At 49.9% G+C, this 71,563-nt stretch overlaps 1 long non-coding RNA gene across 1 annotated transcript; it reads left to right on the forward strand.

The window, feature by feature from the left end:
• Positions 1-14,579: 14,579 nt before the first annotated feature.
• Positions 14,580-38,690, forward strand: LOC138422933 (uncharacterized). The gene is made up of 3 exons (XR_011250065.1): positions 14,580-14,620; positions 37,119-37,455; positions 37,917-38,690. It is a non-coding gene; the product is annotated as an uncharacterized lncRNA (long non-coding RNA).
• The last annotated feature ends 32,873 nt before the right edge of the window (positions 38,691-71,563 follow it).

Genomic DNA, 71,563 nt, shown 5'->3' on the forward strand with positions numbered 1-71,563 from the left:
CAAACCCAGTTCCCAACCATGAGGCACTGGGAACATCCCAGACCTCACCCCTCTGGGCCTCAGCTTACCCATCTGTCAAACAGGGAGAATGGAAACCATCTCTGCATCTTCAGTCTGTTGCGAGAGTGAGAAAAAAATACTAGGTCAAAACCATACAACACAGAACCTGGAAGGGAGGAAGGGCTCTCTAAGGGATGGGTAACATGCAGTCAGTAGGTTGCTTGCTTGTTCGCTTGTTTTGGCCTCACAGTGCGCCTTGTGCAACCTTAGTTCCCCAGCCAGGGATCGAACTGCATCCCCTGCACAGGAAGCATGGAGTCTTAACCACTGGACCCCCAGGGAAGTCCTCCCTTCTTTAAAAATTTATTTGGCTGCACCAGGTCTTAGTGCGGCACATGGGATCTAGTTCCCTGACCAGGGACCAAACCTGGGTCCCATGCGCTGCGGGCAGAGTCTTAGCCACTGGCCCACCAGGGAGGTCCCTTCGAAGGTTTGCAAGCACCTACTTAAGGTGCTTTTTGAGTGGTTTTCTTTGTTTGTTTGTTTTAGTGTTTTTTAAGCACCTACTAAGTCCCAATCACCTTTCTAGGCACTTGTGATAGAGCAGGGAAGAAAACAGGTCTCCTGGATCTTACGATCCAACAGGAGAGACAGGCATGGATACGGTGAAATAAGCTATAGAGTAAGCTGATAAAGGGAGAAAACGAAGCAGGCAGAGGGGACAGAGTGTTGAGAGGTTGGCATCTTGGTGGGGTAGGCAGGGGAGGAATTGGTGGAAAGGTGGCATTGGGCAGAGAGCCAAAGGCAGCAAAGGCGCAAGGCAGGGCATTACCTGGGGGTAAAAGTGGCCCAGACAGAGGTGCCACCAGTGCAAAGGCCCCGTGGTGCATCCTGCGAGATGAGGAGAGAAGAGGAGGATGGAGTCAGGGAGATGACTGGGCAGATCCTTGTGGACATCATAAGGGCTTTCTTCGGAGTGAAACAGGAGCTATCAGAGGATTCTGAACACAGCAATTATGCGATATGACATGTTCTGAAAAGAGCACCTTAACTGATGTGTTAAGAACAGACTAAAGGGGTAGCGTTGGACCAGGGATGCCATTAAGAGGCCGTGGTCCAGGCAAGAGTTGGTGGTGATGGTGATGATGGATGCTGAAGGGTGGATATTATCATTGCCCAGCTTATCAAGCTACTGCCAATGTGTCTCGCCTGGGGCCTCGCGGTAGGCACAGCTTCCCCCTCGATCTCCCATCCTGCCTGCAGTGGCCGCCCCACACCCCCAGCCAATGTCGCATCTCCTGTCCTCCTGTCCCAGACATTTGTCAGCCGCCTTTTTACTGCAGCCCGGCCAAGCAGAGAGGTGTCAGTGCCTTTAATCTTCCCTGGCGCCAATCTCCCCTGGCCCTTAATCATGGCAGCCGGAGTGTGCTGGCCCCAAGCCAACCCGTCTTCGTCTGTCTGCGATCAAGGGGCTCAGAGTGAACTCCCAGGAAACCACTGGGATTTCAGGAAACCACTGAATCTCCTCAGCTGGGAGGAGCCTCAGGGAGACCCACATCTGGGGACCCCAGCTTCTCTCCACCCCCACACACTGGTTAGTTGTATTGTTGATTAGTTGCAGATCCACCATCGAAACTGATGGCTCAGCAGGTAAAAAATCCACCTGCCAATGCAGGAGACACAGGAGACTCCGGTTCAATCCCTGGATCAGGAAGATCCCCTGGAGGAGGATATGGCAACTCACTCCAGTACTGTTGCCTGGAGAATTCCATGAACAGAGGAGCCTGGTGGGCTACAGTCCATGGGGTCGCAAAGAGACAGACAGGACAGAGCACATGGGCACTGGAACTCAGGTCTGGCTTCTAACTCTGTATTTTCCGGCTCCACGAGGAATGGCCCCACCCTTTGCAGGATATTTTCCCTCGTCCAGTGGAAGACCTCATCTTTCCACTCTACAGAGCTATGTCCCTCCCTCTGCAGACCTGAGGACAGGTGGGTTGTTATCCACACCTGATGATGAGTCTGGGGTCCACTCTGACCGCTTGATTTGCTCACCTCCGTTGGCTGTTGAGTGGCCAGAACTGTCTTAGTTCAGATCTGAACTGAGAGCTGTCACTCAAGAGGAAAGAAGTGAGGTAGGATACAGGGAATCTGAGCAGAGGCAGGTCCTGGGAGGTGGCCAGGGTCTCTGGATGCTGCCCAGCACTTCTCCTGACTTCCCTGGGCTGGCTGCATCACAGCACACGCTTCTCCAGGTGACCAGGACTTGCTCCCAGCATCCTCACCAACATGGCGTCAGCACACTGCTGACCTTCCCTCAGAGGAAACGATGGCACGGCTCTACTGTAACACACAGCGCGAGGACTGTAGCTAATAATACTGCCATCGTTGTTCAGTCTCTCAGTCGTGTCTGACTCTTTAAGACCCCATGGACTGTAGCCCACCAGGCCCCTCTGCCCGTAGGTTTCCCAGGCAAGAATGCTGGAGTGGGTTGCCATGCCCTCCTCCAAGAGATCTTCCCGACCCAGGAATCGAGCGTGCATCTCCTGCTTGGCAGACAATTCTTTACTGCTGAGCCATCTGGGAAGCCTGTAATGCATATTTGAATATTGCATAGATCATAAAAGTTCTCATCTCAAGAATAAAACTTTGTAACTACTGTGGTGATGGACTTGCGGTACAGCTAGGCGTAGTGTAGTGATCATTCTGCAATGTATCCAGATTTAGAATTATTAACGCTGTACACCTGAAACTAACATAGTGTGGTATGTCAATTATGTATCAATTTTTAAGAAAAAGATTATTAGGGGCCATCCTAGGGACCATCCTAGCACCCTAGGGTTTGCCTGCTACACAGATTTTGTTAAAAGAGTAACTAGGAGCCAGTCATGCAAAGACATGGGGAAACAGCTGGGAATGGCAAGTGCAAAGGCCCCGAGGTAGGTCTGAGTTTGTAGAAAGGTTAAAAGCCAGGTGTGACTGGAGTATATTAAACAGAGGGAGAGTGAGATGACAAGATGAAAAAACGTGGTGCCCAGTGAAGCGGCATGAAGTGAAACGAGTGAGAACCAGAGCTAGGAACACAGGACTTGAGCTCAAGAGACACAGCCTCCAACTCCAGGCGAGCTCCTCACTCACAGGGTAGTCCCAGGCCATTTCCTTTCCTCCATGGCCCAGGGTTCCCCTTCATGAGCTGAAGGGGAGTCCAGTCTGATAGTCCTGAGAACCCTTCTAGCTTAAGCAACCCCCAAGTCTCCAATGCAGTGAATGATGAAGAAAGTGAAAGCGTTAGTCACTCAGCTGTATCTGACTCTTTGTGACCCCATGGACTGTAGCCTGCCAGGCTCCTCTGTCCATGGGATTTCCCAGGAAAGAGTAGTGGCGTGGATAGCCATTTCCTTCTCCAGGGGATCTTCCCGACCCAGGGATCAAGCAGGGGTCTCCTGCACTGCAGGCAGATTCTTTACCATCTGAGCCACCAGGGAAGCCCCCACAATGAATGATGCCTACAGCTAATTAGCAAATGACACCAAATTCATTAAGGCCTGGGAAAGTGATTGTCTCCACCGCAGGCTTTCTCATGCTTCTCGGAAGTCTTTGGGGAGGGGTGGGCAGTGGGCAAAGGGCAGGGAGGACTACTCAGTGGTAAATACTGCAACAATACCTGAGGGCATGGGTGTGGGAGTCTTCAGTCCCCCCACACCAGCACCCAGCCCTCGGCCCCAGCTGGGGCAGCGGGCACAGGTCTGCACAAGTCGCTAAGCCTCCTCCCCACCCCTCCACCCCTACCCCCGCCCCCACCAGGTAGGATGCTCAGCCTGGGGCCCAGCCCTCCTCACTGACCATCCAAAGGGAGTTACTGTGGCCCCACGAAATACTGGGACTGGATTTCTGCCCGTCCTTGCCATGGAAAAGCAGAATCACGGTAAAAAGCAGAATCATGGTGGCGGGTGGGAGTTTGGGGTTTGCTGGGGATTTTCTTCCTCTTCTTCTGCTTCTTCTTTTTTCTTTTTTTTTTTTTGTGGTCAGTTCCAGAAGAAACATTGGCTTTCAACAGACCCAATGACAGGAAGGGTGGGCCTCCATTAAAGTGGGACTCTATCCAGATTTCCTTGCATCACTTTGGGGAGAAAAGGCTCTTCCCCACTGGGAGGAGGGCAGGGCAGAGGGACGATGGATGTTCCGAACACTTGGTTCTGTCGTGTGGTCACCTCGAAGGCGCAGAGTTCAAAGAGGAGCCTGAGTGAACAGGAGGTGTTGAGAGCAACTGCTAAGATCCAGGGTTCAGAAGACAGAGTTGGAAGTTCCACTGGGACATTGTCCGGCCAAAAGGGCCGGGATCCTGACAGCCCGCTGCTGGCCGGAGATGGGGAACTTGGCAAAAATGTCCCAGTGTGTGATGACGACTAATATTGGTTTTGGAAGTAGACTTACTGTTTTTGTAAAGTTGACACTATCCAATTGTGTAAGAAAAGAAGGAGGGAAGGAGAGACAGAGGAATGGAGAGGGGGAGAACAGACACTGAAAAGTGCAAGGGAGAAAGTCAGAGTCAGCGTCAGGGCCTCTGAACTAGACCGACTGGACTTGAGGCAGAGGTGAGGAGAACCATTTCCCACTTGTGCCCTCCAGGGTCTTCATTAAGGGGAAGATGATCCTACAGGTAAAAATACAGTGCAATTAGGATTTTCCTCGGAGGGCCATTCGCACCCAGCTGGTCGGAAACCAAGCCCAGCATAGAGAGAGCAGGATCCCAGTTTGGCCCTACTCCTGGATCTGCTGCTCCTCCCTGAAGGTGGTCACTGTGCCTGGGTCCACTTCCTGTGTAGCCTTGGGAGCTTCCTGGGAGGGAGAAAACAGTTAGAGTGTGGTTTCTGAGCTTCACAGAAGCAACTGTAAAGCGGAGATGTGCAGGGGTGGGAAATGAGGGCACAGGGCTTCGATTTTCATTCATGCCCTAGGCAAGCTGGTACCGCTTGTGTTCTGGGTGCTTGGAAGGGTCAGAAGCACACAGATGCCCAAACAGGGGATAGTTTCCTCCCCTGTGTTTCTGACTCTGATGACGATCTCCCGATTAGAACCTGAGATGCTCAGTTACACGGAAGGAGAGTGTTCAGTGGCATAGCACTCCGAGGCATGCGTGACGTTCACCAAAGCTGAGGGCTTAACCCTTCTTCCTTCTCAAAACGGAGCAAACTGAGGCTCTGCGACTGGAAGTGACCTCCCCAAGGCCACAGGTTTATTCTGTGGCGGAGGAGGGATCAGTACACAGATCTTCTCAAATCTGGTCTTTGCTCTTGTTTCTCCAGCTTCGTTTCCCACTTTATTCTCCCCCAAGGCTTTGTCCAGCACCAGCTGTGAGCCATGCACGCCTTCCTCTCTGCCGTTCCTCCTCTCCATACTGTTGCCTCTGCTGTTTCCTCTCTTTGGAAGTCCTTTGTCCTGTTTTGGTGAGTTCCAAGCTGTATTTGGAGATAGCTCAGACGTCTTCCAGGCCGCCTTCCCTGATAGCCCACAGTGAAGAAGTGTCTGCCCTGTGCCTGCACTGTATTTGTGCCATTTACATTTATTGTTGTAATCTTCTAGTGTGTCTCCCCACGTGCTTGAAAGCAGTAATCAAGTCCTATTGGCGCTGCTTCCCTACAGTGTCACACAGATAATCATTTGTTGAATGAATGAATGAATTTGAATTTGTAGACATGCTTATAACTTTATGCTGAAATGACAACCATCATACTAAGCTGTCTCCTTCAGCACCAGGCACAGAATCAGAGACATTTAACCACCAGTTTCTTATCATAAAGTGCTCATCTGAAGATAACGATGCTCTTTATTCTATTCCAGCACTTGTGACTACCCACCACCCCGACTAAACAGATGGGAAGGGCCCAGCCAGCTGCTCCCCTTCTGGGAGAGCGGTATGCCCTCTCTTCCCTGGGCTGTCACCAGCAGTGTGATGAAGCTGCTAGCTCATCAGTGATCTCTTTTATAATTGAAATATTAATTATAAATACTTCTCCTAATTTCCTAATGAAATGTCCCTGTCTCAAACTCCATCAACCTTAGAACCAGGAGACAGAGATGATAAATGGCCAAGACGCTCTAGAAATCCCTTGGGGGATTCAAAGTGGCTTCCTTACCACCACTGATGTTGGCCTCAAGCCTGAATAGCTGGGTATTTGTCTCCACAGCCAGCAACGTGCTTTATGAACTTGGACATATCAATGACCTCCTCTGAGCCTCCATCTCCTCAATGACAATATGGAAATAAATATAGTATTTGCCTTACAAAGCTGCCATGAGAGGGCTCTATGCAGTGCTAGACAGGCGCCAAATCATAGCAGTTATTACTGTTGGTGTTGTTATCATTGGGGCAGCTGGAGTCTGACAGCCTGGGTTTCAGTTTTGGCCTCACCAAGCTGGGAAACCTCAGACAAGTAACCTGGTGCTTCTGAGTGTACGTTTTCTTATTTGCCAAAGGGGATAATAATAGTTCCAACCTCACAGGGTTGTTGTGAGGATTAAATGAGATAGAAACGTGAACTAGCTCTTTGATAGTGACAGGCACATAAGCAGCGCTTGGTGAATCATAGTCTTAGATGGGGAAGTCATAGGGGTCCTGGGGGAACACTCCGAGACACTTGAAGGCTACTTTGCTTCTGGAAGGCAAGACAAGACGTAAGAATTCACAACGGCTCAGTGTAGTCCAGACAGGGACAGCCAGAGACCCTGCCCTCCTGGAAAGCACATTCTATTCGGGATATGGCAACAAACAGGTCAATATTGAAATAATGATGAACTGGAGGGAATTGGGTGCCAGGCCCTCTAGACAAGGAGATCAGAGAAAGTGGTGCTATTAATGCTCACACGCAGGGCCCAGGCCCTCCATTCAATCTCCAAATGGCTTTTTCCCAGAGCCCTCAGGGTTCATATGCAAATTAACACTGGGAGATTTGCCCAGATATCCCAGAGTTCCTAAGGAGAATTTGTAGAGCAGCTCCCCACACTCAAACCCTTTGGAGAATTCTTCCACAGCTCAAAGCATCTGCCTTTCCTCCCTCATCCCTGCTGTGTGACTTTGGATCACTTACTTAACCTCTCTGAGCCTTAACGTCCTCATTGTTTATACAACATGGTGATGATAATAACACCAAACTCAGAGAGCTGATAGGAGAATCCAAGGAGATCGTATACAAGAAAACACACTCCTATGATTCAGAAATGTTAACCACCCTTTATTCTTTTTCTTTACCATCTCACCTTCTGCATTGCTCTTCTTTTCTGTAAACTGTCTGCACTCTATCCCCCATCTTACACTTCTTTCTTGTCACCTGTTTCTTTTCTCTGCCATCTGTTCTCCTCCTTCCTCCTCCTTCTCCTTCTTGACTCGTCATCTTCTCCTCCAGGTAAATATCAGAACAAAGGTTACCTGAGCAGGGCTAAGAATGCCAGTGCCCTCAAACTATCTCCCAGTGCCCAAAGCAAGAACACGTTCTGCCCAGTTGAACAAAACAAGAAAGTTTGGCTGAGACACTGCCAGCCAGCCTCCTGGTAGTAAGTGGGCCAAGGGCTCCTCACTGCACTTCCTGGGCACTGAGGTGTTGGCTGAACTGGCCTCCCTGCAGTCCACAGGCACCTCCTTTTCTTCCATCCACTCGGAGGATAAATGCATTATGACCGTATTGTGGAGGTATGGGCTGAGGCTTGGGGTCTCCTCTCAAAAGTCAGAAACAGAGGCATCTTGCTTCTAACTTATTTTAGCAGTTTTCAGTAATACAATTTTCAGTTCATTTGGTTATCAAGAACACACGTCCCCACCCCCCCCCCACCCCCCGGCCTTTCTCCTCACCAAAAAGGTGAAGCAGATCTGGGTCGTGCTGGAGGGTGGGGGGCGCTACTGGTTTGGTAGTCTTTTTTTTTTTTTTAATATATCCCCACTAATTTCTCCATGCGGTGGAGAATTTGTCACACGCGCAGGTCTGTTTGATTTCATTAAACAGAATATTTAAGCATAAAAATTGTTTAATCGCCTTGTGTCATTATGAGATGAATTTCATTTTGCATACATTTGCATATTTCATCAGAATTAAGGCTGCTAATATGCAAATGAGAGACAGGTTGCGGCTGAGGTGTTTATTGTAATAGCTGCAGGCTGTTCCACTTGGACAGCTTTCTAGGTGGTGGGGAAGGAGGGGGAGGGAGGGCTTGGGGTGGCTCAAAACACTTCAGGAAGCGCGTGGGTCTCCGGGGCCTCTGCCTTGGTGGAGGAGCAAAGGTGGGTGGGCGTGGCCTGCCTCCCTGGCCCTCGGAGACTGGCCAATCAGAGCACGCTGGGCTGGAGAGGCAGGAGGAGGCCCAGCTGTCTGCCCCAGAGGCTCCTGGGAGTCGGTGGGTACCAGGTCCGAGGTGAGGGACCCGAGCGAGGTGGAGGCCATACTCATGGCCCAGGCGCGCCCCTGCAGGATGCGCACATGACATTCCGGAGGCCTCTGCAGGCTTCTCTCCTTGTTTGCGTGGCTGCTTCTTCTGTGCCTTCATCTTTTTCTTTCCCTTTGTTTTCTCCATGGCTTTGTTTCCAGCCCTGTTGCGTTTCTCCTTCCTCTTTATTCCTTCCTCTGTGTATTTCCTTTGCAGGCTTCCTCTTGCACCCCGAATGGGCTGGCATCTTGTCTACTGTCTTTCTCTTTTTTTCTTCCTCTACTTCCTGCCCTCTTTGTTCCCACCCTGCTTCGCTGGTCACTTGAGCCCCCACCTCACCTCCACCTTCCTCCATCCCAGACCCACTTTCCTCCCCGACCTACCTCCCTGGAGGGCGTCTGCAACAGTCAGGAGTGGCTTGAGGTGAGGACATAATTAGGCGAGGCCCCACCTTGTGCAGCCGCCCCGCCCGCCCCTCCATCTGAGACCCCTGATGAATCCCTGCCTTCATTTGAAGGTCAGAGATTAGATGCATATCATTGTCCCCTCCAAGGCCTGCACTGCTTGTCCCTTGGAGAGCAGGGGCGTAGCTGCCCCCCAGGCTCAGACAGAGGAGAAGAGAATTCTGTTCTTGGTGTCACGAGGCTGTTTCTCGCGCGCGGAGGAATTTGATACAGAAGCCACTTTCGCAAGAAAGTAGCGCGCATGCTCCGCACTCCTTCCCGCCTGGTGCAGCCAGTGACCAGGTGACCAGTCACACCACTCCGGGAAAGAGGAGTGAGGACGATTTGGAAAAGGGCCATTCATAGGAGCAAAGTCGAAAGGCAGCCTGAGCCATGCACTGGCCTGAACAAACCAAGCAACCTTTCTCCAGGCCTCAGTTTCCCCATCCATCTCTTGAGATTCTCCTGGAACTTCTTTAGCGGTTGCAGGCAGAAGATGAAAACAGGGGGAGGATTTGGAAAGGGGAGAATATGTTTATTAGGGGCTTCCCAGGTAGCGCTAGTAGTAAGGAGTCCACTTGCCAGTGCTGGAGAGGAGACGCGGGAGCTGTGGGCTCCATCCCTGCGTCAGGACGATCCCCTGGAAAAGGAAATGGCAACCCACTCCAGTGTTCTGCCTGGAAAATCCCAAGGACAGAGGAGCCTGGTGAGCTACCCTCCATGGGGTTGCAAACAGTTGGAGGCAACTGAGCACGCACTTGTTTATTTAGTCAGTCTCTCTTTAGTGAGCACCTACTGCACACCTGGTGTTGGGTGAACACTGATACAGCTGACGTTTGAATGGGGAAAGCAGACCCCTGGAAGAAAAGAACAAAAGATCATGTCAGACAATGATAAATGCCAGAGGGGTCGTGGTGGATGGTGACTGGACCCTGCCCCTATCCGTCCCCCCATCCACGCCCCACCTTTGGCCCCTTTTGCTGGTGGCCTCTTCTCTGGTCCGTTTTCTGGGCCTCCCCTCCAGACCACCCAGAGGACCCCGCAGAGAATCGCGGCTTCTTCTCAGACTCTTTGAGCATCTCCCCAGAGCTGGTAGAACAGCATCTGCCAGGCGAACCACCCCCGTCAGAGTAGCTCTTCAGGCCTGCGTGAGAGAGCCGGAGCAATTAAAGCAGAATTAATTGGCTAGCAGGCAATCACCTTCCAATCCGAGCAGGGAGAGAGCAGGGACAGCGTGTTTTGCTGAGTCCACAAACTGAACACAATGCTTATCGACCAGGGGCAGTAGGGAGGGGGTGGCGAGGCGAGCTGGTGGGAATTAGAGACATTCCCTCCCTCCCCACCCCCGCTGAGTACAACGGCTAGCCATTGGGATGGGAGCAGCTCCGTGGGGACGCTAGCTTCGCCGGTGCAGAACTTTCTGGAATAGAACTTTGCGTTGGCAACTTTGAAATGCCCAACTCCGTCCTCTTTGGAAATTTGATTTAATTTTTAATATCTCTATTCTCTCCCACCCCATATCAAAAGCAATACATTTCCTATTGATTTTTAAAAATCAAATCTTGCACATATGTATGGCTTAGAAAGCCCTATAAAATTATACATCTGCATATAAATGAGTATTTGATGGTGTGGGGGAATCAGCAGAAATAGCCACCAAACTGCCCACAGCAGTTAGCCCTGGTGTGTGTGTGTGTGTGTGTGTGTGTGTGTGAAGGTGGAGGGTTGAAGGAGGCTAGGTAACATGTAATATATGTGGACACCAAGCTGGATCACATTGCTTTCTGCTGTTGGTACTGTGGATGATACTGTTTTGATTTTGTATGATTAAAAAATCCAAACATGTTTCTGGTGAAGAAAGAAATACAGGAAGATGTCAAAGACACCTGAATTCAGGCTCCTGTCTCCACTGACTATGTGACTTTCTCCGAGTTATTTGCCTACTCTGGGCCTCAGTTTCTTTATCTGTAAAATGGGCTGTAGACATAACCCTTCCCTCAACCTTCTGAGAGAACTGCACATAGAGAACTTGCCACAGTGCCCAGCACGCAGTGAGGGCTAAACAAATAGGTGTCATCAGTCCTGATTTGGAGAAGGCAATGGCACCCCACTCCAGTCCTCTTGCCTGGAAAATCCCATGGGCGGAGGAGCCTGGTGGGCTGCAGTCCATGGGGTCTAGAAGAGTCAGACACGACTGAATGACTTCACTTTCACTTTTCACTTAATGCATTGGAGAAGGAAATGGCAACCCACTCCAGTGTTCTTGCCTGGAGAATCCTAGGGATGGGGGAGCCTGGTGCGCTGCCATCTATGGGGTTGCAGAGTTGGACATGACTGAAGCGACTTAGCAGCAGCAGCAGCAGCAGTCCTGGTTACTGTCTACCCTTCTGGCAGGGTGCCAAGCATGCAGGGTTTTTTATTATTATTATTTAAATCAATTAATTATTTATTTTGGGCTCACCACACAGTACGTGGGATCAAACGTGCACCCCCTGCATCAGGAGCATGGAATCTTAACCACTGGACTGAGAGGGAAGTCCGAGCTTGCAGATTTTAAAGGAACTTGACTTATGGCATCAAACCCCCTTAGGATGCAGAGACCACCAACATACTCCTTCCTGACTTCACTGTGCCCAACTGGGATGACATAAGGGCTTCCCAGGTGGCGCTAGTGTTAAAGAACCCTCCTGCCGGTGCAGAAGACATAAGAGACGCGGGTTTGATCTTCTTGGGAAGATCCCCTGAAAGGGCATGGCAAGCCACTCCAGTATTCTTGCCTGGAGAATCCCATGGGCAGAGGAGCCTGGCGGACTACGGTCCATGGGGTCGCACAGAGTCGGACACGACGGAAGCCACGCAGCACACATGTGCGCAAGATGACAGTAAACAAGCCATTTCTATTTCCAGGACACCCGATTTTTTAGCGTCTCAGGAAGCGTCAGAAGATTCTCAGGGTTGTTGAAAGGTGGTGCAGGACCCAGAGGGAGAACAGACGAAAGCTGAATTTCGCCGATGTGGAGATGACCTGGGAGCTGAAGACCTGACTTTGGTTCCTGGTTTTTGCCTCTTCCCACCTCTTGGGCTTGACTCTTTTCTTTCTCTCGTCCCCTGAGGCCTCAGTTTCCCCGCCTGAAATGTGCAGCCAGAACAATTTGCTAATCCAGTGCCCATGGATGGGCGGAAAAAATATTTTGAATTCTCATCACCTTTTTTTCCTTTGAATGAACTTGTTTATCCGCTGGACAGGGTCGGAGAGAGTCGAGGAGGAGGAGCAGCGAGGGGAGTGCCATCCAGCTAAGCTGACGTGACGCATTAGAAGGTCTGACCCCCGGACAGAGGGGCCTGTTGTTGGGTCTCGGAGCGCCCTTCTGGAAGCCGATGGCCAGGTCTGATGCAAGCGTGCCAGGAACTCCTGGGCCTGAAGGTAAGTGTTTGTGTAAGAAGTCAGGGCGGGGGGCAGGAAGGGGGGCGGGTGGTGCCGCAGTGATTGTACCGAGGAGGCCCGAAACCTGAGCACGTCCTGCCTGCAGTCAGACGGGGGTCACCAAACCCAGACTAAATAGTCTGGCGGGCCGGGCTGTGGGCTGTCTGAAAAATGATTCCAGGATGGAACGCGCCAGTCAGGGAGGGGCGGGAGGGGGCACAGTCAGCAGAGCCCTGTATCAGCGGCCGCTCCGAGGCCACCTCCCCAAGGTGGGGCCTCACCGTGAACCAGACAGAGGCTTGAAGTTTTTCATTTCTGTTTCCGCTCCTTAATAGGAGAGGGGGAGGGGTGGGAGGCTGAGGGGCAGCCGGTGGGCCCTCCTGTCTGCTCGCCTGCCTGAGGCTCAGGGCTGCATGCTTCCCCCGTTCTCCGGGCTGGGAGCCAGGTTCTCACACCTGAAGGGGTCCAAGGGCCACTGTGTGGCCTTGGGCTGGTTAATTAGCCTCTCTGTGCTTTGCCAGCCCTCACTCGTCAAGCAGGTGTCTGGGCTGATTGAGGCAGGGGGCTGCAGAAACATAGAGGTGCCTTTGTGCGAGTAGGACACAACTGCCCCCTCCTGGCAGAAGCCGTCCCCTGGATTCAGACCAGCAAGTCCAGAACTTGGACCAGGAGCCCTTGTTGGCCAGTGAGCAACACACGTAACCGCACATGGCAGTCCTGGGCAGGAGCATGAACGAGGAACTCTTAGCACATTACTGAGCACCTGTTCTAAGCCTATCACCACCCTCAGTCCCATCAAACACAGGAGATGTTTGTTCTTTCCCTCTTCTTGGAGATAAGGAAATGAAGGCTCAGAGAGGTCAAGTAACTTGCCTGAGGTCACACAGCTGGTAAATGGCAGCATCAAGATTGGAACTCAGGTCTAATCCTAAAGCCCTTTCTACAACCCTTTGTAGCCTTATTACCACGAATGTTAACATTTCCTTCTAATGCTTGCAGCAAAAACAGTTCACAGCAACCAAACAGTAAAACCTCCCATCTATCCATCTATCAAAGGATAGATGGATAAACACAGTGCGGTCCATCTGTACAATGGAACACGATTTGGCCTCAGAAAGGAAGGACATTCAGACACATACAATGTGGATGACCCTTGACGACACGATGGTGAGTGAAATCAACCAGGCACAAAAGGACAAATACTGTACGTGTCCACTTATAGAGGGTACGGAGAGCAGTCAGGTTCATAGACCCAGGAAGCAGAGAGGAGGCTGCCAGGGGCTGAAGGGAGGGGATTATCAAGAGTCATCACTGACTGGGTACAGAGTTCAGTTTAGGGTGATGAAAAGGTTCTGGAGATGGATGGTGGTGATGTTTGTGCAGCGCAGTGAGTGTGTTTAATGCCTTTGAACCGCACGCGTAAAAATGGCTAAATTTTATGTTTGCTTTTCTATAATTTTTTTTAAAAAATCACTACTTTATGGAGATAGTTGGGACTCCCCATTCACCCCCTCCAAACAAACCTGCTCCACAGAAGCCCGTGCTTCCTCCTGACCTTGACTCCACAGAGCAGGAGCCCACGTCCAGGCCACAGTGACCCAGTTCTCTTCCCCCCACCAGGTCTGCAAACTGAACGCCTGTTTCTGTGACCCTTCTCAGGACTCACGGCCCTGGCTCCACTGCCCAGCTCTCAGGGAGCGGGGCAGATGGTCACAAAAACCAGTGGTGGCCCAGTCATCCTGACAATGTCTCTAATCCCTCCCGACACCAGCCCTCAGCTCTCCTGCCTCCCAGACCTTGGAGCATCTCACTCTGCACCAGGTGATCTTGGAATCAGTTGCTGAGGGGTGAATGCTCATGAGCCCATTTCAGAGTTGGTGAAACTGAGGTCCAAGCAGGACAGGCAGCGTGATGCCCTCATTAAACCCAGTTCCCAGCGCTAGAGAACACATTCATTCATTTTGCAAATATTTGTGAGTTCTTGCCAGGCACAGGCCTGGATGGTGCAGATATCATGAGATGGGGCTGGTGGGGGGGGGGGCGGTGTCTGGGGAGGTTGTCATTCCTTTGTCTGGCTCGCGGTCCAGGGGTGGAGACACATGTATGGCAAAATCTCCAGAGTAAAATTAAACTGGAAACTGGGATAAGAACTGTGACGGGGGAGGAAAGAGAGCTTGGAACACCCCGTGTGGTCTGGGGAGGTCCTGTGGGCTTCCCTGAGCTTCCTCAGATTAGTGCTTCTGATAATCAGGCTGAAATCTGATCATGGGGAGAGGGCTGAGAACTTTCCAGACAGAGGGAACGCCGTGTTCGGAGGCTGGCATGTGGACCAAGCAGGGTAAGACAGATCACAGGAAGAAGGTCCACGTGGCCGGAGCCACGGAGAGTTTGGGCAGGAGCATGCTGTGGTGGAGGGGGCCGGCCCTCCCCTTCCGGAAGATCTCTGGTCCAAGCCTGGGGGCCAGAGGAGGTGTGGGAGGGGCTCGTCAGGGCTGAGACGCGACCGAGTGTGTGTTTTGAAAGATCTCACGTATTGCTGAGAGTGCAGTGGCTGAAGGGGGCTGGCAAGTTACGGCTACTGCAAGCCTCCAGGCAAGAGATGGGGGCGGCTGGCACCGGGGAGGCCGAGGGAAATGGGGGGGGAGGAGACAGCTTCGAGACGGCTTTTGGCAGGAAGACCTCCAGGACCTGCTGGCGGGTGGGGAGATGGGGGTCACGGAGAGAAGGGTACAGGGGAGCTGGATCGCTGCGATGGGGTCCCTGAGAGAGGGGGTGGGGTCGGGGAAGGGATGAGGAAGAATCAGCAGCCATGGAAGGCTCTTGGAGGCCAACTCATCCACACTGTCATTCAGCTGACAGATGGGGAAACTGAGGTGCTCAAAAGCAACAGGCCTTTTCCAAGAGAACACGGGGAGGCCGTGGCCCAGCCTGGACCAGGATTTGGGTCTCCCTGTAGTCCAGCCAGGGCAGAAACTGCAGTTTTCATTCCTTCAGTCACCATTTCTTCAGATCCCATGGAAATGAATACATGCCTATTCCTGCCCTCAAGGAGCTCTTGGTGAAGGAGACAGACACACAGACCTGTCATGAGAACCGAGGGTTGGTAAAGATACAAGGAGAATTCCCTCCAACTGCAGGAAGCACAGAGAAAGAATTCATTCTGCTCTCAGGGGAAGTCTTGAGAGGCTTCAAGAAGGAGGTGGTTTTTGAGCTGAATCTCTAAGTATCTGTTTGCTACTAGTCCATAGGAAGGAAAGAAAATCAGGCATCAGGAAGGCTTTGTGCTAAGACCCAGGGGCATGAAAGTGCGTAGGGGATATTCACCAACCGAAGAAGAGTTGGTTTGATTGGAGAGTAAGTGCAGGAAGCAGGGCAGGCCTGGGGGCCTGGGTCAGGTGGACTTGCTGTGAGGGTGGATCTCAGTGCTCAGGCGACTTACCAGCCCTGCGGGGGATGGCTTTTTGTCACTGTTAACCGGAGTCCTCCTTTTGCACGATGAAGTATTAACATCCTCTGGAATACCCAATGATGTGATGGTCATTAGTTTTTCCAATGTCTGACTATCACATTACTTCATTTAATGGAGAGGCAGGGTCAGCGGTAACAGTGGGGCTGTGGCGCAAACGGGTACAGACTCCAACGCCATGGGCCTGCGTGCTCAGTTGCTGCAGTCGTGTCCGTTTCTTTGTGACCGTAGGGACTGTAGCCTGCCAGGCTTCTCTGTCCATGGGATTCTCCAGGCAAGAATATGTGAGTGGGTTGCCATGCCCTCCTCCAGGGGATCTTCCTGACCCAGGGATCGAACCCATGTCTCTTGCATTGGTTATTTACCACTGGCGCCACCTGGGAAGCCCGTGCATTCTGAGTTTTCATCATAATTCCGAAAGACACACAAAAGTGCTTTATACACTATTAAGTCCTGTACACATATATATGGCCTCACAGAAGGTCATTGACTGACCCCAGGACTTCCTTAAATGGAGACCCCCCCCATACATGGAGACTTCACAGTCACCACAGAATGGTGGGGTGCATGCCCCCCACCCTAAAAGTTTTCATGCGTTAGAATTTGAGACACTCCCAACTCGGCAGAGGCTGCAGCCGCCCCAGCAAGGCGGAGATGAAGCGCCCGTTGGGTTCTTTTCAAGTTCCAATGGCACGTAATGACGGCCTTTTCCTCCACTCATAAACCACATATGGAATTAATAGCTCCGGCATCAAACCAGACCAGGCTGGGTTTATTCACCAGAAACAATGAGACGTTCAGAGAGCGGGGCCAGGAGAGGCAGAGAAGGCTTTAACAAGCTTCTAGGTGGGATTTTTATTCCCCCTCCCTTTTCACTTTATTGAATCTGGTCCTTGCTGATTTGGTTACAGCCTGTGATTTCGGTTTATGATTCAATAACCCATTTGAAAGCTTGTAAATAGCACGGTTCTGCTATCTGCTCTCTCCTCCCCAAGGGGGTTGCTGCTGAGGGAAGCGGGGAGCTCGCTTCCTCTCGCAGCTGGGTGAGTGGCCCTGAGGGTAGGGCCGCTGAGCAAAGTGGACCTGGGGTGGGGTCTTGACCGCTGGATGAGGTGGCCACAGCCTCAAGCATCCATTGGACCACAGGGACCCGCCAATCCAAATGAGACTTCTCCCATCCAGACACGACCGTGTCTGGGTGCTCCTGATTCTGCCCACCCCAATCAGGGCTGGGGACCCTACTGGCGCAAGCCCCAGCTCACCCCTCAGGAACCCCTGAGTGAGTGCAGCGGCCCTCTTCCCAGATTCTGTGTCCTCAGGGCCAAACTTCTCTAGAAGGTCATCTACAATCCCTTGCTCCCTCACCTCTCCCCACCCGCAACCCACTGCTAACTCCCTGCTGGTCCCAAGAGGAGGAAGAGACAGGCCCAGTCTAGAGCAGAACCCCGGGTGACCAGGAGAGGCACCAGTGAGTCCAGCCAAGATGAGTCCCAGACAAGTAGCCAATCAGTAGGTGATTGCTGATATAACTCACTGATTTGGGGTGGTTTGTTTCACAGCAATAACTGACGGATACACTGTCTTCTATGGGCCTCTCAGGAAGCTTAGCAGTAAAGAGTCTGCCTGCCAGTGCTGGAGATGCAGGAGACGCGGGTTCCATCCCTGGGTCGGGAAGATCCCCTGGAGGAGGGCATGGTGACCCACTCCAGTGTTCTTGCCTGGAGCATCCCATGGACAGAGGAGCCATGAGGTTGCAAAGAGTCAGACACGACTGAGCAACTCAGCACAGCACCCTATCTGCTGGGGGCTTTTCAACTTTATTAACCAAATGATGGGTCAAATAGATGAATGCTACAGTTCCCTAAACTGTGGCATCCGTGAGTTGGAGAGGTCAAACGGGATTCTGTGCTTCTGAGTCTCGGTGGTTTAAATTCCGGGTGGGCACGGTTTCTTTGGGAGAGCGGCTGTCCTTGCGGGAAGGTCCATGCTGATCCTTGCCCCATGCCACGTCTCCCCTTGGCCTTGGTGAGAGCAGCCCACTGCCAGGCAGCTGAGAGGAAGTGGACATGGAAGCTGCGTCATAAACAGTGGAACTGGAACACGCCTTCGTGACTCCCCTGCCCACAGGGAAAAGCACAAATGCCGTGGGAGGACCTCTAGGCTCCAGTTTGATCTATCTCCTGGCCTTGCCTCCTGCAGCTGCACCACCATACGCTCTAAGATGGGATGCTCAGTTCTGCTAAACGGTCTCCAAGCACATCATGCTTTTGCATGGATTCCCTGCCTTTGCTCCTACCCCATCTCCTCTGCCCAAAATGCCCTTCCTCCAGTTAGGGCCCCCTAATGAACTCCTGTTCATACTGAAAAACCCAACCTACACACTCCTCCTGCAAAATTTTCCCCAAACTCAGCTCAAACACTCTTCTTATGATGCTGAAATAATTTTACGGCATGTCAGGTCACCCTCCATCTCCCCCGCCTCCCCGACCACCACTAGACTGTGAAGTCCTCCAGAGCATGCTCGGTAAAACCCAAGAAGGCAAATGGGTGAGTGAGTAATCGGGGTGGGTACCTTTCCAACAAGGTAGAATGGTTCTGTGCAAAAACCAAGGGCACTGGAATCAACAGATCCCAGGTTCAGATGCAGAGGATTTTTCAGTTCAGTTCAGTTCAGTCGCTCAGTTATGTCTGACTCTTTGTGACCCCATGAATCACAGCACGCCAGGCCTCCCTGTCCATCACCAACTCCTGGAGTTCACTCAGATTTACATCCATCGAGTCAGTGATGCCATCCAGCCATCTCATCCTCAGTCGTCCCCTTCTTCTCCTGCCCCCAATCCTTCCCAGCATCAAAGTCTTTTCCAATGAGTCAACTCTTCGCATGAGGTGGCCAAAGTACTGGAGCTTCAGCTTCAGCGTCATTCCTTCCAAAGAAATCCCAGGGTTGATCTTCTTCAGAATGGACTGGTTGGATCTCCTTGCAATCCAAGGGACCCTCAAGAGTCTTCTCCAACACCACAGTTCAAAAGCACCAATTCTTCGGTGCTCAGCCTTCTTCACAGTCCAACTCTCACATCCATACATGATCACAGGAAAAACCATAGCCTTGACTAGATGGACCTTAGTCAGCAAAGTAATGTCTCTGCTTTTGAATATGCTATCTAGGTTGGTCATAAGTTTTCTTCCAAGGAGTAAGCATCTTTTAATTTCATGGCTGCAGTCACCATCTGCAGTGATTTTGGAGCCCCAAAAAATAAAGTCTGACACTGTTTCCACTGTTTTTCCATCTATTTCCCATGGAGTGATGGGACCGGATGCCATGATCTTTGTTTTCTGAATGCTGAGCTTTAAGCCAACTTTTTCCCTCTCCACTTTCACTTTCATCAAGAGGCTTTTGAGTTCCTCTTCACTTTCTGCCATAAGGGTGGTGTCATCTGCATATCTGAGGTTATTGCTATTTCTCCCGGCAATCTTGATTCCAGCTTGTGTTTCTTCCAGCCCAGCATTTCTCATGATGTACTCTGCATAGAAGTTAAATAAGCAGGGTGACAATATACAGCCTTGACACACTCCTTTTCCTATCTGGAACCAGTCTGTTGTTCCATGTCCAGTTCTAACTGTTGGTTCCTGACCTGCATACAGATTTCTCAGGAGGCAGGTTAGGTGGGCTGGTATTCCCGTCTCTTTCAGAATTTTCCACAGGATTGTTACTCCATGGGATTAGGCTAGTTCCATTGTTTCAAGGGTCTTAATGTTTCCCAGCTATAAAACGAGATCAAGAGTGATCTTGGCAGGACATACTATCCCCAGAGAAAGGGCTCCCTCCCTTCCCTCTGCCGAGGGACTCACAGCCCCCCTCTTCTGGAAGTGGGGTGAGGGCTGCCTCCTTCTTCCTGGCACCTTTTCCAGGAGTGGGAGGTCCCACGAAGGTGGGAACCGGCGGAGGCTGGAGCTCGGGTTTCTCCGAAGGCATTTCTCCCTAGGGAGTTTCCGTGAGTGACTTGGTAAAATCATCATCGCCATCAGCATTCTCACCCTAACTCCCGCTGGACACCAGAGAGGACTTTCTGCTCAGCATCTGCAGCAGTCCTACGGGTAAGCGGTATTATCCACGTTTTAGAATGAGACACCGAGGTGCAGGGATGGCACAGGGTCTGGTGAGACGCTTTCGCTCCCTCCCACTGTCTCCTTCTGAACAGCTTTGATCTTTGCCCTGGCATCTCTGTGCAGTCAGTCATGGGGAAACCATTGTTTGAGTTGGGGCTGATCTTGACGAGCCTGTGGTTTGGGTTTCGGGGGCTCTGGACTCTGCTTCCCGAAGACCAGAGGACAGAGAGCAGGAAGGAGGACCCAGGAGAGTCCCAGGGCCTGGAGGAGCCTCAGCGAGGTGTTTCTGTGTCTGTCAGCACTGCCTGATGCGTTCTCCCTGGTCCCCAGGTTCCCCCTCTGAGCAGACATTTCTTCAGAGCGTAGTTTTCGCCAGGCTCTGTGCCGAGAGGAGGAGATGCTGAAATAAATGTCATAGTCGTGCCCTCAAGAGCCTCCCAGTCTGATGGCCGAGGCAGCCCTGAAGACAAGCTTCTGGAGGCCGTTTATCAAAAGGCTGTAGTCAATGACACTTGCAAGTGAGAAGCCATTGAGGCATCATCTTGGTGCCAACTCCAGCCAATTGCACACGGTCGCCTAGGCGCCCCAGGGCTGGGGAAGAAAGGATGCTATGATTGATTAGTAATGTCTGCCATGTACACGGCTAGGAGAGGTCTGCCCCGTGTGCCAGTCACCTGCCAGCCCAGGTTGAACAATGCGACTCTTTCTGGTGTAACATTCTATTCAGTCAGAAAGGTTGGAGGGAGCCGAAAACCAGGGTGTTTCCAGTTCCGATCTGAGCACGGGCTATACGCCTTGGAGGAAGGAAGGATTTCTGCTCCTGGGAGAATCTAGAAGGCTCCCAATCACTGGCAAGTGAGCTGAGCTTGAAGGAAAAGATTTCAGTACCTTGTCAGTGATTCCCACGGACATATATTGTTGTGGTTCTTGTTCAGTCTAAAAGTCCTGTCCGACTCTGCGAGCCCATGGACTGCAGTGCTCAAGGCTCCCCTCTCCTTCGCTGTCTCCTGGAGTTTGCTCAAGCTCAAGTCATATTGAATCCATTGTATTCCGTACATTTTCCAGGCAGAGAAGATATCAGGGAGGGCCTTTTAGGCAGCCAGGGACAAGGGGTGTCTTGGATGCAGCTTGGTGGGGGTGACCAGCGGAAGGGGTGTGAGAACAGAGCTGGGAGTGAGGGGCAACTCAGGAAAGTTCTGGAGTTTGGCTTTCATCCTAGGAGCAAGGGGGCACCTTGCATCGAACACAGTTTTTCTGCCAGGAGCCCCCCAGCAAGGGGGTGGCTGCCAGCCTGAGAAATCTTCTTCCCGAGTGTTCTCGGCCGGGAGAACGGAGCTCCTGCCGCCGGGAGGACGCTGCTATTTTAAGCCACCTGCCAACAGCCCGCCTGCCTCCCCGGCTGCCGCCTTGACATGCGGCTTCTGACAGCGAACCCCATGTCGCCCCAGCAGACAGGCTTGGGCGGCTAAATGCAGATGTGCTCCTGGGCAGGTGACAGCTGCAGGGACCTCGAGCGGCTTCCCACCTAGAGTCCAGCATCCTTGACCCACTAGCCTGGGGGGGTTGGTGGTGCTGAGGGGTACCCACGTCCTGCCCTGCTCAGACAGCTCAGGCCGACCTGGGTGCTAACCTCTGGTCTCATGTATGTGGGAAGACATCTCTCTTCTCGGAGCCTCGGTTGTTGCTCGTCTGTAAAATGGGTATAATGATGAAATAAGCTGCCTCACAGGATGCTGGGGGAGCTCTTCAGGCGATCAGATAAGTAAGGGACCAGCTCAGTGCTTGGCACAGGTTAGGAGGTGAGAACTTGTGTGTGTGTGTGTGTGTGTGTGTGTGTGTGTGTGTGTGTTGGGTCGCTTCGGTCATGTCTGACTCTTTGCGACCCTATGGATTGTAACCAGCCAGGCTCCTGTGTCCATGAGATTCTCCAGGCAAGAATACTGGAGGGGGTTGCCATGCCCTCCTCCAGGGGATCTTCCCAACCCAGGGATCAACGCCGTGTCTCCTGCATCGGCAGGAGGTTCTTTACCACTGACGGCACCTGGGAAGCCGGAGAACACCTGTACCAGCCGCCGTCGCTCCCACCCTCCTTTCTCTGTCTCATTCCTCTCCACCTGACGCTGTGCTGGGTGTTCACCGGACCGCGACAGCCGCTAACCATGCCTGACACATAGTAGGTGCTCATAAAGAAACCCTCCACAAAAGGAGTGGTTCTCGTTAAATAGCGTCAGTTCTCCAAGCCTTCGCCTCTCATCTGGAAGGCATGGGTTGCACGGGTGAGCGTCCATTCACCCAGCCATTCACCTGTGAATCACGGAGCCCCTACAATGCCCCAGGCACTGTGCGCAGCTCCAAGGACCAAAGCTGTGCAAGTCTGAACGGCCCATGACCTCCGGACTGGGTATCTTTTCATCTGGTTCAGGAGTAAATTCCTAATTCTCAAAGTGGACCATATTCGCGATTATTTGACATCCAAGCAGGTGGATCTGTACCCAGTCTCATCACCCTTCATGAAATAATAGCCGGCCTTACGTCTGTTGTCTGCCATCACCCGATCTAGATGGGAAAGGAGTTGGGATAAAGGAGCGTGGCGGTCCCCAGAGCAAGCATTGTGAGAGGAGCATTAAGATGGTGGACAGTCAGCTGAGCCCCCAGTGCCCATGGTTTCTGAAGGTGCCTGGGTCCGCCTGGCCAGGTGGCAGGGGGTCAGCAATTCCACCAGCAGCTTTCGGAACACGTCACCCATTGGAAGGGACCAGCGGCGTGTGTGCAGGCCTTCAGGGACTGGTTGGCCTTGGCTCAGGCACCAACCTGACCCTGCCCGTTTATATGTCTCAGAGCCAACTGCACTCTGCCATTTCAACTACAACATCCATTGCATCCAAAACCCACCCTCCTATGTGACGGCCCATTTTCACCTATCACGGATCAGAGCTTGCTCTCTGCTGCCAGCCTGGGTTCCGATCCTGGCTTTGCCACCTACTGGCTGTGTGACCTCAGGCAAATTGCTTAGCCTCTCTGCTTGTTTCTTCACCTGTAAAACGGTAATAATAGCACCTACCTTAATGGGTTATTGAGAGGAGAAAATGAGTCAATACATGTAGATCACTTAGACACTGGCCAAGGATTTGCCATTTTGGTGGTCAATGTCATTTGCGTGTAGGCGTCTGACATCATTTAATGAAGAGCCCAGTCTGGAGATCAAAGGCTATGTCTTTTTGCAAAAGTTGAATTTGCTTGGGGCTGTGGGTTGAGAGGTATTGATTCCCAGGAGGGATTGTTCTGGAGTCTCCTTCTCGGTACTTAACTCTTTACTTCCCTGTAACAGTATTAGACACCCACACCCGACCCACGGACTCATGTGGGCAGTACTGGCTTCCTCTCTCCTCCTAGACTCTGGACACGCCTGTGTGATCTGCTCTGGCCAGTGGGCTGTTAGCAGACATGATGCAGGCAAAGGCTGGAAATGTGTTTGCCCCCTCTCTGTGATGGGGGGGGGCATTTGTTATGCAGCATTATCCTGCTAATAGCTAACCAATACACCTGCCAATACGTTGCCAGGAAGGGATTCTTGTGATGATAAATGAGAGGGTGCATGCAAAGTGTTTAGTGAAAAGGTAGGCACATAGTAAGCCTTCAACTACTCTTAACTATTTTCATCACATTTTCATCATCTTCACCAGTATAACCTCTCCCCCAGCTGGGGCCAAGGTGCTCTTTCCCCCCAACTTGAGGTCAAGTACCTTTCAAGGACCCAGCATGCATCCCCAGCCGCTTCCCCACCTGCCTCTTCTTGATGTTCTGAAGAAATGAGAAAGAAGTGTTAAATTTGTTCTTGGCTACTTTTCCTTGCAACTCCCAGAGGCCCTGCTTACAAACTGAATCAGTTATCAGCTAGTTAGGCTGGCGGTCCCCGGAGGTGCCGCTTGAATACAGATAGGGACCCATGCATTATTCAGTGCAAAGACGGGCAGAAATGAGCAGTGCGTCCAAAGCCAGAACAGCAGTGGCAGTGAGGGAATAATTAGCGAGCTGTCACTTGTCCCCGTCACTGCTCCCTCCCTTAACACATGAGGGAAAATAAAAAAATAAAAAAAATTTTTTTAAGGGAGAAGAAAAAAGGCAGGGAAGATCTTTTAGCTTCTCGAGGCAGCTGGTAGGTTAAAATGTGACTCTCAAGAAGCTTGAAGCAAGGGCTCTGGTTTGTCTCAAAAAATCTGTGGCCTGGGGACCCCCCCAATATTTTATTGAACTCCCCTTTCTGCTTCATGATTCAGGAGCATCGGCCCCGGCCTTCCATTCAGATTTCCTGCACGTTTCCATAGCACTGGGAATTAATTTCTCCCCTCTCAGGAAGAGGTGGGGGTGCTGCTGGGAGAAGGTGAGGGGTGGGGAGGAGACGTGAGGGGCAGAACCACCCAGGCCCGCCAAGGTTTGAGGTGACCTTCCAGAAGGAGAATGGGATGAGGTTGACAAGACCCGCGCCTGGCTCCTTTGGGGACTGTGCGATTTGATTATTCATGAGTTTACGCGTACAGAAAGAAATCATTTTGTTGCATGACTCCTCATCATTTCTTGTGGAAGCTATTTTTATTTATCTATTAATGTCTTGTTAGAATTTCTTTTTTTTTTTATTTCTGGTGGTGTGTGCCGACTGGTTTCCCACTTGGGGTGTTGAGCCAGACGAGAGAGGGTCTGAAGCGTGTTGATGGCGGGGCCAGTTTTCTCAAAGATTTCCCCCCTCCCTTTTCCCTTGGAAGAAGTGGAGAGGGGGGTGGGTTTGGATTGAGGATATTTGCTGGCTTGATTCATGGCTATGCTTCCCGTTAGAAATGAGGTGGTTACCTTTGCGTAGGACTGTTCCTTTCTGCAGTTCTGACTGCGTGAAACCCCAGTAGATGGAATGCGGAGAAAATGCTTTGTATAAGAAGAGCCAGAGAGAGGTGGTGGGAGGGAGCAGGGCTTGAGAAAGGGTATCAGGCTAGGTGATACCGAAGGACTTTCAAGATCAGGTCCCAGTGAGAGGCAAGGTTCTTTCTCCCTGAAGGATTCCCAGCTAGTAAACAAGTCACCCTTCCTTATAAAAATCTCAGCTTCCTTCCTGCGTAATGAGGGCCACTCGTGGATGGGAAATTTTGTCCTGAAAGCCCAGACAGAAATGAAACTCTCTCATGAAGCCACTAGCCCATGGTGTGTGTACCACTGTTCCTTAAACCAGTGCCCAGGGCAGACATTGCTAATCAATTCTAGAATTTAACCCAGGGCAGCCATCTTGAATATACCAGGCAGCCACATAGCATGCAGAATTAAGCGCTGGAACTGGAGCAATGAGAACTCTCATCAACACACCTGGGTTTGGGAAGGGGCGGGTCCTTTAAGGGAAGAAGACCAGAATGTCCCAAGGTACAGAGTTAGGGACTTCCATAGTGGTCCAGCGGTTAAGACTCCGTGCTTCCCAGGCAGGGGACATGGGTTTGATTCCTGGTCAGGGAACTAAGATCCTACATGCCTCAAGGTGTGGCAAAGAAAAGAAAAAAAAAAAAAAGATACAGAGTTAAATCTTGTTTTTAAAGATCACAAGTTCTGGATTAGAGAAATAAGAATGTGAACCCCAGAGAGAACTTAGCAGTTTCATGATCTTGGGCAAATTTCTCCAGGACTAAGGTCTCAGTTTTGACATCCAGGAAATGGGTATAATACTAACTCATCAAGCAGGGTCCAGTGAGACACAGCATGCCAAACACAGAGCTCCCTGCCAAACGAGCTCCCTCAATCCATCTCACTCTTTCAGACTCTAGATCTCCTTGGCACATGTCATTCCTACAGCCTGGTGCGTCCCTTCTTCCCTTGCTAATGCCACCTTCCTCTGGGAGCCTTTAGGAGCGAACCATCTCAAGCCTGTGCAGGGTAAGTTATGCTTCTCCACTCACACGTCTGCTCTACTTTTACATTTGCTGTGCATGCTCAGAAATGAATTGCAGATTTAATTTGTTCTCCCCCTTCCTGACTAGGCCTGAGGGCCAGCGGATAGATAGTCACCTCTCCGTCCCCAGCAGCCAGGGTAGAGATGGACACTTGGAAGAGATCCAGGAAGGGTGTGTTGGATGAAGGAAGGAATGTTTTGCTGTGTGTCTCTGAGCAACCTCAGCCCCTCTCGGGCCTGATGTTTGGCATTCAGCCCACACATAGCCTTAGAGGTGACCTGGCTGTGGAGGGGGGAAGATCCCCAACCCCGGGGGGCACAGGCCAGGGGCGCCACACCGATCAGCCCCCTGCTTGGCTCTCTCTCTCTCTCTCTCTTTTGGCCTCACAAGGCTCATGCTGAGGGGGAAGGTGGGGACAAATTGACATAGAACTGTAGACTGTTGGTTAACCTTGTCTTACTTAAATTCTTCAGCTGTCTTTTAATATTTTGTAGCCAATGAATTGGCTGACTTGGGAGGAGTGGTCTCAGATATTTTCATGAGTCTGAAAAGCAGTGGGAAAGAGGTTGTGTATCAGAGAAAATGCGTGCTCCGTCTTCCTCTGTATCTTCTCTCTGCCCCCCTTTGTCAGTGTCTCCTTCTTTTTCTGTCTTACTGTCTCTCTCTCTCCCTTTCTGTCTACACACGCGCGCGTGCATGTGGACACGGAGGCTTTGAAGGTGAATGAGGTACATGACCTTGCTCCCGACATTACCCCTTCTCAACACCTTTCTCCATCCTTCCTAAAGTGGCGTGGCATGCTTCAAGATCCTACCTCCCCATCTTTCACCTTCCCTTGCTCCTCCTCTGCTTCTCCACCCACTGGGCTCCGCAAAGAAGAGTCCCCTTGTAGGTCAGGATACGCTTCCGTTTTAACATGTGGCCAAAGCAAACACCCTCATTTGAAGTTTGCTGCAAGATAGTGGAGCCAGGGAGGGAGAAAGAGGCAGACTGAGCAAGAGCCAGCGTCAAGGGGCAAGCAGCAAGGAGCTGGCAGCTGCCAGGTCAGGAGCTGGGTTGTAACTGGCAGAGCCTTGGGACAGAGGGTTCAGCAGCCAAGAGCCTAGTCCTCTTCTGGGAGCCTGAGGATGACCGGGGATGTGGCATGGAAGTGGCTGGTTCTCCTGTAGGTGTTGGTCCCGGGGGCCACTGCGTCTCCTGCTGAGTTGACATTTACCAAGAACATCCCGCCTCTTGTGGGGAACACTCTGCTTCCCCGTGGGTGGGATGATTGCATGCAGCCCCATGACTCACTTGATCCTTTTGAACAAATTTTAATAGACTTTTTATTGAGGTGTAACTTAATTATAGCAAAGGGCACCAAGAAGCAGCTAAGAACTCAAGTAAATTTTGCGCGTGCATGCTCACCGCCCGGCTCAAGATGTGGCCCGCTTCCAGACCCCCAGGCAGGACCCCTGTGTTCCTCCCTGCTAACACCCGCCCTGATGTAACCACTGTCCTGACCTCTGCATCTTCTGTCCCACTTCTGAACCTTAAACGAATAGATTTACCCCTTGGTATCAAGCGTTCCCCCAGTGTTAAGTCTTCATCCTGTTGTTGCATGAATCAGGAGTTTGTACTTTGTACTGTTGAGTAGTATTCCATTGAAGGAATATATCACAATTTAAGTCACCATTGTACTACTGATGAGCATTTGAGTTATCTGAATAAGGAGCTGCTATAAAATTCTATCTTGTGTCTTTGGGTGGTTATGAGCATTTCTTCCCTATAGTTTGTATATCCAGGACTGGAATCTCTGGGCCAAAGGATAGCACATGAGCGTATAGCAGAAATGTGTGTTTAGCTCTAGCAGGTGGTGTCATATGCTTTGTGAAGTGTGTGTGTGTGTGTATATATATATATATATATATATCTGCAGTGGCTCCAGGAATATTTTATTGCTTAGAGTGAGAATATATTTTTAAAAGTGATTCTATCTAAAATGAACTTGAAAAATATTACGTTGATAATAGTATTAGTGAATAAGGTGACAGTGAGATGTGGCAGAGGCCATGGGGGCAGCAAGTGGCTGATATTCAGGGACCCCTGGAGTCTTCAATCATTTCTTCAGCATGATATTCAAATCATTTTTCAACACATACTTTATTGTTTTAGTTCCCTTATCTGTAAAATGAGGATGATAAAATACGCCCTCCTGGGGTTTAGTGAGGATTAAATGAGTTGGTGCATGTAAAGCTCTTAGAACACCACAAGGCACAGAGTCAGCGCAAAATAATGTAAGCTATTATGGTTGTTGCCGCTTTTTAAACACCTACTATGTGCCAGACGATAAGACAATAAGAATTCTATGGATGTTGTCTCATGTATCCATGTATACAATCTGTGCATGTGAGGAAGGGGTGCTTTGTTAACATCTCTGTCCTAGAAACTTGAATTCAGAGAGGCTAAGTCCCCTGCCTCAGGTCACACAGCTGAACAGCAGAATGGGAACTCAGGTCTATGTGGTTCCAAGGTCCATATTCTCCTTTTCAGACCTGGAAGAGAGCCACTTCTTGGTCTTCAATAAAACAATCAATTTTTGCAATGTTTTATCATCAGGAATTGATCAGACATAATTGAAAATCCAAATATAAATGACATCATCATGGTAGAGAATTACTTCTTCCTCAGGTAAATGAAGTCAGAAGAATAGTAGCTCCATGATGCCCTCAGAGATTCAGGCTCTCTCTAGCTGTTGTGCTACCATCTTTAAAGTGTGACTTGCATCCTAATGCTCTCAAAATGACTGCTGGAGTTCCAGCCATCACACCCTCCATTCAGACTAGAAGAAAGGGAGAGTCTGATGATGAAAAGAGAAGTGATAGCTCAGATTGCCTCCTTTACAAAGGGAGCTTTTCTGGAAGATACACCCAACAACAACATCTACTAGCCAATTTTTAGTCAGAAGCTGTTGCATGGCCATCTTACATGCAAGGAAGGTGGAAAATGTAGTCTTTCAATTGAGAAAGTTATTACTTATCCTCTGAAAAATAAAGCTTCTCTAGATAGAAGTGGTGATTGGATATGTGTGGTCAGTTGTAGCCCAAAGAGCAAATATTAACCCAGGGATCCAGAGTTTTTGTTTAATTAGGTGTAGAACAGTCAGTCCTAAAGAAAATCAACCCTGAATATTCATTGGAAGGACTGATGCTGAAGCTAAAGCTCCAGCACTTCAGCCACCTGATGTAAAGAGCTGACTCATTAGAAAAGACCCTGATGCTGGGAAAGATTGAGGAGGAAGGAGGAAAGGAGGCAGGAGGAAAAAGGGATGGCAGAAGATGAAATGGTTGGATGGCATCGCTGACTCACTGGACATGAGTTTGAGCAAACTCTGGGAGATAGTGAAGGACGGGGAAGCCTGGCATGCTGTAGTCCATGGGGTTGCAAAAATTCAGACATGACTTAGCAAATGAACAATCAATAAAGAAAAGGATAGTAACTATAAAGTCACAATAAGCCCTGTGGTCCTGTGTGTGTGTGTGATAGATATATGTAACAGATATTATATATTGAATTATTATATATATTCAATTATTTTCAGAATATAAAGATGTGAGAGGCCCGGGGAGAAGGAGCTGCATACTGAGGATCACAGAGTAAACAAGCGCCAACCCCAGGAGCTGGGTCTTTGTCTCTGGACTCCGAGTCCAGGGCTCTTTCAAGTATCCCTGGTTGCTTTTTTTTCTCCTAATGTGGTACTTTCCTTGCATGACTATCTGGGTTTTTGAGCCTTGTATACAATGTAATCATTAGTGTAGATGACCCAGCCGTTCTGGTTTTCCTCGCTTCCAAAATATGTGGGGTAACACTTTCTGCATCTGTGCAGTTATGTGAATGGTGCCGGCCAGTGAACTGGGGCAGGGCTGACGTTTGTCAATTCTGGGCAGATATAATAACCAACACCAGACCCCTCGTAGCTCACTTTCCTCTTTGGCACTCTGATCAGCAGCTTTTAAGAAGGTGACTTCCCATTAGACTGGATACCCAGAGGGGTATGGCGAGCAGGCTTCTTGCCAACTGGAGATGAACACAGAATGAGCAAGAAACAAACCTTTGCTGTTCCTGAGAGCTAAAGGTTGCTTACTGTGAGGTAACATCTTTTATCTGAATGATACACCTATGAGCCCTGTTTCTTTTTACTGAATTCCAGATTAAGTGACCCAAACTGGGTCTGTGGTGTTGTGGAGAATTTCTTCAGCTGTGCTTCTTGTGGGCAAACAGGAACCAAAACACATAGGAAGCTGGAATAAGAGGATTTCAACTTATGCATTTCCCAATACAGTAGCCACTGGCCACGTGTGGCTGCTTAGACTCAAATGAATTACAATTAAATAAAATTAAGCTCCAGCTCCTCCTTTCCACAAGCCACGCTTCAGTGCTTAGTAGCCAGGTGAAGCTAGCGTCTGCCATGCTGGATGGTTGAGGTCATGTCTGACTCTTCTGTGACCCCACGGACCCTAGCCCGCCTGGCTCCTCTGTCCATGAGATTTCCCAGGCAAGAATCCTGGAGTGAGTTGCCATTTTCTTCTCCAGGGGATCTTCCTGACCCAGGAATCAAACCTGCATCTCCCGCATTGGCAGATAGATTCTTTACCATTGAGCCCCAGGGAAGCCCGTGTTGGATGGTACTGATATAGAATATTTCCATTGTTGTAGGAAGTTCTTGTGGCCAGTACTGGTTGAATCCAGAACCCTAGAACTGAGAAATAGTGGGGGGGTCTTAAAAAGATGGGGTACATCACCTTAGAATGTTGGCATCTTGGTGTGATGAATTTCCAAGATAGTCTTGGTCACGAAGTAGGACAGTGCTTCTCCCGTTGCCTTGAAATGAGAAATGTTACCATTAAACTGTGGCTACCCACAAGGTGGGGCTGGGGGAGGGGATCCCAGCAGGATCCAAACGTGGATGAAGAAGCCAGCTCGTAGCAGAGCATCTCCCCTTTGGATCCATCAGGGTTGGCCTCCCTCCACGCTAATTAGAGGACCTGGTACCCAGAGCTGGTCAGGAAACGCTTAACAGGCTTTGAATGAGAAAGGCAGACGGAGAGTTTTCTCATGTGAATGAGGTCAAGGGCAAGATGGCTGACAGAGGACTCTGCATCACCCGATCACAGGGTGACCATCCCTGGACGACCTCAAGAGAGTCGCTCCACCACCAGGAGCCTTGATCGCCTCATCTGTAAAATGGCAATAATAGCGAGTATTTATAGAGCTCTTATTCCCACCGGGCGACTTGCCAAGGATGTCATATGCTTCATCTGCTTTTCTATCCTCACAATAAACTCAGGAAGCAAGTTCTAAAATTACTTTTCTCCCTATCGCTCTCCCACCACCCCATTTTTTAAAAATGATTGGCCTTGTCTCCCCAAGTTGAACGGGAACTGCTAGAAGGCAGTTCATCCTTTAATCCGGAACACCTGGTTGAGAGCAGATAATAACGGTTTCTCCTTCTCACCTTTGGCGGGGGAACGCGAAGGTGCGCCTAGTGAGGGGCCACCCCTTTCCCTCTCGCAAGACAGGTTAACTTCTCTCTTGTTATTTCCACATTCGCAGCTCCTGTAGGGAACATGGGAAAATTACCTGCAGGTGGGCATGGTCAAGCAGATGGAATGTGTGTGACTTCCAGGCAGGAGAAATTAAGAACCAAGGCACGGTTCTCCACTCATTTTTTTGCCCCGCTGCCAAGCACATGTGCTATGGAGGTGCTGTAAGATCGAAGCTCCCTGGATTACTGACTTGCCTGTGGACAGCTCCCGGAGAGCCTCTCAAACTGACCATGAACTTTGTGAGAATGAGAAATAAGCACTGCTTTGTTAGGTCACTAAGGTTTGGGGAATTGTTTGTTACTGAAGCAAATCTGACCTATCCTGTGGCTGATGGAGGGAGTTCCGGGTGGTCTGGACTGGGCCATCAAGTGGACGCTACAAAGCCTAGATCATTGGAAGGGACCCTGACTCTCTTTGTCTCCTCATAAGCAGCTGTACCTTGGATACTTAAAGTCACTGGGTCCAGCACTACTGTTTGAGTTTTTCCATGCACTTTACATGGATAGCCAGGAAGTTTTCAGAGACCACGTCTGTTTTTGAAGCTATCGCCTCTCTCCTTTGTTGGTCGATCTAGTCAAAGCTATGGTTTTTCCAGTAGTCACGTATGGATGTGAGAGCTGGACTATAAAGAAAGCTGAGCGCTGAAGAATTGATTCTTTTGAACTGTGGTGTTGGAGAAGACTCTTGAGGGTTTCTTCGGACTGCAAGGAAATCCAACCAGTCCATTCTAAAGGATATCAGTCCTGGGTGTTCATTGGAAGGACTGATGTTGAAGCTGAAACTCTAATACTTTGGCCACCTGATGTGAAGAACCTTAACTGGAAAAGACCCTGATGCTGGGATTGAAGGTGGGAGGAGAAGGGGATGACAGAAGATGAGATGTTTGGATGGCATCGCCGACACGATGGACATGAGTTTGAGTAGGCTCCGGGAGTTGGTGATGGACAGGGAAGCCTGGCGTGCTGCAATCCATGGGGTCGCAAAGAGTCGGACACGACTGAGCAACTGAACTGAACTGAACCTCTCTCCTTGGGAATGAAGAGGGAAGAAAGTTCTCTTCCATGGCGTGTGTCCTGGGCATGTTCTGGTTCTGTCCCAGCATCCACGCTTTCCCAGAAAGCCCTGGGTTCTTCTGTATGGAGGTGCTCAAGTCACCACAATTAGGGGCAGGAGCATGTGACCCAGGAAGAGGCTATCAGATGCTCCTCTGCCTGACCAAAGCGATTGGCTCAGAGGTGGGCATGGGAACTGAGCTCTCCAATCAGAGTGGATCTCAGGACTTTGGGGGGCTAAGATACTCCCTTTCCTCCTCACTGAGTGGGAACACAAGAGCAGATGGCTATGAGCTCTGCAAGGAGCCTGGGGGTAATCAAACTTAGAATGACTCTATGGGAGACAGATGACAGAAAATAATGGTGTTCTTCATGGGTGACATCACTGAACTGGTGGACCAAGTTTCACCCAGTACCTGAAATCTCCAACTTTTCTGCTTCACGAATCTGGGACCCTTCATTTTTGAGCTAACGTGAATCAGATTTTCTGTTACAAAATCAATTGTCCTAATTGGACGCATTGCATATATCACGGGACTAGACCTCTGTCAGCCCACGCTCTCCCCAGGATCCTAGAGTTAGAGTCCCTAGAGATAACGAGATTATCCTGTCTGAAGCCAGGAGAGATACAGGATGCACCCAAGTTCATTCTGGTAGTGCCGGGAAGTTCCTGGCTCCTGACTTTCTGCCCAGAAGGGGAATCATGCTGGATGTGAGCACATATTTAGAGAGGGAGGGAGGGAGGGAGGGAAGGAGCGAAAAGAGAAGAGAGAGAGTGAGAGAGAGAGATGCTCCTTTTGCAGGAGTGAGCGCTGGCTGCATAAATGCATGCAAATGTATTCAGAGAAACTCTGCATGGCATGGGCAGATACAAGCAGAGTGAGGAGCAAGGTTCATCTCAGTCCCCAGGATTCTGCCTCCGATAGGTGCTCCTGCGGAGGCCGGTGAAACCCTCATTATGCCTCTTCTTTTCTCCAGTTGGTCCCCAGGTCCTGGCTGATTCTATTTAAAGACCCACCTCTTGAATCCACCCCTCCTCACGAGCCCTGCACCAGTATGCTGCGTCCAATCTACTGTGCTCTCAGGGGGATATTACCCTGGTCCAGGCCCTTGGCTTCCTGTGTGCAGATTTCTTCTCTGCACAGCAGAGCTTCATAAGGTGCTGCTCAGGGAGGGCCAGGCCCTTGATTAAGAGCTTCCAATGGCTGCCTGTCCCACACCCCCCGCCCCTACCAGGACAAAACCCAAGCTGCATATCCTAACATGCAAAGGCACTTCCTCCTCTCGGCCCCACGGGTTCCGAGCTCCAGCCCCAGGTCCCTCTCCTTTTGTAGAATCTTCAGGTGTATCCTCAAGACACAAGACTTTTGTGCACGCCGCTCTCCCTGCTAGAAAAGCCATCCCTTTTGGCTCCTGAGAAAAAACTTGCCCCCTCCACAAACCCACTTCAGAAGTCATTTCTGCTGTAGCATCTTTTCTCATCTTCTCAGACATACTGACTCTTTCTTCCCGTATATAATAACATACATTAATATGTAATAACACAATAATATGTAACAATCATAATAGTAAGAAGAAGTGCTCACTTTGGCCCCAGCATGACGCTGAGCATTTGATATGGGTTATCTGTCTCATCAAATCCTCCCCATATCCTTGCCAAGCAGACATCATAATAATTATTACCCCTTTCTGCCATTTTATAGACAAGAAAATCATGGCTTGGTGAGATAAAGTTATTTGCCCGTGGTTCCGCAGCTAGAAGGTAGCAGGGCCTGTTTTCTAACCTGTTACGTGATTCCACCTGTAGGTTATATTTTTAAGATGACTTACAGTTTATTAAGCACTCTTACATGTGTAAAATAATTTGAGCTTCATGATGACCCAGGGAGGAGGAACCTGTTCGTCTCCTTCACTTAACCGTGAGCTTTGCGAGGATCATGTCAGTTTCTCAGACACCTTTGTAACCGCAGCATTCATCTTGAATGTCTATATCAGTGTATGTTAGATGGATGGATGGATAGTTGGGTAGGTGGGCATGTGGGTGGGTCATGAGTGGGTGGGAAGATGAGTGGATAGATGGATGGATGAAGGGATGGATTAGCGGGGGAGTTATGGGGGAATGGATGTGTGAATGGTTAGAAGGATGAAGGGTTGGATGGATGGATGGAGAAAAGAATGAATCGGTGGACAAATGGTCAGACAGATGAAGCAACAAACTCCAGTAAACTCCCCACCGTCCACTCTAATACTTCTCCGAATCTGATACCGTGGTTGCCATTAGAGCTTTGTGAATGAGCCGAGGGATGCAAGCCTCGGCCGCTTCCCAGCCATCTTCTCCCCTTCTTCTACCCAGATCCTGCTCAGAACAGAGGAGGTAATGGCTTCTTTTGGAAAGGCTGTCTTTTGGCGTCTCATCTCCATGCAGTGGCTGGGCCTAGTACCCTGTGTATTTGCACTGGCTGGGACGCTGAATTCGCTAGAGATAGAACCAAAACAAGAGACTCAAGACCGGCATCGCCAGCTCCCTGAGAGGGAAGGAGAGGTCCCATGTTACTCAGAGAGCCACAGCCGCCTCCCCCGACCACCATCGTCTGCTTTCTAAATAAACCCCCGAGACAGAGCCTTGTGGGGTTATAAATCAGCCGGAAATCAAATGCTAACATGTAAATAAATTGCAAATCAGCTGAGAAATTGGTTTCATTTTGAGACGATAAAGCACATTTCTCCTGCGCTGATTTTGTAAGGCGCCCCTTAAGAATTGTAATATTTCTGTGTGGTAATGATAAACATTAGCGAGTTGCTTTAGAAATGAAAAAATAGACAGCCTCTGGGGATTTGAAAAACATATGCACTTCAAATTTGAAAATCCAATTTAACTGTCCATTATAGGGAGAATAAAAAGGTAAGGATAGGATAATTTTGTAGTTACACAGCATTTGACTAAATCTGATTCCGCGATGACAGGCACACTTTAAAAGCTACAAGTCTGAATGCGAGGAGACAGCAAATCATTTATTTATGATTGTAATCTAGCTCCTGTCTCGCGAGTTAGCGACTGTACCACTTGCTCCCTGGCTGCGGACGGCATGTGTACACTTGTCAGCGAGCACTCTTAAAAAACACTTCTCACGGAATTTCTGGGTTTGGGAGGGGAAAAAGAAAATCATAAAGGAGAGGGAAGACAAAAGAGATCATCCTTGTCAAATTTACCCAAACAGGCAGATGTTGAAACTGTGAAAGTTCAGGAAGAAACAAATCTTTGTTTTCCCCTTAATTTCTGCTGAAAGCAACTGTGAGCCGTGTGTAAGTGCACGTGTGCAAGCATGTATACACACTCACGTGTCCTTGTACTTAGACGCGACACTAAACACACCCCGGGTGGAGACTTCGCAGTTGGAAAGTTCATGCTGCAAAACTTCCACTTGGTGGGGTTTTTACCGAATGTTGTCTTCAGTCCCGTTGTTGCATCTCTCTGGCAACATCCCTCTGCCCTTACCTCCATGCCCACAGGGGCCCCGCTCCTGCAGTTAAGATGCAAGTTTGTTTTCTCAAAATAGTTCAGGGCATCCCTAGAAACACAGATGGAAGGTACTGGAAGTCTGACCTGGAAGGAAAGGTCGGAGGGGCTAAAACAAATGCAGGTTTGTTTTTTTTTTTAATTCATGTACTTTATTGTGTTAAATTTTTTCATTTATTTATTTTTAGCCATGTTGGGTCTTCACTGTGGGCCACAGGCTTCCTCTAGTTGCAGTGCGTGGGCTCTAGGGTGTGTGGGCTTCCTTGGAAGTCCCCAGAGGAAGTCTTTAAAGTCTCCATGCTTCTCCAAATGCAGAACTCCATCAGTTAGATAGTATTCATCTGAACCATTAAATAGTGGTCAGCGACTCTTCCCCACGCGAAGAGCTAGACCGTGCGAAGAGCGGGACCGTTTATGTGTCTGGGGTCTCGAAAGTCCCTCCATACTGTGAATGGTGTCCAGTTACTCCGCCCATTTTACAGATGGAGAAATTGAGGCTCATCCAGGTTTACGTTGCCCAAGCGTGAGGTGGAGCCTAGAGTTCGCCTGTCATCTGGTTTGCATCCTGTGACTGTCCTCTCTGTAACCACATGCATTTACTTGTTCAGCCAAACATATTTCTTGAATGCCTCACGTGTGCCGGGTGCTGCTCTGGGCCATAGGGATACAGCTGAGGGTAACAGAGAAGCTTCTTCTTGGGGGGACTCACAGTGTGTGGAGGGCAGTGGAAAAGAAGAAAGACAAGGAATGAGATGGTTTCCGTGAATGAGGGCTTTGAAGAAAAGCATATGGGGTAGTGAGAAAAGAGGATGATTTCATGAAAAGTGATGCCTCTAAGCAGGGGGTCAGGAAGGGCTCTCTGAAAAGATGGGGAAGGAGGAGACCTTGGTGACAAGAAGGACTCAGCTCTTTGGAGATTGAGAGGCAGGAGGGCATTCAGGCAGAAGGTACAGGAAGTGCAAAGGCCCTGGGGTGGGTGTGAGCTTGGGTGTGTTCAAGTAACAGTAGGCATCCAGAGCAGTTGGAGGGCAGTGTGGGAGGGGCAGGGCTTGCTGGGGTGCTAGGGGAAGCTGGCAGGGAGTCCTAAGCCAAAGGATAGCATTTAGCCTCTATAACTGCCCCTGTAGGAATACTGTGCCTGGCACTGAGTCAGTGGAACCTGTGTGTACCTGTGTGCTTTGCCAGGTCCGTCTCTTTGTGACCCCATGGACTACAGCCCGCCAGGCTCCTCTGTCCATAGGATTCTCCAGGCAAGAACACTGGAGATCTTCCCGACCCAGGGATCGAACCTGCACCTTCCGCGTCTCCTGCATTGGCAGGCAGACTCTTTGTGACTGAGCCACCTGGGAAGCCCCAGCGAAATCCCATAATCTCTGTTAATAGATTGGCCTGCGTCAGACAGAGCAGAAGGCAGGCCCGGCTCCTGTCACCAAAATCGGATTTTCTTGCCCATACATGGCTTGGAGCAGCCTGACTCAGCCCCGTGGAATGATGGCAGGGATTTATTCCCGTTCATCTGGAGGTAAACTCATTTTTACCAGGGCCATTCAACCACTGAATCAGAGGGGAAGGGAGGAGGGAAGCAAGTTATTTCTTGTTCATGCAAAAAGAGGGTAAATGGAAGAACTCCAAGGGGTAGATGGACCTTTAGGATGACCTGCAGTCCGGGGGTAGCAGCACATCATTTCTTTCTGGGGGGTGGGGAGGGGTCAAAAATGGAAAACCACACACAGAAATGTCCCTGTCGAGTATGTTTAGATGACAAACAGGAAACAGGTTGGGGAGCAGAACCCCTTCTGTGTTCAAAAATCACTGACAACGTGGTCATGCCAGAGACCGTGATTATTCAGACGACGATTTGCAACAGTAATGATAAAGCCAGGACTTATTGAATCCCCTTGCTCTGTGGCAGGATGTGGACCTGGGGTTTCATGGGCAGCATCTACAATTGTGACAGCAGCCGTGTTGTGTTTCTGCTTTTAGTAACATGATCCCAAATTTGAAGCTGAGAAATTGAGTTCGGCAAGGACGGCAAACCTGTTAACAACCACACAGAAACCACCCGCCGACTCCGGACTCCAACCCAGCCCGTCCAGCCCCCAGCCTGGTCTCTTTCCACCCTGGTATCCCTCCCGACAAGGGCTCATTCTTTGACGCCCTCAAAGGTGTGTTGCCATAAATATATGTACAGGGGTTGAGAACCTCTGGCGGCCCATCAGACAACAAAACTCCCTCTCGCCCGGGTGGCGGGGGTGGCGGCTGTAAACATCGGTCAAGACCCCACTGGGATCTGTGGGATCTGGTGGTGATTTTTTTTTTTTTTTTGCCTTGCTCAGTCTCTGCCTGTCACCCGGGAAGTTTACGCGAGATTTGATCAGAATTTCACGAAACCAGGCAGAGCCTGTGTGGAGCTGTCAGATGAAATAATTTGTCAGTGATGATTGTGTGAATTCGTAAATATTTATGAATTCACAAGTTATAAATGTGCAGCACTCGGGAGGGTGGAATTCGATGCTCACCAAGTCACAGATTACAATGAATATTTACAGAAACCCCAATCTGCTAATATTAGTTCTTTGTGCTTACAGAAAAAAAAAAAAAAAAAAGCCCTTCTTGGGATTGTAACCCTTTCGGGCTCAAGTGACTGAGGGCAGAGAAGGAGAGCGCAAGGAATCGTTTGCCCAGTAAAAATAAAATAAAACCATGATACATTCCATTTGTGCCACATTTAGGATTCTCACCGGGTCCGCACGTCGTTACGGCTCTCGCTCGCCTCTCTCAAGCTGTTTGCCGAATCGTTTGGGAACTGAGTTGGATTGAAAAAAGCTCAAGATGGCAGGGGGTCAAAAGACCAATTTTTTTATTTTTCATTTTTGTTATTTTTTATTTTTTAGTTCTTGCCGAGTGACCTGCCTTTTCTGAGGTCCTGAGCCAAGTCTCTGAATCGCTCAGAATCCATTTCTACAAAGGGTAGCCTTTGTAAATTTCATTCTGGATGTTACCACCTTAATAACGCTTCCCATTAAACTTGGTTGCCGGAAAGGCAAGGAGCCCAAGACTCGCTCTCTCTTTGTTAAAAAATATTAGTAAGCATTGGAGAGGTGTTAAAGACAGATCAACATCGAGTTGAGGCTTTCTCCGTGATGAAGTCGAAAGAAAATGAAAGCGAAAGCGAAGTCAACATGGAATGAGTTTCTTTCCGATCGCGGGAAGCCACGTAGAATAGCATACGGTGGTTGGGATGGAGATGCTGCCGTGGGGTGGGGGTCAGGGTGTGGTGGGAGTGGGGTAGGGGGAGCTGTTTGTGATTCACTAACCATGGATGACCTTGACTGAGGACTTCACTCTCAAGGCCTCAGTTAATGCATCTGTGAAATGGGGACAATAGTCATACCTATTACTGTAATGGTATTACTATTATACTATAAGGATTGATCCAACCAGGATGAAATGACCTAATGTCTGGAAAGCATAAGAACTGGCAAATGCTAAGTGTTCTCTCTGGGTTTCTTGAGTAAATACCTGAATAGGCACTAAATCCACCCCACGCGTTGTGTCATCGTGAGAGACGTGCACAGAGAGATGGTGCGGCGGGAGCCCTGGGTGTCTGGCCTCACTGAATGGATGGCCCGGCCACTCTCCTGGACAGGCTACATTCTCCCATGCACACGGCTCAACAAGACTTTTAGCATCCTGCATTCCCCTTCTGACTTCCTAACACCCCCAGCCCATCTGCCCAGTCCAGGGCTCTGCTCTCTGGAGGGCAGCGCTTGGAAAGACTTCATCCTGGCCCAGCACGAAACTGTTCTCAAAGGCAGCTGGTGTTCTGAAAAGAAAAACAGTCATTGTCAAAGCTGTGTTCCAAACTGGAGTTTTCCTATATTGAAGATCAGTGCGGCTCTGCATCTTCTCAATGGCTATAAGACATCCCCCCCCCAACAGCCTCAGTCTCCCCATCTGCAAAATGGGGGCAAAAATCAGTATCTACCTCTAACATTGTCATCCTATATATAAAATCAGGGCCCATGGTCCCTACGGTGACAAGTGACAGCGTGCCACCCCCATTTCCCTGTGTGTCCGGTCTGTGCACTCAAGAGGCACAGGTGCCCACAGGGCTCAGTCTCAGAGATGAGCGCATCTGGAGAAGTTCTGCCCAAAGGCATACCCAGGGGAGGAGAGGACCGTCACCCTCCCAAACTAGAACACTCTTGGTGAGCAGGGAGCAGGGGGTTGAGGGGCAGATGGGAACAAGCATGAATTAATCATCTTCTACGCTCTCCTAAAACATCAAGGAACAGTTATTAGTTATCTCCAAAACACTTAGGGTAACTTAAAAAAAAAACAATCCAACTATCTTCCTTTCATAGATTATTATTGCTCTCATTCTGCAGATGGAGAAACCAAAGCCCAAGTTTTTGAGGCATAACTAGCTATTAGGAAAAAGCAAAGCCAGACAGATCTGGGAGATTTTAACAGCAGAGCATTTCTCATGATGTGTACCCTGCCATGGACATTTTTCCACCTTGTCTTCTAATGATAGCAGCAAATACGTGTCCTGCCAGGCAATTTTCCAAGCACTTTATATATATGGTCACATTTTAATTTCCATGACTGCTAGGAGGTGGGTAATTTTTATTCCCCTTAGCCTTACATCCGTGACAGCTGAGGTTTGGAGAGGTTAAGTAAGTAGCTGAGGGACACACCGCTGGAAGGCAAGGAAGGCAGGATTCCACTCAGAGGCTGATGCTGGTCCCTGGGCCCCTGAGACAACAGTAACAGTGAGTGTAGCCAGGACTGTAAGTCTTTGAGGGTTGGGATGGCTCTGCCATCACGCCTGCATCCAGCGCAGAGCCTGGCATAGAGCATACACTTTGCAAATATTTATCGAATGAATTTTTTAAAAATGCACCAGTCTCCTGATCTTTTAAAAAATCTCAACTTATAAACAGATATGTCAGGGAGCAATTATTCACATTACTCAAGATGTCTTCATTTTATAAAAACGATTTACATCAGAGATCCTTTAAATAGCAAGTCCTCCAGTGCTTTTAAAAATATGATTCAATTTATAGCACAGGATTACACGCAAACTTTCAGAAGTTCTCACTTGAGTAATGGAATCTGGCTTGAACGTCATTCATGCATCTAGCTTTTCAACAAGCAACTATTGAGTGCCTACTATGTACCAGCATTCTGCAACACACCGGGGATTCAGTGGTAAACATTATGGCCCCAGCCCTCAAGGAACACCAAGTCTGGTGGGAAAGGCAGCGAAATAAACAGATGAATGTTCCAGTTAAGGAACAGATTGATGTTTTGGGAAAACAAAGGCGCTTTCTCTCCAGGCGTGCTGGGTAAAGAGACTTCCCTGAAGAAGGGCAGTGTGAACTGGGTCTTGTGAGATGAATAGGAGTTCACCACTTAGAAATTCTCCTTATCTTGAGAAAATTGTCTTTTATATGTATTCAAATCCATCAGCAATATCATTTCCAGGCAAGTGTGGCTGTGTCTCATTCTCATGTTGGTATTTTCATACAATCTCTTTCAGTTGCTTCTCAAAATCAAAACAGTATGGTGAGATGAGAATGGCATGGAACTTTCCTATTGTGTTATTTTATTACAAAAGCGAAGTTCACATGCTTTAAAAAATACAAGCAAGTGATATTTCCCACCCCCAACATATCCAAGGTTAATGGTTCAATGTATATCCTCCAAGGCCTCTCCTTTGCTGAATGTGTAGTTTGTTTGAAAAAAGAAAAAGTTTCCATGACGTGGTAACTGGCTCTTTCAAAAATTATAACACAGAATCTCTCTCCATATCATTCAACATTTTTCTGCAGCCAGTCTTTAAATGGCTCTGGGCTTTGCCATTCTGTGCAAATTTCATCCGACGAATCCTAGTGTTGGGCAACTAGGCTGTTTCCGGTAGTTTTCTCCTAACGTAAATAACGCTGCATGGGAGTTCCTCGTAGCCACATCCATGCCGTGCGTATTCACGTTCATTTTCTTTACCACTCCATCCTTGCTAAGTAACATCATTAAGTCAAAGAACACCCAGAGGGTGAGGCTCTGAGGGCAGGAGGCGTGATCCTCACTTCACAAGAGGAAAAATGGCTAGCTGAGGTTCCCAGAACCGAGCCGGTCTCCTGCGTCATCAGCTGCAAACCCTCCCTCCCACAGGCCCACCTGGGTCTCATACCATCAGAGGAAAAACCAACCCAACAGCCTCCGGAATCCTATGAGGAGGGGAGGATTGGGCAGAGAGAGGGGGAGGTGTGAATTAACGTCGTGGCTTTTAATTCTGTGTTCCCATCCTGCTTATGGGCCTGGAGAGGCCAATAGAGAGAACTGGTCCAAACAGAAGTGTCTCACCCTTCCACCCCACCCCAGAGGTCTCCTGCCAGCTAGAGGGGTGTCGCCTGAGAATCCCTTCTCAGACGCACAAGCTGGTCTGTTCAGGCAATCAGACAAGCGGTGCCCACTGGGCTTCTGCTGATGGGCTGAAGGCTCTGTCCCCAAGGGCACCTGAGACCTTGCCAGAGGCTGAGGGTATGCTCTTGCCCTAGACTTCAGTTTTCCCAAATACAGATGGAGGGTGGTGTGCAGTGACTGGCAACGCTGGGGGTGTGGCTCTCTGGGCATGAATCCCAAGTTCCAGCTGGGACGTCTTAGGAAAGTTAGCTTAACCTCTCCGAACATTTTGTAGGTCAACAGAGATTTAAGGGCGCCCCACTGTGTGTGGGTGGACAGTGCTTTGGGGGCTGATGCAAAACTGAACCAACAGTCACTGCTCCCCAGCAGCTCATGTCCAGGGCGGAGTCAGGGCTCAGACAATGAATGACCAGTCTAGGAAGCTGCCGATGGTGATGCGCACTCAGAACAGAAACTCAGCAAGAGGTGGAGAACGGCTGTGGGCGGGACCACTGCTTTACACGTGGGTCTCCCCGAGGCCGTCATGTCTGAGATGAGCCGTGAAAAATGAAGGACAAGGGAAGTGGATGAGGGCGCTTGTGTTTTCCGTCCTGGAGACACACCGGAATCAACCAGTGAGCTCAGAAACTCTCGCGCACAGGCTCCAGCCCCGGGGGGTCTGACGTAATCCCTTCGGGGCGGGGCCTAGGCATCAGCATTTTTAAAAAGCTTTCCAGAAGGTTCTAACGTGCACCCAGGATTGAAAACTAGCAATTTCAGCTTCCAGGACAGTGTTTCAGGTCGGGGGGCGGAGAAGAAGCAGAGGCAAAAGGCTCAGAAGTGACTAGGGTTTGTCCTGTTCCCCTGGAAAGGAAAGGAGAAGAGCAGGCGTGGAGCGGCCTGAGCAGGGGTGGGCACAGGGCAGGGCCGGGCGGGGCGGGGCGAGCAGGCAGCTGGAGGAGAGAGACGCGACAAAATGGGCTCAGGAGGCTTCCGACCTCAGCGCATGGTGAGAATTGAGAAGCCTGAGGATGGCCCCAGGGGAAGCAAACGGAGCCGGTGGCTGCTGGGCTGCGGGTCTGAGTTCAGGGTGATATGAGGGTCAGGCCACTGAAGAGGAAAGGCTGCAGTCCGGCGTGTCCCCACAGACATCCAGTCCAGTTGCTCCTTAACACAGGGCTTCCAAAGACACCATGGTTCTCCGGTTGGTCAAAACTGCAAAGGCGTGTCTGTGCGCTGAAGGCTCTGACAAGTCTTGCAGTCAAGAACTTTCTTGTTGACTCTGTTCCAACTTAGAGAAGCAAGGCTGGTTTGACCTCCCGGTGCAGGGGGGTAGCGGAAATGTCCCCGCTGCTCAGGGAGCCTCTCCAGACCTTCCCTAAAGCGGCCCTCCTCTCCTCTCCCCGTCATTCTCTCTTCTGCCGCCCAGGGCTTTCTCCTTCATAGCACCGGTCATGAGGTGAACTTAACTTGCTTGTTCATTTGTTTATCGGTTTCATGCCTTTTCTTTTAGAAGGTGAGCGCCATACGGACAGGGACATGGTCTGTCTTAACGACTGCGTGATTCCTGGGTGTTTAGCAATTATTGGTGAAGAGGTGGAGAGGTGGGGGCAAGAGAGAAGGGGGGAAGAAGAAAGCGGAAGCAGAAAACAGGATGGAAAGATGGAAGGAAGGAGCGAGGCAAGGTAGGAAAGGGGAGAGGGAGGCAGGGAGGGAGATCAGAAACTGGTGTTTCACAAACTCAGGTGGTTCCTGAACTTTTTTTTTGCGACACACGTGTTTATTGCGCTAGGGACGCCACTTGAGACAGAAAACAAAGCCCACAGGCGGTGGCGGGCTGACCCTGTTAACAGAGGGACGTGCCCAGCAGCAGTCACAGCCCCAGTCTGCTTTAGTGCCAGTCTGTATACACACACCATCCGATTGATTCACCTAAAAAAAAAAAAAAAAAATTCCAGCTTCTTACCTTCCCCCAGACAGCAGCAAGCTGATTATACGCACGCACTGGGCACCACATGGCACCATGTCACCGTTTTGCAGCCACAGCCAGGCCCGAAGTCTGCTGTTGGCACCTCGAAGCCACCCGGGTGGTTGCTCAGCCCGTCTGCCTCCTGCGCCGAGAGCCGCGGGTCCTCCAAGCACCAGCAGAACAGCCGGGCGAGGCTGCAAAGCCCGCGGTAGCGCCCTAGATCTGCATGAAAACATATGGATCTGAGAGGTGTGGGAGTCTGTCTCTTTTAAATTGCATCAAACCCTTCCCTTGCCTTGAGAGCGCTACATTTTTCAAAGCCACTGAAGCCGGTGCCAGGCTGCAGTTTGCCTTTCCTGTTCACCTGCCTTCAGAGAGCCGAAAAATAATGAACCTCCCCCCCGCCACCTCCCCTGCAGCCTGCAAAAGGCAGAAGGAAAACAAGCAGCCGCCTTCTTCCTAACCATTTAACATGTCTTGACGCCTCCTCTTCCCCCAAAGAAGGAACTGGCTTTTTTTTTTTTATTCGTCTTTTTGCAAGAGGTGTTTGCGGCGTGCAGATCAAACCCCTTTATTCCCAGTTTCTTGTAGAAGCCTGTGTTCTGGGACTTCAGAATGCCACATGGGGAAGGCAAGGCTGGGTCCTGTGGAAAACAAGACAAGGCACTGGCTTGTGGGTGGGGTTTCCATCCATCCATCCATCCATCCATCCATCCATCCATCCATTCATTCACTGAGTTCCTACCCTGGGCCTGGCTCTGTGTCCTGGGCACCAGGAACATGGACGCATGTTGCAGTGAAGCCAGCTTCAAGGACACCACCCTTCAGCTTGCAGGTGTGAACCCTAGTTTATCTTCTAACAGGAAGGCTAATTGAAAAGCTCCATTAGCAAAGGCAAGCCCAAAGAGCCGTTTGAATGCTTGTAGGGAAAAATTGGAGGAGGAGATGAGGGTTGGTGGGGGGCAAGGAGCCAGAAGCACCAGGCATGTTTGATTTAGGCCTCACCTGTTACCTGGCAAGCAGGCACGAATATTCCCATTTCACAGCCCTTGCCAATGGGAAAACAGGCCTAGAGAGATGAACAGGCAGGACTAAGCTCACGCAGCAGGAAGGTGGGCATGGGTCCTCACGTGGGCCAGTAAATAGCCAAGACCACAAGTTCACAGCAGGGTGGGATAGGGTTTGAAGGGGGGTCCCCAACTTTATCTCGTTTTGCTTCTAAGTACTGGAGTCATGCAGTCCCACGAGGAGCGTGGAGTAGGTTTTCTCATCGTCCCTGTTTTGCAAATGAGGATATTTAGTCTCAGAGAGGCTCTCAATTTGCTTAAGGTCACACAGCAGTAAGAAAACCTACCCCTGGATTCGTTTCAATGCTCCCTCCAACTCATGTTTCCATCTCTTTCTTTCACACACACACACACACACACACACACACACACACACACACACACACGAGTCAGTTCAGCTTCATTCCACCCACAGCAGTCTGAGGACACTTTGAGCCCCAAGTGTGGCTTTTCCCGACAGAGCCAGCCCTCAGTTATTGGGAAGTGTCTCTCCCCAGCCATTTCTGGATCCATCTGAGATAAATAAATAAAGCTGGGGCCGGACTCTCTGGTGATGAGATGACAGCAGTGGATGCAGAAGGAGGTTGGATGGCTTTGCAATGGCACTGGTGAGAACACACACCCTTTCCTGGTGGCTCATGGGCTTCAGGCAGCACGGCCTGGGGAACCCAGGAGAAGTGCCTGTCACTGAAACTGCAGAGAACTCAGCCTTCTCCCTTCCTTCCTGTCCATTTGCTCCGGTTACTTTTTTGTTACAGGAGCGCTGTCTCTTGGCTGGTGCAGGGGAGATGAAGGCAATGAGGATGGGGGGAGGACACATGTTTCAAAGTCACCTGGGGCTGGAAAAAACAGTGTTGAGGAAAGACAGGCTCTGTATCAGGGTCAGGTCAGCAGAGGACTCTGCCTATACAGGTCTCTGTCGAAAAAACCCAGATAATCCGTCTTGCCTTGGGTCTTGCGGGCTGTCAGCTCCCCTCCCCCACTGCTCGTCTACCTGTTATTTTTGCTTTAAATGGAGAGTAGGCGCCCTGAAACAGAAACATTGCCTCCAAATTTGGGGGAAGCCTAGCGAGGCCAGTCTGGTAATTTCACACGGGTGACAAGAGAAGCAGCTTACATGACTGACAGTTGCCGTGTAGGAAACAGAACCTTCTGGAAAGGCTCCTGGGCTGGCTGGGGCGGGGGTGGGCGGGGGTGGGGCGGAGGCTGAGAGCTTTTTGAAGGAGAGGGTGGTGGCGGTTGGGGGTGGGTGGAGGAGACCCGGTGGCCCTGTCACCCCTGCCCGCAATCTGTGGGGTCTTCACCACCTCATCAGACATTCAAGCTGACAACGGTGCGAAATTGAAATTGTGGAGTTGATTAAATGATGTATTTAAGGCTTCATAAAAGGAGGGGGTGGGGTGGGGGTCGAGGGGGGTGGTAGGTGAGGAGATGAAGGAAGAGGGAGCGAGATGAGGTAGGGGGAGTGGGGGATGGAGAGAAACAGAGAGAAAGATGGGGAGAGAGGCTGCAGGAAGCAGAGGGTGGAAGGGGCCCAGTGAAGCGGGGTGGGGGGCGGGGATGTGTTCCCTCCCTCCCCTGCAATGGGGGGAGGGTTTATCTCACCAGGAGCAGCAGGCTCAGTCACTGATCTAATCAAATTATTCAGCATTAAAAAACTGCCAAGACATTCCAGTACTTTAGCTTCCAGAGCCCCAGCTGGGATCAAATGCTAATCAACATCGCAGCGATATTTATTCCCACTGTCAGGCTGCTGCGTGTTTGTTTTCCGAGGCCTGCATACTAAAACCGAGGAGGCGAGATGGCTCCGGCCGGTGGCAAGGGGCTGAGGAGCCAGGGCTGGTCAGAAGGAGGTCGGGGATCGGGGTGGGTGCAGGCAGAAGAGGCCACCAGAAGCACTCACGGAGCAGGGGAAGTGGCCTCTAAACAGCTCCTCCTGGACGCAGGCATCATGTCCTGGGCAGCCTTGCACCCACCCATCTCCACTCAGGAGTCCCACGTCAGGGTGAGTCAGCTGCCAGTTCAGACTCAGAGGGACCTGCCCGGCAACTCAGGCTCTGTGACCCCTGGCAGGTGGCTTACCCTCTCCGAACTTCCTTCCCTTCTGCCTCTGTTACAGGAGGCCTTGAAACCCCTCCCACCGTCACGATTCAGATTCGATGAGGGGGAAATGGTACAAGAAGCCGGACCTGACTGCAGAGCTCAGCCTTGGCTGTGTGACTTTGCCCGAGGGACTGCACCTCTCTGTGCCTCAGTTTCTTTTATAAAGTGGGGGATGTCAAGAGTGTCAATCCCATGGGGTTATCTATTGCGACATGTAAGGGAGTTATTACAGAAAGCATACGGGGCGCCCTCAATGGATGTTAGGAATAACTATCAGCTCTTAACACTCTCGTAAGCGTTGGGTGAAATAACATGTGGAAAATTTAGCAGGGGAACTGGAATAGAGGAGGTTTGATGATGGTGGTAATCAAGATGAAAGGATGGATGAGTGGCTAACACTGTCACTGTTTACAGGATGCTAAGCCCTGATCGCCGTTACTGCCCTTCCTTTTCTCCTGCATCCCTCCCTGGATCTCCATCAGCAGGGCCTCCAGCCCAGGCAGAGAGGGTCAGACTTCCCGGGACGCCCCAGGGCCTTGGGGATTCCTTCTCTGCAGGGGCTGCAGAAACCACGAGGGGAGGAGGACTCAGCCCAGATTCGCCCCTGAACTTGGCATCCCCCTCCTGGGATCCCACCCCTTGCCCGTTCCCTGAAGGTCACAGCTCTGGATGGGGGGTGGGGGGTGGGGGGGAAGACTAATTAATTTCCTTTGTTTTTCAGAGTTTCATTTTTTAAATTACAGCCTTCCCTCCTCTCTAATAAATACTCAACAATTAAAGCTTTTTTTCCCAAAGTGTGATTTCAACATTTCAATGTCCCTCCCCTCCTGTCACCTTCGCTGCCATAAACAGATTCGTAAAAACTGCTTTTGACGCCCCAGCTGCCATTAGGCACTTAAAATCCCGTAATTATCATCCTATCATGGGCCTGTTAACGAGCAGTAAAAATAAGGCCATTGAATATGGTAATTTATTCGTAAATTAGCCTAATGAGAATAGGTTTCAGACACTGTTTACTTGCGGGCTGCCTACGCCTGGCCAAGGCAGCGGCGACGGGAGGAACGTGCCTGGGAGGACGGCCTGGCGTGGGCAGTGAGCCCAGCGGGTGATGGTGTCCCCCCAACCCCACCCCACCCGCCATGGCTCTGCACCCAGGTCTTTGAGTCTCATTCGCTCCATCAAGGCAGTTCCTGGGTCCTGTAGGCCATAGGACAAGTGACAGCCGTGCCTGCCCCCCACCAGGCTCAAGAGAGAAAGACCTGGCCTTTGCATGCATGTCAGGGCTTGTGGTCAGTGCTGATTGCGGCTGGGAAACCCTTAGGCGCTGGGGGACCTTGGGCAAATCATCATGTAGTCCTCGGTCTTCTCATCTGGAAAATTGGATGAATGTGTCAGCTAATGGAGCTATTAAATATTTAACTGGGGTATGTGTAAATGCTTGAAACAGTGCCTGGCATACAGTAGGCGCTTCATACACATAATTAGGGTCATTATGGGCTTTCCTGGTGGCTCACATGGTAGACAATCTACCTTCCTTGCAGGAGATGTGGGTTCAGTCCCTGGGTGGGGAAGATTCCTTGGGGAAGGGAGCAGCTATCCACTGCAGTATTCTTGCCTGGAGAATCCCATGGCCAGAGGAGCCTGATGGGACTACAGTCCATGAGGTCGCAAAGAGTCAGACACAACTAACACTTTCACTTCCCTTGACTTCTTGGTGATTATAAATATTAGCGCGTCAGCAGATATAATCCAGAACTGACTGCTTGCCCTTAGAATGTATCCGTACTATTTATTATTGATTGCATCCCAGCAAAAGCCACATCTGCCTGGAATTACAGAATGTGACCTTATTCAAAAATAGGGTAATAATAAATATGAGGTCACACTAGATTAGAAAGTGAAAGTGTTAGTTGCTCAGTCATGTCTGACTCTTTGCGACCCCAAGGACTGTAGCCCACCAGGCTCCTCAGTCCCTGGGATTCTCCAGGCAAGAAAAGTGGAGTAGGTTGCCATTCCCTTCTCCAGGGCATCTTCCCAACCCAGGGATTGAACCCAGGTCTCCTTCATTGCAGGCAACTTCTTTACCGTCTGAACCACCAGTGAAGTCCCCTATAGTAGGTTAGATAAGGGCACCAGACAATACGATAAGCGTACCAGTCAAGGACTCAGTGTTCGTGCTAGATTAGAGTGAGCTGTAAGCCCTTGACTGGTGCCCTTATTAGAAGGAGAGGAAACACACAGAGCCCAGAAAAGGAGACAGAGGCTGGAGGGACGTGGTCGCAAGCCAAGGCGTACCTGGGGCCACTAGAAGCTGGAAGTAGCAGGGAGGCTCCTCCGCTAGAGAAGTGGGAGTCAGTGATGAGGCCAAGATTTGGGCCTGGATACCTGGGAGAATGGAGGTATGGTTTCCTGAGGTTTGGCATTGGCTGAAATGTGGGCTGAAAAAGAGTCTGGAGTCAGAGCCACATCATAAGCCCAACCTCTAACATTCAGTCAAGTTCCACAAGGGCAGGAACTTTGTCCGCTCAGCTTGCCATAGCATGTTTGTTGAACAGATATCCCACCTTGGAGTGTAGTTGGGTCTTCTTAACAGTAATGGAACGTTTAATTCAGAAGGGGGACAGCCTGAACAAACTAATACAGGGAAAGGGTTAGAGGGGGTTGTGATGGAAGCAAAGGGATGACTCTGGGAGGCAGTTTCATTCATTGCCCAGAAGGAATAAATAAAAGGATGCAAGAAGAAAGGATGCCAAGTACTGCTGTTCAGGTTGCTGACTGCATAAGGGCCTTGCAGAGTCACAGACCCTGGAGCAGGGCTTGAAGAAAGGGTTTCCTTTTTCCAGATGTCCTGTGTGGACTGTGTCTACCATGATAGGAAGCAGCCCCTGTTTCTGATCCCGCTAGTCTGGAACTCGATGCAGTAACTATAAGGAGGCTGTGCCTGATGGCCCTGTACTCTGAGGGGGGTCTCCCGTCTCTCCACCCTCAGGAACCCTGGCACCTAGCGTCTCTGCTCAGTGGGGAAGCTGACCCAGCCCAGCTCACAGGGAAGGCAGCACCTTTGGAAGCTCCGCTGAACACAACCTTTTGGATGACTCAAGATCTTTGCCCCCTGGAGCATCCCAGGTCTCACAGAGCCATCGTTTCTCTATTTCTCTGCCCGCAGCTCATTCTCCCTTCTCCCCTATCTCCCTCCGTCTCCTCCTTTTCCCCAGCCCGCTGACCCCAACCCAGGATCAGGTTCCCATGCATCCTTTGCTGTCCAGCACAAGTGCCAGCTCTGTGCAAACCCACTTTCTCTGGAAAACCTCGCCACAGCCCTGACCCGCTCCTTTTCACGAGAAAGACATGGGTCTCAGAGACACACAGTGACTTATCTGAGGTCACACAGCCCAGAGTGGGCAGAGCCATGGCTCAAACTGGTATCTGTTTCCTTGTTCAGAGATTTCCCTCTGATGGTGGCCATCAGTCAGGAAGGACCGCCCATTCAGACGCTACCCCTGCCTCCATGCAAGGAGAATGGGGCCCCACCTAGGTTTCTGTTTGCTCCTCAGAGTGCATGTTTCAGCTGAGGTTCTGCCCACACCTCAGCTCAGAAAAGGTCCCCGTGAGGATGGAGCATGAGCAGTCAGATCCTGGATTAGATCTCTTCTCAAAACCAGAGGAGACGTGTGGCTTTGCCTTCCAAATCCGTAGCTTAAACCGCCATCTGTGCAGGTCCATATAGATGTCCCCGGGCAACATTTTTAAAAAATAGCACAGGCTTTGCCAAAAGCAGCCTCATAATGCCCCTTCATGACCCTGTTGCCTCGACTTCTGCTGGGGACCTGGGCCATTTTTCTTCCATCCCCTGACAGAGGCTGCGAGTTTTCACGGGCAATGGTGATGAGGTTTCCAACCGACTTTTGACCAAACGGATTTCCAACTGCATTTGAAAAGGAAAATATCTTTCCAATGTACCAAATAATGAAAAATGACTGGGCGAGTTTATAACTGTTGATTTAGCCACCAGACTCCCCCCTTACCCCGCCAGCCCTGACTCTGGTTCTCGGGAGGTTTTCATCGAGCATTAATTCACTCTCTTTCTCGGCGCTCAAAGAAATAGGCCCTTCTGAATCCATTCGGCAGCGCATTAGCTTCAAGGCCTGTTGGAAACGGCTTAGCATCTGCTCTTAATAGACGTCGCAGTGAATGAGACGGGCAAGGGCTGAACGAGGACACACAGCGTCAGGAGACAAACATCAGCTCTCGGGGCAGAGCCTGGATTGGGGGGCACCCATGCCACAAGGAGTGGAGGCCCTCGGGGTGGAGCTAAGCCACGCTTGATCCCTTCAACCCACCCATGAAGCCACAAGAAAAGGTGTCCCTATTGTGCCGCACCTTCGGATAATGCAGAGAGAGCTCTTAAAAATCAAGATGCCCGATGCTGAAATTTAATGAAACATGGAGGGTTCCCATAATACTCTCTGCCCCCTCAGATGCCTAACCTTTCGCACTATCAACATCCCCCCTCAGAATAGAATACTTTTTACAATTGATAAGCCTACAGGGGTACCTAATTATCACCCGAAGTCCGTAGTTCAAATTAAGATTCACTCTTGACATTTGTACAGTCTATGGATTTGGAAAAATTTATAATGATATCCCCACTCTTATCATCTCATACAGATTATTTTCACTGCCCTAAAAATCACCTGTGCTCTTCCTGTATATTACTCCTTCTCTTTTAATCCATGGCAACCACCGATCTTTTAATTGTCTCCATGTTTTTTTTCTTCTTCCAGAATGTTAGACAGTTGGAATCATACGGTATATAGCCTTTTCATATTGGCTTCTTTCACGTATAAGTATGCATCTAAGGCTTTTTTTTTCATATTTTTTTTCCATGACTTGATTGCTTGTTTATGTTTAGTGCTGAATAATACTCTACTCTGTGGACATACCAGAGTTTATTTATCTCTTCAACTATGGAAAGAATCTTGGTTGCTTCCTCTTTAAAAAAAATTTTTTTGGGGGGTATAGTTGATTTACAATTTTGTGTTATCTTGGTTACTTCCAAGTTTGAGGGGATTATGAATCAGTTCAGTTCAGTTCAGTTCATTCGCTCAGTCGTGTCCAACTCTTTGCGACCCCATGAACTACAGCACGCCAGGCCTCCCTGTCCATCACCAACTCCCGGAGTTCACTCAGACTCACGTCCATCGAGTCAGTGATACTATCCAGCCATCTCATCCTCTATCATCCCCTTCTCCTCCTGCCCCCAATCCCTCCCAGCATCAGGGTCTTTTCCAGTGAGTCAACTCTTTGCATGAGGTGGCCAAAGTACTAGAGTTTCAGCTTCCGCATCATTCCTTCCAAAGAAATTCCAGGGCTGAGCTCCTTCAGAATGGACTGGTTGGATCTCCTTGCAGTCCAAGGGACTCTCAAGAGTCTTCTCCAACACCACAGTTCAAACACATCAATTCTTCGGCACTCAGCTTTCTTCACAGTCCAATTCTCATATCCATACATGACCACTGGAAAGACCATAGCCTTGACTAGATGGACCTTTGTTGGCAAAGTAATGTCTCTGCTTTTGAATATACTATCTAGGTTGATCATAACTTTTCTTTCAAGGAGTAAGTGTCTTTTAATTTCATGGCTACAGTCACCATCTGCAGTGATTTTGGAGCCCCCCAAAATAAAGTCTGCCACTGTTTCAACTGTTTCCCCGTCTATTTCCCATGAAGTGATGGGACCAGATGCCATGATCATTGTTTTCTGAATGTTGAGCTTTAAGCCAACTTTTTCACTCTCCTCTTTCACTTTCAAGAGGCTTTTGAGTTCCTCTTCACTTTCTGCCATAAGGGTGGTGTCATCTGCATATCTGAGGTTATTGATGTTTCTCCCGGCAATCTTGATTCCAGCTTGTGCTTCTTCCAGTCCAGCATTTCTCATGATGTACTCTGCATAGAAGTTAAATAAGCAGGGTGACAATATACAGCCTTGATGTACTCCTTTTCCTATTTGGAACCAGTCTGTTGTTCCATGTCCACTTCTAACTGTTGCTTCCTGACCTGCATATAGGTTTCTCAAGAGGCTGGTCAGGTGGTGTGGTATTCCCATCTCTTTCAGAATTGTCCACAGTTTATTGTGATACACACAGTCAAAGGCTTTGGCATAGTCAATAAAGCAGAAATACATGTTTTTCTGAAACTCTCTTGCTTTTTCGATGATCCAGCGAATGTTGGCAATTTGATTTCTGGTTCCTCTGCCTTTTCTAAAACCAGCTTGAACATCTGGAAGTTTACAGTTCACATATTGCTGAAGCTTGGCTTGGAGAATTTTGAGCATTACTTTACTAGTGTGTGAGATGAGTGCAATTATGTGGTAGTTTGAGCATTCTTTGGCATTGCCTTTCTTTGGGATTGGAATGAAAACTGACCTTTTCCAGTCCTGTGGCCACTGCTCAGTTTTCCAAATTTGCTGGCATATTGAGTGCAGCACGTTCACAGCATCATCTTTCAGGATTTGAAATAGTTCAGCTGGAATCCCATCACCTCCACTAGCTTTGTTCTTAGTGATGCTTCCTAAGGCCCATTTGACTTCACATTCCAGGATGTCTGGCTCTAGGTGAGTGATCACACCATCGTGGTTATCTTGGTTGTGAAGGTCTTTTTTGTACAGTTCTTCTGTATATTCTTGCCACCTCTTCTTAATGTCTTCTGCTTCTGTTAGGTCCATACCATTTCTGTCCTTTATGGAGCCCATCTTTGTATGAAATGTTCCCTTGGTATCTCTAATTTTCTTGAAGAGATCTCTAGTCTTTCCCATTCTGTTCTTTTCCTCTATTTCTTTGCATTGATGGCTGAAGAAGGCTTTCTTATCTCTTCTTGCTATTCTTTGGAACTCTGCATTCAGATGCTTATATCTTTCCTTTTCTCCTGTGCTTTTCACAGCTATTTGTAAGGCCTCCCCAGACAGCCATTTTGCTTTTTTGCATTTCTTTTCCATGGGGATGGTCTTAATCTCTGTCTCCTGTACAATGTCAAGAACCTCAGCCCATAGTTCATCAGGCACTTTATCTATCAGACCTAGTCCCTTAAATCTAGTTCTCATTTCCACTGTATAATCATAAGGGATTTGAATTAGGTCATACCTGAATGGTCTAGTGGTTTTCCCTACTTTGTTCAATTTCAGTCATAATTTGGCAATAAGGAGTTCATGATCTGAGCCACAGTCAGCTCTTGGTCTTGTTTTTGTTGACTGTATAGAGCTTCTCTATCTTTGGCTGCAAAGAATATAATCAGTCTGATTGCAGTGTTGACCATCTGGTGATGTCCATGTGTGGAGTCTTCTTTTGTGTTGTTGGAAGAGGGTGTTTGCTACGACCAGTGCATTTTCTTGGCAAAACTCTATTAGTCTTTGCCCTGCATTCCGCATTCCAAGGCTAAATATGCCTGTTACTCCAGGTGTTTCTTGACTTCCTACTTTTGCATTCCAGTCCTCTATAACGAAAAGGACATCTTTTTTGGGTGTTAGTTCTAAAAGATCTTATAGGTCTTCATAGAACCATTCAGCTTCAGCTTCTTCAGCATTACTGATGGGGGCATAGACTTGGATTACTGTGGTATTGAATGGTTTGCCTTGGAAACGAACAGAGATCATTCTGTCATTTTTGAGATTGCATCCAAGAACTGCATTTTGGACTCTTTTGTTGACCATGATGGCTACTCCATTTCTTCTGAGGGATTCCTGTCTGCAGTAGTAGATATAATGGTCATCTGAGTTAAATTCACCCATTCCAGTCCATTTTAGTTCGCTGATTCCTAGAATGTCAACGTTCACTCTTGCCGTCTCTTGTTTGACCACTTCCAGTTTGTCTTGATTCACGGACCTGACATTCCAGGTTCCTATGCAATATTGCTCTTTACATCATCGGACCTTGCTTCTATCACCAGTCACATCCACAGCTGGGTATTGTTTTTGCTTTGGCTCCATCCCTTCATTCTTTCTGGAGTTATTTCTCCACTGATCTCCAGTAGCATATTGGGCACCTACCGACCTGGGGAGTTCCTCTTTCAGTATCCAATCATTTTGCCTTTTCATACTGTTCATGGGGCTCTCAAGACAAGAATACTGAAGTGGTTTGCCATTCCCTTCTCCAGTGGACCACATTCTTCAGTGGACCACTGTTATGAATAACAGTGCTATAAATATATATTTTTAAAAAGATGCCTAATGCAGATGAATCCTAGCCAAATCCCTGATCAGTTATGTCAGAATCTCCGGAAAGGATCTGGGAATCAGAGGTTTGTTTGGTTTTTAATTTCTGCAGGTGGTTCCATTGTGCAACCAAGATGGAGAACCAGTGAGCAAGGCTGGTGGACCAGCAGTTCTCAGAGTGAGTCCCTACATCAGCAGCAGCAGCGCCACCTGGACCTTGTTGGGAATGCAGATTCCTGGGCCCTCCTCCTGTCAAGGCCTGCCTTAGGTGCGACTGACCTCATCACACACTTCTGGTGTGGTCTGTCATGTTTCAGGCGATTCACATGTTGGAACAAGTTTGGGGGCCGCTGAGCTGGCCCTTGTCAGAGTAGGGAACGTATGTTGACCTATACATGGATCTCTTGGCCAACAGTCCATTCATTCACTCACTTGCTCATTCTGCCAGTTGCTCATGGCTCCCACCATACTGATTGTCCTTCCTAGGAGCCTAACACTGGGCCAGGTATTGGGCATCCAGTGATAAGGCAGATGTGGATTTTTGCATTGGAGGAGCTTTCAGTCTCCATGTGGAATTTCTCAGATAACAAAGGCAAAGGTGGAGATTGTCAAAGTTAGGGCAGGGTTTGACCTGAGCTTTCAGAGAACAGCCTGTTTCCCTCTGCTCTCTGCTTGCACGCATCCCCGGTGAGCGGCTAGCATCACTGCTAAGAAATTCACGTGTGCGTTTTCTTACTGGGGCTTCCCAGGTGGCGCTGGTGGTAAAGAACCCACCTGCCGATGCAGGAGACATAGACATGCAAGTTCGACCCTGGGTTGGGAAGATCCTCTGGAGGAGCGCATGGAAGCCCACTCCAGTATTCTTGCCTGGAGAATCCCATGGACAGAGGAGCCTGGTGGGCTACAGTCCCTAAGGTCACAAAGAGTCAGAAGCGACTTAGCACGCACGTTGCTTTCTCTTAATGACCCAGAGCAGACCGTTCTTGTTGAAAGGTCCTTAGGTGACAAATAGTAGCGTGGTTCTTTCCAACCTGGCCAGGGACCAGTCAGTTTCCTTCATCCCTTATAGATGCAGAAAAATGCATAAGTCAGGACTATGGACTCTGTCTTGAGCAGCCTAAGTTTGCATCAGGTTTGTAGAACTACTAGCTGGTTGCCTTGAGCAAGTTGCCTCTTTTCTGCACACCTCAGTTTCTTGATCTGTCGAATGGGAGTAAAAACACTATCGACCTCATTGGGTTGTTACAAGAATTAATGAAAATTGGCAGAGCACTTAGAACAATGTCTGGAACACAAGTCTTGTTAAGTCTTTGTTAGCTAAATCACAAAGCTTACTTTTGAAACAGTTACTCGAAAATGAAACCCATTTTAAAACCAGATTGCTTTGCTTGTTCCATGATTGCCATAGGGGATTCATTTTACAAAGGGAATAACTTGAGTAGCCGTGTGTTGAATTTGCTAAGAGTGAAGGAGCCATGCTGCCGGCTTCTGACAGGGGCGGGAAGGGAACTTTGCTAGGAGGTATGGCAGGTTGTTGTGAAACACCCATCTCTGAAGGGTCTGGGAGTTCCTTGAACTCCCTGATTTTGCCTCCATGCCCATCTGTCTTTTTCCTTCCTTTGCCCCCAAAGTCCTTGCAACACTGGGAGGTGAGAAGGTGTTTCAACTAAGACCTAGTGAGGGACAACATGTCCTGCTTTCTTAACATTTCAGGATGGAAAATATTAAGAACTTTTCTGAATCCACAAGCCATGCTTGCTGTGGAAAAAAAAAATGTCTTCCCTGTACATCCCTCTTTACTTCCTGTACCTTTCCCTCCACTTCCTGCTCCACAGGAAGTGTTGAAACAGGAAGTGATCACCTCCCATCTCTTGGGCATCTTGGCCAAGGTGCTGTAAACATAAACACTGCCCTCAGCAGAGTGCTAGGCAAGGGCCACCCCTCACTGCCTCGCACCCAGCGACCCGGGACCCCCTCTGAGCGTCACAGCCCAGTGGATGATCTCAAAGTTTTCACAATTATTACAGGTGTCAATGGGATGGAAATTAAGCCAGAAGCTGTGCTGAGATTCTGCCATTGAGATCCAAAAAGGAGCATTCGGCTTCCCAGCATTTCTTGCCAAAGATGATCTCAGAGTCATCTGTTCCCATTCACAGTGAGCAAAGGCCTTGATTTTAATAAGGGTGTGGCTCCCCTTCTCCTGTTCCTGAAACAGGGCTGGGTGTGGGGATGTTGATGGTCAGAACTGGGGTGAATCTGGAGAAAAGTGTCCTCGTGTTGGCAGCTGGTGACATCTGCTACCTACAAGGGTTTTGGCATCTCTCCTTGTGTGGCTCTCCTCTCACACAATCAGATCTCTCCTGAGGGCCCCTGACTGCTCCCATCTCTACTGACTCATTTACTATTATTTTTTTAAGGTTGAACATTTATTCTGGGAATGCAGAGTTGAATGAGACACAGTCCTGTCTCGCAGAGCTCACAGCTGGAACACAGGATGGGGGCAAGCGAACAAATAAACAGACGGTTAAACACAGTGGTAGGAAGCGTGACACTGGAGGCAGGGGCACGTAGCAGCCTGAGAAGAGACATTAACACGGCCTGAAGAACTAGGGAAGGTTGCGTGCACAGAGGGGTCCTGCAGAGCATCCCTCTCAGAACCTCCCTGTACCGCTCGAACCTTATCAATTCAGTGTGCCAGCTGCTGCAGGCATCTTTGGGTCTGAGGGGTTGTCCCAGAGATCCACGGCATACGTTACAAGCACTCAAGAGTTAATGCATCAACCCCAACACAGAACAGCCCTCATTCTTGGGAGATGGTATGTTAATACCCAAACTCCCTCACTCCTCCAGTGAGATGATGCTGAAGCTTGCGTTTTATGGTGTTTTCTAGACTTTCTCTGCAGGATCAAGCTCCAGCCACCCTCTGTGATAACTGGCTCTATGATATACCCTTTTGACCTGCCTCAGTTGCTCATTCCCCTATGTGAACACCTTGGGATCCCTTTCCCAAAACACTCCCTGCTGTTGAATCCTCCGTGTTGGCTTCTGGGAAAACTCAAACTAAGTGTGCGGGGAGGGGAGCGATGTGGTCAGGTCTGGGTTTCTGAGAAGAGTTGCTCTTTTTATGCACATGGCTGGGAGGAGTCTCAGAGTGGACAGGTGAGACAAGACAGCACGTTATGATCTGCCTGGACACCAGGATGCAGCCTGACCTTCCAGACCTGGAAATGCTACGAATGTTCCCCCTTTGTGTCCCGGAAAGCATTCCTTTCCTCCTTAAACCTCACAACCCCCATGAGGCAGTTTCTGCTGATGGAAACCCTGAGGTCTCGGGTTAGGGAGCAGGTGACTGGCTCACGGTGACTCTGCGGTCACTGGGTAGAGACAGGATTGAGGCCAGGAAGACCCAGTATTCGGGCAGCTGGACTGGCATGTTCTGAGACAGGAACTCTGGCCCAGAGGAGGGAGTGATCTACTGCAGGGGATGTCTGGACCCAGGACGACTCTGAGTCTGGTGGGCCCTGAGCGCCTGCTCTATCACGCACATGCCAAGGGTGTCAGTGGACATCCCCAGTTGCTATTCTCCAGGGTCGTTCACACAGCCAGGCCCCCAGGGTGATTCATGGTTTAAAAGGGAAATTAACAGTCAAAGTGTGTGTGTGTGTGTGTGTGTGTGTTAGTTGCTCAGTCATGTCCGACCCTTTGTGACCCCATGGACTATAGCCCACCAGGCTCCTCCGTCCATGGGATTCTCCAGGCAAGAATACTGGAGTGGTTGCCATTTCCTTCTCCAAGGGAGCTTCCCGACCCCGGGATCGAACCCAGGTCTTCTGCATTGCAGGCGGATTCATTACCGCCAGAGCCACCAGGAAAATCTGCTAACAGTTAATAGAGAGGAAGAAAGAAGGGGAGAGTAGAAAGAGGGGAAGGAAAGAGGAAGGGAAAGAAATCTCAGAAGAGCCAGGGCCCCTGGCAAGTGAATTAGAATGTGAATGAGCAGGGTTTTTTTGTTTGTTTGTTTGTTTTTTAAGAGAAATAACGTTATTTATTTACTTTTGGCTGGGTCTTAGTTGCTTCACGGACTTTTCCCTAGTTGAGGCGAGCGGGGGCCACTCTCTAGTTGCGGCGTGGGGCTTTCTCAGGCCAATGGCTTCTCTTGTTGCGGGGTATGAGATCTGGGGCACGTGGGATCAGTAGTTGCGGCTGACAGGCTTAGTTACGCCGTGGCGTGTAGAACCTTCCCAGACCAGGGATTGAACCCGGATCTTCTGCCTTGGCAGGTGGACTCTCAACCACTGGACCACGAGGGAAGTCCATGAGCCAGCTTGGACTGGTTCCAAACTCCTGAGAACTTTGCCTCTGGTGGCAGGTTCCTCCATGTCTCAGTGTTTAGGGTGTCTCATTTGCCCAATGGGAGCCTGCTCGATTTATTCCTGAACAACAATAGCAGCAGCGTCAGTGACACAATGGTGCTTCTGTAGGGTTTGCTCCGTGTCTGGCCCTGTGCTAAGCACTTTGTGATCTTGGTTCACTAGAGGCTCAAGATGACCCTGGGAGAGAAACACTAAGCTAATGCCATGTCACGCTAACCCTAACCCTGTCTCCTTTACACACTAGGACACAAGTGTGCTCAAGCCGCTTCTGCAGGGCCACAGGGCTCGGGGCGGCTGCATTGGAAAATGAGCACAGGCAGGGGTTTGTGGCCACTGGGCCACACCATCTGTGCCTGCCCACCAGGCAGCAGGCTGACGGGGCCACTGGCAATGAGATGGGAGGACACCTGCATGAGCCTGGCACGATGCTGAGCACATAATAGGTGCTCCGGACCCACCCTTTGCCTGGCCCACTTGCTAGTCTCCTAAGAGCTAGCCCTCTGAATAGTGGCTCAGACAGTATGGAGTCCACCTACAATGCAGGAGACCGAGGTCCGATCCCTGGATTGGGAAGATCCCTTGGAGGAGGGCATGGCAACCTACTCCAGTGTTCTTGCCTGGAGAATCCCATGGACAGAGGAGCCTGGCAGACTGCAGTCCATGGGGTCTCAAAGAGTAGGGCATGGCTAAGCACGCACCCCACTCCCAGGGCGTCTTTTAATTTTTTTCAAGATTTTGTTTTTAATGTAGACCATTAAAAAAAAATCTTTATTGAATTTGTTACAGTACTGCTTCTGTTTGGCTTTTTGGCTGCGAGGCACATGGCATCTTGGCTGCCCGCCCTGGGATTGATCGCATACCCACCCTGCACTGGAAGGAGAAAGTCTTAACCACTGGACTTAAACACTTAACCACTGTCCAGGGAAGTCCTGGGCATCTTGTAATTTAACTACAGCCTCGCTCTGTCCCTCTTAGGATGGCCAGTCCCAACAGGACCTCTGGGCTCGCACCCTGGCCAACCAGTGGGGGCCCAGCACCCCATTACCATTCCACTGCCTGCCGATGGAAATTATAAGCACTTTGTGTCAACCCCAGCAGGCGGGCCGGGGGAAAGCGATTGAGGTCAGGGGAGGCAGACAGCCTACCCATCACGGCCGCCACGGCCATTCCTCACGCGGTGACATGCAATCTCCCGCCGAGGGTCACCTCTGGAGAAGCGATTCCTTCAAGCCCAGAACAAGTGCCAAATTGCAGCTTTGCCGAATAATCACGTGGAACACATTGAAAATAGCGGCCTCCGTAATGAATGGTTAACCAAAGCGGCCCCTTCCTCCAGCATAACCAAGAACATGGTCACTGTAGATACATTAACTTATTCATGCTCATGGCCCAGGAGCCGGCTCCACAGGCAGCAGAGAGCACACCCCAGCCAGCCTGCGAGGGAGCAGACGGTGAGTGGGAGGAATTTGTCAGCCAGGAAGAGGAAGAGGTAAGCAGGGGCGCCCGGCATGGAAGAACCCACGGCTGGTCCTGAGGCCCATCCCCGGGGAGACCTCACTAGACGGGGACTTGTGATTTTGCATGGCGCCGTCACTCTGCACCCCATGGAATCTGTGAATTAAGACTAGATCGAGGAAAGAGGCGTCGGTGTGTCTTCCTGCTCACGTGGACGTCAGTGGAGTGGCAACTCCGAACTCTGCTGGACAAGTGTTGGGGAGGGGTGTGGGGGAGGGGAGGAGAAAAAGAAAGACAGAGGGGTGGAGGGGGAGGAAAGAGTGATGGTGAGAGGCAGCAACGTGAATGAGAAACGAGCGAAAGAATGGAGAAGCGGTTTGAAGATGGGAGAAAGGATGACCGGAAAAAGTGATACAGAAAGGAAAGATTCTTTGCTATATCCGTTTCCATGACGGTTTATGGAAAAAACTATAAGTTGCTGTTCAGCACAGGGAACTATACTTAATATCACACAGGATGTATAGTTCCCCGAGCTGAACAGCAGGGGGGCCTTGTATGTCCATTCTCAATATAGTAGCAATAGTTTGCATCTACCAACCCCAAACTCCCAGTCCACTCCCCCCACCTTCCCCTTGGCCACCGTAAGTGTGTTCTGCACCTCTAGGAGTCTGTCTCCGGTTTGTGCATAGGTTCACAGTGATAAACCATATTGGAAAAGGGGAGAAAGGATGTCCACACGTGTATGACTTTGCTGTACAGCAGAGATTGGCACAGGATTGCAAATCCACTACACTTCATTTCAAAGATCGAAATTTAAAAATAAAGTAAATAAAATGAAAAAGTCATGAAAATTGTAAGATTTATATTACATGTGTTTTACTGCAATAAAAAATAGACCGATTAAAGCATTGTATATTCCTTTTATAGAATATTTCTGTCAGCTTTTCCCAATCTCAAAGTACAGGATTTGATGTGTTTTTCCCACATTATGGACTGTTTGTCAAAATTATGGTCATGGGTTATCCACATTGTCACCTGAAACTGCGAGTTAATCAGAGAACTGGTTAAATTGTATTATAATGCACCTTGTGATTGTCGTTGATCAATATTAGGATTTCTTTATTTTTTCTAAACTTATTTTTAGCTGCAAAAATGAAAAAAAAAATCAGAAGGAAAACATGCTGGAGGAGATGGAAGAAGAGGATGGAGAGACAGAACATGCAGGGAGAGAGAAAGAGAGCTGGAGAGGGCAAAAGGTCTGCTCTGCAAGGCGGGGTTTTGTTTCCACCAAGAAGAAACATCATTCTTTGTTATCAAAAGCCTTGAGTGACACCAGCAGACCCCGGACCCCCTCTCCAACACAGCAGCACCCAGACTAGTGCGAGCATGCACGCACTGACACACACACACACTGACACGAAGCCCATAGCCCATCCCCTGCCCCCCACCCCACCCCCAGCGCTGAACGCAATTCAGTCCCAGAGCAGAAAGAGCAGTAAGCGGTCCTAGCTAAAGGAAACAGGCCAAAACCAGATGGGGGCTGGGTGGAGGGGAGGGGAGGGCGGAGGAGGCAGCCCGGGTCAGGGGCCCAGAGAGGACAGAAATGCACGTGGAAGGAAAGAGAGCCTGGAGCACCCTGGGGCAGGGCTGGGGCCCCCAGGCCCCCACCCAGACTTGTCCCTCTTCATCCCAGCATCAGGGTCCAATCTTAACTGGCCATGGCCCCCCAGTCCCTAGAGAGGACTGTAGGACCCCAGCTCAAGAGGCAGGGACACCCCTGCAGAGAGTGGGCAGCCTGGGCCACGGTAGGCTCCCAGAGTCTCCTTCTGAATTAGGTGGGCAGCTTCCGGCCAACCTTTAGCCTTTTAGCCTCACTCCCTCCCGACGCCCCTGACACTTCTCACTAATTTGCCAAAATTAACAGACTTACGGCAGCGCGTTGGTTTGGATGAACTTTTCATATGTACTTTGCGAGAGAAAAACATTTCCCTCTTCCCCGACTTACTGTTTGCCCATTAATACGCTCCACATTCGCCACTGCTTAATGACTGTTCAAATTTTCTCTCTTCATCGAGAATGCTGTTGTTGTGATTAAGGGTGCCAGGGTTCTCGCAAGTACAAACACACCAAAACCATAAAAAGGGCAATTAATTCTTTAAAAAAAAAAAAAGATACAAGAGTGTGGGAGACAATGGATGTTCTGTTTACAGAAAAGCAAGAAAGAAAACAGATATTTGTCAGGAGTGTCCTTACAGGGCAGTGATGCCTCCTGTAAACCATTGAAAAGGTATTGTCGAGCGGATACTTGGTCATTGAGAGGCTGTGTGCCAACCACTTGTGATTAAGCCCGATGCTGGCCTGGTCACTGGAGGGAACCACAGAGAATGGGTGGGAGGGGGGATATTCTAGCTAGAATGGAAGTTCCCCTCTGGATAAGGCACCTACTTCCTCTGAACTTCACTTTAGGGGTTACATACTCAGTCATGTCTGACTCTTTGTGACTCCATGGACTATAGCCAGCCAGGCTCCTCTGCCCATGGGATTTCCCAGGACTGGGTTGCCATTTCCTTCTCCAGGGGATCTTCCTGACCCAGGGGTCAAACTCACACCTCTTGTGTCTCCTGCATTTGCCAGAAGATTCTTTTTACCACTGCGTCACCTAGGGAACCTCAGGTTTCAGTTCAGTTCAGTTCAGTTGCTCAGTCGTGTCTGACTCTTTGCAACACCATGAACCGCAGCACACCAGGCCTCCCTGTCCATCACCCACTCCTGGAGTTTACGCAAACTCATGTCCATTGAGTCGGTGATGCCATCCAACCATCTCATCCTCTGTCATCCCCTTTTCCTCCTGCCTTCAATCTTTCCCAGCATCAGGGTCTTTTCAAATGAGTCAGTTCTTTGCATCAGGTGGCCAAAGTATTGGAGTCTCAGCTTAAGCATCAGTCCTTCCAATGAACACTCAGGACTGATCTCCTTTAGGATGGACTGGTTGGGTATTCTTGCTGTCCAAGGGACTCTCAAGAGTCTTATCCAACACCACAGTTCAAAAGCATAAATTCTTCAGCACTCAGCTTTCTTTATAGTCCAACTCTCACATCCATACATGACTACTGGAAAAACCATAGCCTCGACTAGACACACCTTTGTTGGCAAAGTAATGTCTCTGCTTTTTAATATGCTGTCTAGGCCTAACCTCAGTTTACTCATCTGCAAAATGGGAAACTGAGCCCCCCCTCACCTCGCCACCAGGATGGCTGTGATCATTCAGGAGGAAAATGTCTATCAAGGGGATTGGGTGCCTGGCACATAGGGGTACCAGAATGAGCTGGTTCCATGCTCACTCGTGTGTTTATGGACCACTCCTCTGGATCAAGCCCCAGGCTGGATTCTGAGGGTGAGATGCCAAGAAGGATATACCAGTCCCTGCTTGTGTTGAGCTGATGATCTCTGAATGGGAGTCAGAAACTCTAAGCCTCTGAAACTGTGATGTTTCCTACAGTGACCAATGCTTGCAGAAAACCACAACACAGTAAGCAAATGAAAATGTCCTGGTGGGCTCCGTCAGACCGTGGATGGTGGCGGGATGGAGGTTGGGGTGGGGACAGGCAGGGGACTTGAGCACAGACTGAGCAGGGCAAAGGGTGGATGGGGAATGTTGTTGATATCTTTCTCAGTCGGTTTTATCTTTCCTAAAAATACGCTTAGTAAGTCCCATAAGAGCAGGGAGAGACAGCTGTGCGTAAGCAAGTGAGACATATTTCAGGAGTCAAAAAAAAAAAAAAAAAAAAGAGGTCAGGACACACTCAGTGAATGTTCCATTTCAAAAATGTGTATGTGTATTCTGAGCACCTACTATGTGCCAGGGGCTGTGCTTGGTTGTGGGGATACAGCCACAAGGAGAGCAGGCGTGGCTCCTGCCTCCTGGCACTTGGAGCTATGCGGGGCCGGGGTTCACACTGTAAACTAGCCCAGACCCTGTGGTCACATCCTCGCAAACTCTGGCAGGGGCCTCAGTGAAGAGGCATGAGCTCTGGGACCTGCAACAGGGCCCTGACCAGAAGTAGCAACGGAGGTGAACTTGGAAAGATGAGTAGGAGGTCGGGGATGGCAGGAGGTGAGAGGGAAGGGCATCCTAGAGGGAGGAAACAGCGTGTGCATGGGCCAGGCCAGTGGGAAAATGAGACCCACAGGCTCTGGTTCAATGCCTGCCCCGCCACCTCCCACCTGTGTGGTCTTGGGCCGGTAACTCAGGGTCTCTGAGCCTCACAGTTCTCATCTGTAAAGTGAGGCCTCGCTGAGACTCCACGGGACTGTCCTGAGGACCTGAGGGAGGGAAGCGTTTAGCAGAGTGAAGTCCTAAACCAAGCTGGGCTTCTTGCAGAACGATCGGATCTGGGGGTGGGGTGGGGTCCAGGCGGCAGTCCAGACACCTACCATCCAGATCCTGTACTGTCCCCTGTCCTGTGCTGACATCACCTCCTGTGATGTCCTGCACCATGAATGCAGGGTCCCTGTTGCTGTCTCAGGAAAATAACATTCAATCTGCAGAATGGACATTGATCAAGCCCCCCCCCCCCCAGGTGCCCACCAGTGGACTCAGGAGCTACGGTGACCTGGTCCCAGTTTTGGTCAAGGTCAGTGTGAGTGACTTATGTCCATCCAGTGATCACAGAAACAAATCCCAGATGGTTCTCCACAAGCCCCTTCACTCAGCCGGTCACTGACTCCCCAGTCCAAGCCTCACCCCGTCCAGTCGGATCGGGGTCAGGTCACTCCCACCTCCTTGGGAGGTGTCCCTGGCAGCTCCGTATTCGCTCTGCCCATGCCCCCTCCATCACCAGCTCTGCCCTGGTGCCATCTCCTCCTGACTCCAGGGTGATCCTGTGGTCCTTGCCTCTCTCAGCCTGGACTCCCTCCTCAACTTCAGCCTCGCTGTCTCAGCTGCCCCCATCTCACCTCCACTCTGTTGTCTAAATGACACACGCTTAACATGTGTCCTGACCACATCTGACCTGCCCCCACTCTCTTCCACCACACCATGCCCTCCTTTCAGCAAAGGATGGTGCCAACCTTCTTCTGTCCGTGTTTCAAGAAAAACCCTTGGCCTCACCCCAGATGCCTCTCTTTTTCTCACACTCCTCATCGAGCTAGTGCTCTTGGTTCCAACTTCATCATTTGTCTGGAGTCCAGGCACATCTCGCTAGCCCCAGAGCTACTACCCAAGCCTGGGACACTGTCACCTCTTGACTGGGTTATTGCGGCAGCCCCCAAACACCTTGCTGCTTTCTGCATTACCGCCTTACCATAGTCTAACTGAAAGCTAAGGCATATATCAGATCATGTTATTCCTCCCCTCCAGGCCCCCTCAATGCATCCTGGCTCCCTCAGAGTAGAAGCCTGCATCCAGCTCCCCCATCACAGATGCCTCACTGGCGTGGTTGGCCCCAGGGCCTCTGCGCTTGCAGCCTGAAATGCTTCTCCTCAACATGACCACTCCATCCCCCTTTCCAGATCTGTCTGGGCTGTCAGCTCAGACAGGATGACCAAATTAAAACACTCCCTAGACCCAGTTCCCCTACTGTATGGCCTGCAGGGCACTCGGCCCCTTCTGACCTTCAGTATCTGTTCAGTCACTCATGGTCTCCTTCCTTCTCTCCACCTGAAGGCTGGGTTCTTGAGGTTTATTGGTTGTGTGGGGTGCCACTGAGTAGATATGTGTTGAATGGATGATGTCTGTGACTCAATGATTGATTCACTGGCCCTTTGGATCTTAGAAAGATGGCAAGGGGCAGCTTCCAGTGAGACCCAGAGCATCCCGTCTGCCAGGGGTCTGGCTTCCCCTGAGCTTGACTGAGGTGTCTAGGGGCTGAGCAGAGAGGGAAAGAGGTGATGGGGAGTCATGCATCCGGCAGAACCCATGCAGATCCCAGCCATGGGAGCTCCCTCCAGGCACCTGATACTCCTGTTCTCATCCGTAAAATGGAGCATGCTGGGGACTAAATTGTGTCCCCCCCCCCATAAACATATGCTGCTGCTGCTGCTAGGTCGCTTCAGTCATGTCCGATTCTGTGCAACCCCACAGACGGCAGCCCACTAGGCTCCTGTGTCTCTGGGATTCTCCAGGCAAGAACACTGGAGTGGGTTGCCATTGCCTTCTCCAATGCATGAAAGTGAAAAGTGAAAGTGAAGTCGCTCAGTCGTGTCTGACTCTTAGCGACCCCATGGACTGCAGTCTACCAGGCTCCTCCGTCCATGGAATTTTCCAGGCAAGAGTACTGGAGTGGGGTGCCATTGCCTTCTCCAAAATATATGCTAGCTTCCCCCAATGACTTAAGTTGTAAAAAAAAAAAAAAAGCCTGCAATGCAGGAGATGCGGGTTTGATCCTTGGGTCAGGGAGATCCCCTAGAGCAGGATAATGGTGACCCACTCCAATATTCTACCCTGGAAAATCCTGTGGACAGAGGAGCCTGGCGGGTTACCGTCCATGGGGTCATAGGGAACAGGACACGACTGAGCAACTGAGTGCACGCATAAACGTGTGCTAAGCCCTAACCTCTGGGCATGGGATTTTATTTGGAAATAGAGTTTTCTGCAGATATAAGTAGCTAAAAACTGAGGTCATACTGGGCTCAAGTGGGCCCTAAATCCACTGGCTGGTAAGTTTATAAAAAGGGGGAAATTTGGAAGCACATGCACGTAGAACACAGCGTGGGAAGAGGGAGACAGAGCTGGGGGTGCTGCCTCAAGCCACGGAACAGCTGAGGCTACCAGAGACTGGAGGAGGCGAGGCAGGATCCTCCCCTGGAGACCGCAGAGCCAACACAGCACTCCAGACGCCTTGGCTTTGTTCTTCTGGCCCGTAGAAGGTGAGACGAGACTCCCGCTGTTTGGAGGCACCCAGTTAGCGGCACTTTGTTGGGACAGACACAGGACAGAAATGCAGAATGACAACCCCCTGTTGCTAAGGTCTGTAGGGTGCACCAAGGGCCCCCAAGGGCTCAGGTCACAGCAGCCCCTCCCTGGGTGTCCCTTGGCCCCTCTGACATGCCGGACGCCACTTCTGCCAGCTCTGAGGAAGGGAAGGGGGAGGACGATGAGGAGGACGATGCTTGAGTGACAGGCTGAAGCCGCTGTCTGATCACAGGGTCCCCAAGATCTGGGCACACAGGGGACCCGCAGAGTCTGGCATCCGGCCCCTCTCACTTGCAAAGGGGCCAGATAAGCAACAACCCTTGCGAGCCCTCAAATCTCCACTGAAATCTCTGCTCTGGACCCTCAGAACCATGCCTCCTCCCCCAACAGCCCCAACAGAAACACAGCCAGATTCTCCATCGGATTCTGCTAAACAAACCCAGTCTATCCATTCACCACACCCTCCTCCCCGCCACCCACCACTGCAGCCCACCTCCACTGACTCCATCCACTGACATTTGGACCCCAAAGCTAATTGCAGCGGCTTCATCTAAAAGGAAACCACAAACACGCTCTCACCCACGTTTTACGACTTTATAACTCACCAAATAAACCTGATTCCTATAACCATAAAACAAAGCAGAAACGAGTTGGACATGTACCAGCCAGGAGAAGGGTGGAGGGGAGGGGGTGGAAATTGCCGGAGGGGCCTCTTAGCTGTGGAGCTGCGGTTCTCTGTGTGGATTTCGGCGCCGCCGCCTCGCAGAAACTTAATATTCCAATCAGCACCCAAGCAAGGCATTAGAAGCCAAGGAGTGCATGAATGCCCCCATAGCTGGGGGAATATTACTCACCAGGTCATGGTCGGCTGCGTAAAATACAACCCTCATATATCATTATAACTGCCAGCCAACGACAGTTATAATTGAGACGGCAATAACTAGGAGAGAGTTCTTTAATTTAACATCCAATTATTACAAGTTATCACTTCTTAATAAATGTAATATAACAGACAATCAATGTTGCATGCGACGGCCCAGACTGCAATGGGATGGGAAATTTATATCCTGGGGAAAAAAATATACTCGGTGTAGTGTGTGTGCATGTGTGCGTGCGTGCGTGTGTGTGTGCATGTGTGTGTGTGCGTGCCCGCACGCGTGTGTGTTTCGGCTTTCTGAAGTCTGCAGCGGCTGTGATAAGTGTTGCAAGACTCCAGCTATAAATAGCCGAGTTTGCCTCAATAGCTGACATCGCCTCATTTGCATATGTACAATAGCTCCAGGCCAAGGCCGAGGAAAGAATAAGAAGAGAGGGAAAAAAAAGAATTTCTTTTCTTCCTGCTACCGGCTCTGAGGGTGGCAAGTGGAAGCAGCTTCCCCCGACCCAGAGTGTGCTGGGACCCAGCAGGACAGCTGCTGGAATTGTCCTAAACTTAACAGTCTGTCGGGCCCGACTCTTCGTGACCCAGTGGACTGTAGCCCACCAGACTTCTCTTTCCATGGGATTCTCCAGGCCAGAATACTGGAGTGGGTTGCCATTCCCTTCTTCAAGGGATGTTCCCAACCCAGGGATACAACCCTTGTCTCCTGAATTGACAGGCAGGTTCTCTACCACTGAGCCACTAACTTGGCAGGGAATACTTAAAAAAAAAATTTTTTTTTTTGATGTGTGACAAGTACACGGAAAAGTGAGTTAGTTGTGAGTGAGAGTGCAGCTGGGTGACTTTCTACAAAATGGATGTACCCTAGGATTAGCAGCTGGGTAAACAAGTAGGAAAGACCAGCCTCCTCCCCAGAAATCTCCCTCCAGGCATCACCCTCTCCTGGCACAGCCAAGATAACCTCTCCCGATTTCCTCCTCCACAGATTATGTTTGCTCTTTTTCCAACTTTGCAGAAACAGAATCAGACAGTGCATTCTCCTGTGTCTGGCTTCTTTCGCTCGATTTTATTTTGTGAGTTTCAGCCGTATATTGCATGTGGAAATGCTTCGTTTCTATTTCTAGATAATACTCAACCTTGGGAATACACCATGGTTTATTTATCTGTTCCTTAATTGGACATCTGAGCAGAGTTCTCAGTTTAGGGCTCTTACATGTACAGCCACTACAGACATTCTTTTGACAAATGTATGTAGCTGGTCCTCTGGGGTGTGGGCCTGGGAGGAGGATATCTGGTCTCCAGGGAAGGAGCAAGCTTACTTTAGCAGATGCGGCCAGATAGCTCTCCGGGGGGCTGTACCATTCTGCTTTCCCAGTGGCATTCTGAGTGCTCTACATCCTCACCAACACTTGACGGGATCCGTCTCGTTGGCTTCCATCATTCAGGTGGGTGTGTAGTAGGATCTGGGTGTGTCTTCATTCACATTCTCCTGGTGCCTAGGAAGATCGTCACTCTGGGAGGTGACTGCGGTCATGAAATTAAAAGATGCTTGATCCCTGGGAGGAAAGCTATGACCAACCTAGACAGTATTAAAAAGCAGACACATCACTTTGCTAGCAAAGGTCCTTCTGGTCCAAGCTATGGTTTTTCCAGTAGTCATGTACAGATGTGACAGTTGGACCATTAAGAAGGCTGAGCACCTAAGAACTGATGCTTTCAAATTGTAGTTGTGAAGAAGATTCTTGAGAGTCCCTTGGACTGCAAGGAGAAATCAAACCAGTCAATCCTAAAGGAAATCAACCCTGAATATTCATTGGAAGGACTGATACTGAAGCTGAAGCTCCAATATTTTGGCCACCTGATGCGAAGAGCTAACTCATTGGAAAAGAGCCTGATACTGGGAAATATTGAGGGCAGGAGGAGAAGGGGAGGACAGAGGATGAGACGGTTGGATGGCATCACTGACACAATGGACATGAGTTTGATTGAACTCAGGGACATCGTGAAGGACAGGGAAGCCTGGCATGCTGCAGAACACGACTTAGCGACCGAACGACAACCAAGTGGCTAGTGAGGTCGCCCACCTTTATGTACCTTCACTGGCCATTTGTCTGTCCTCAGCGGTGAAGGGCTTGTTCTAGTGTTTTGTCCATTCTATTGGGTTGTTTGTCCTTGTCTTTATCTGGATACAAATCCTTGTTGGTTGGAAGGATTGCAAATGTCTTCTCCCGCTCTGCTGTGCAACTTGCCTTTT

Source organism: Ovis canadensis, chromosome 17, assembly GCF_042477335.2.
Source record: "Ovis canadensis isolate MfBH-ARS-UI-01 breed Bighorn chromosome 17, ARS-UI_OviCan_v2, whole genome shotgun sequence".
Classification (NCBI taxonomy): domain Eukaryota; kingdom Metazoa; phylum Chordata; class Mammalia; order Artiodactyla; family Bovidae; genus Ovis; species Ovis canadensis.